General features: G+C 44.3%; 1 long non-coding RNA gene and 1 other non-coding gene across 2 annotated transcripts; one reads left to right on the top strand and one right to left on the bottom strand.

Moving 5' to 3' along the window:
* The first annotated feature begins 474 nt into the window (after positions 1 to 474).
* Positions 475 to 578, top strand: LOC119625413 (U6 spliceosomal RNA). Its single transcript, XR_005241621.1, has one exon. It is a non-coding gene; the product is annotated as a U6 spliceosomal RNA (small nuclear RNA).
* Positions 579 to 35,774: 35,196 nt separating this feature from the next.
* LOC103240899 (uncharacterized) lies at positions 35,775 to 60,819 on the bottom strand. The gene is made up of 3 exons (XR_500225.3): positions 60,618 to 60,819; positions 36,742 to 36,896; positions 35,775 to 36,342 (listed from the first exon to the last, which is right to left on the bottom strand). It is a non-coding gene; the product is annotated as an uncharacterized lncRNA (long non-coding RNA).
* Between the last annotated feature and the right edge of the window lie 11,270 nt (positions 60,820 to 72,089).

Raw genomic sequence — 72,089 nt, 5'->3', positions numbered from 1 at the left:
CATGAATATTTTGTCACATTGTCTCATAAAATATGTTTCATGTCTCTCTTTCTCTCTTTACATATATGTGTAGATACATGCATATGCATTTAATTATGTTAGGATTTCATCATTTGAGGGTAATTTACAAATATATTGACCCACCCCTAAATAACTTCCTCATATATCTCCCAATAAAAAAGTTGTTCTCTTATATAACTTAAGTAAAATAACTAAATTCAGGAAGTTGAATGTTGCTATAATACTATTATCTAATTTACAGACTAATTCAAATGTCACCAATTGCCCCAATACACTGGTAAACATATAATGCTTTAGGGGTATGTTGAGGTCCTGTCAACTGAGATGAAGAGACGTTAACTTGCTTTTGAAAATGAGTCTATATCATTAAAAATTTCTGAATTCCAAGTTCTATGGTGAGAAAGAGACTCAGTCAATAACAGTTAATTTAAGTATTCAAAAGCTACTGGCAGGATGACTTTGGCAACATTTAGACTAAAATTGAAATGATGCAGAGAAAATTAACATGGCCCCTGCACAAGGATGGCACAGAAATTCATGAATTGTTTAGATTTTTTTTTTCCTGAAAGGAAAAAAGCAATCTGGACTGAATTGAATTCCTCTAAAATTCAAGTATTGAAACTCCAACCCCCGATGTGACTATATTTCTTGATAGGGCCTGTAAACGGGTTGTTAGGTAAAATGCGGTCATGAGGTTGGAACCCTAATCCAGGAGGACTGTCGTTCTTAGAAGAAAAGGAAGAGATACCAGCGACACATTTGCATAGAGAAAAAGCCATGTGAGGACACAGCAAGAAGGCAGCCGTCTGCACCCTGAGAAGAGAACCTCGCGAGAAACGCTCCTGTTGGCACCTTAATCTTGGACTTCTGACCCGCAGAACTGTGCGAAAATCCATTTCTGTTGTTTAAGCTGCCAGCCTGTGGTATGTTGTTATGGCAGTCTTAGGCTGACACATTGGGTGAAAATAGAGGTAAAAGCAATAGACTCACCTTCTCAAGAGTTTCTTAAATCATATTTGATGGCTGAAGCAAACCTAACACCATATGATGCAGTGCTCAATGTAAAATACTTAGGAACATTTTATTTAAAAAGTAGAAAGTGTCAAGGGGCCTGAATGGAAAAACATTCAATACTTCGCTCAAAGTGGTACAATTTTTATATGAGAAGGCTATGATAAGTTACATCTATGCATATGTATATGTGTGTGTGCATATATATGTATGCACACAAGGACAATACAAGGTGATGTGATTTTTAAATACATGAACAAAGTAGAATGGAATTCTAGAAAATGCTGAACTAATCTACAGGAAGGCAAGGAAAAGGAAATGAGGAACAAAATAAGTAATACAGTGACAAACTTAAACCCTAAGTATCAATTCTAATCTAAATCCATCAATTCAATGACAGAGATCGGCAAAAATAGATAGAAATACACTACCCAACTACATGCCATCTACACATGTTGGTGGCTCACGCCTGTAATCCCAGCACTTTGGGAACCAAAGCAAGCAGATCACTTGAGGTCAGGAGTTCGAGACCAGCCTGGCCAACATGGTGAAACCCCATCTCTACCAAAAATACAAAAATTAGCCAGGCATGGGGGTATGCGCCTGTAGTCCCAGCTACTCGGGAGACTGAGGCACGAGAATCACACGAATCTGGGAGGCAGAGGTTGCAGTGAGCTGAGATCATGCCACTGCACTCCAGCCTGGGTGGCAGAGTGAGACTCTGTCTCAGAAAAAAAAAAAAAAAGAAAGAAAGAAAAAGAAAAAGAAAGAAATAACTGAAAGGAAAAATAGACGAACTTGTAATTATAATTGGAGACTTCATCACTTCTCTCTCAGCAACTGATAGAACTATTAAACAGAAAATTGGCAAGGATAAAGAACTGAACAATACCATCAGTCAGCATGATTTGTAGAGCATTCCACCCCAAGATAACAGAATACACATTGTTTTCAAACATCCATGAATGTTTACCAAGATAGACCATATCCTAGATGATTTTTAAAAATCAATAAGTTTGAAAGAATTGAAATTATACAAAGTATGTTTTCTGGTCATAAGAGAATCATACTAGAAATCAATACAGAAAGACAAAGGAAAATCTTTAAATATGTGAAAAGCAACCAACACACTCTTAAATAATTAAACATCAAAAAGTAAATCTCAGAAGAAATCTGAAAATATATTGAACTGAATGATAATGAAAACAAAATGTGTCAAAATTTGTGAGCTATAACACTTTAACACTGTGCTTCCTCTTTAACACTGCAGCTAAAGCAGTGTTAAGAGGAAAATTTATGACATATATATATAAATGTCATATATATAGTATATGTATATGAAAAGAGGAAAAGTCTGAAATCATTTCTCTAAGTTTCTACCTCACAAAACTAGAAAAAGAAGAGCAAACTAAACACAAAGCAAGCAGAAAGAAAGACATAATGAAGATAGACTAACTCAGTACAATTGAAAACAGGAAAGGAATAGAAAAAAATCAGTGAAACAAAAAGCAGTTCTTTAAAAAATATCTCTAAATATCTGTAAGTCTCTAGCAAGACTTACAAAAATAAACAAAAAAACATAAATCACCACAAAAAAATCACTAATAAAACAGGGAATATCAGTACAGATAAATCCTTCAATCGTTAAAATAATATTAAAGAATAACATTAACAAAAGATAGTTAGAACTTATAAATGAATTCAGTAAAGCTGCAGAATACAAAATCAACAAAAATCAATTGTGCTTCTACATGCAAAGAATGAACTCTCTGAAAACGAAATTAAGAAAGCAATTCCATTCACAACAGCAACAAAAAGAATAAAGTAGGAATACACTTAACCAAAGACATGAAAAACTTGACACTGAAAATTATAAAACAACGACAAAGAAAATTAAAGAAGATACAGATAAATGGAAAGACATCCTGTGTTCATGGATCGAAAACTGAAAAAAATTAATATTGTCAAAATGTTCATACTACCCAAAGAGATCTAAGAATCAATGCAATCCCTATTAAAACTCCAATGGCATTTTTTTTTATAGATATAGAAGAACAAACCTAAAATGTGTAAGGAACCACAAAAGACTCTAAGGAGGTAAATGTATCTTGAGCAAGTAAGATAAAGCTGGAGGCATTACACTACCTGACTTCAAAATATATAACACAGCTATAGTAATCAAAACAGCATGGCATTGACATAAAAACAGATACCTAGACCAGTGGAACAGAATAGAGAGCCCAGAAACAAATCTATGCATCTGTGGGTCAATTGATATTTAACAAGAGTGCCAAAAGCATACAATGGGGAAATAATAGTCTCTTCAATAAATACTGTTGGAAAAACTGGATACCCATATGCAGAAGAATGAAAATGGACTTTTTCTTATACCATATGCAAAAATCAACTCAAAATAGATTAAAGACTTAAACATAAGTCCTGAAACCATAAAACTACTAAAAGAAAACGTAAGGGAAAAGATTCTTGACATTGGTCTGAGCAATTGTTTTGTGGATATGACACTAAAAGCATAGGCAATAAAAGCAAAAATAAGCCAGTGGGATTGTGTAAAATGAAAAGCTTCTGCACAGCAAAGGAAACAATCCACAGAACAAAAAACAACCTACAGAGTGGGAGAAAATATTTGCAAACCATATATCTAATAAGGGATAATATTCAAAATATATAAGAAACTCAAACAACCCAATAGCAAATAAATGAACAAGCAAAACAAATAACCCAATTAAACAATGGGATAAGGCACTGAATAGATATTTCTCAAAAGGTGACATACAAATGACCAACAAGTATATGAAAGTGTGCTCAACATCACTAATTTTCAGGGAAATGCACATCAAAATCACAAAAAGATATCACCTTACACCTCACAAAAGATAATGTGTTGGTAAGGATGTGGAAAAAAGGGAACCATTATGCACAGTTTGTAATGTAAATTGGTATAGCCACTATGAAAAACAGTGTGAAGTTCCTTAAAAAATTATAAATAAGGCCAGGCGCGGTGGCTCAAATCTGTAATCCCAGCACTTTGGGAGGCCGAGATGGGAAGATCACCTGAGGTCAGGAGCTCGAGACCAGCCTGGCCAACATGGCGAAACCAAGTCTCTACTAAAAATACAAAAAAAAATTATCCCGGTATGGTGGTGGGCACCTGTAATCCCAGCTACTCAGGAGGCTGAGGCAGGAGAATCACTTGAACCCTGGAGGCTGAGGTTGCAGTGAGCTGAGATCGTGCCACTGCACTCCAGCCTGGGTGATTAGAGCGAAACTCCGTCTCAAAAATAAAAAATTATAAATAAGAACTAGCATATGATCCAGCAATTATATTACTAGGTATTTATCCAAAAGAAATGAAATCAGTGTCTCAAAGAGATATTGCACCCCCATGTTTATCACAGCATTATTCTCAATAGCCAAAATATGGAAAAAATCTTAAATCGTATCATTTGTCCACTGACAAATGAATACATAAAGAAAACATGGGTATATTAATATACAGTGGAATATTATTCAGCTTTAAAGAGGGAGGAAATCTTGCCATTTGTGACAACATGCATGAAACTGGAGGGCATTATGCTAAGTATAATAAGTCAGACACAGAAAAACAAATGCTGCATCATCTCACATGTGCAATCTGAAAAATTAGAACTCATGAAAGCACAGAATAAGATGGTGGTTGACAGGGGCTGGAGGGGAAGGCTGGGGAAATGTTGGTCAAAGGGTACAAAGGTTCAGTTATGCAGGATGAATACATTCTGAAGATCCAGTGTACAGGATGGTGACTACAGTTAACAATACTGTATTGTATACTTGAAATTTACTAAAAGAGTTGATCTTGGCCAGGTGCAGTGGCTCATGCCTATAATCCCAGTACTTTGGGAGGCTGAGGCAGGTGGATCACCTGAAGTCAGGAGTTCAAGACTAGCCTGGAAAACCGCCTGGAAAACCATCTCTACTAAAAATACAAAAAATTAGGTGGGTGTAGTGGCGGGTGCCTGTAATCCCAGCTGCTCAGGAGGCTGACGCAGGAGAATTGCTTGAACCCAGGAGGCGGAGGTTGCAGTGAGCTGAGATGGCACCATTGCACTCCAGCCTGGACAACAAGAGCAAAACTCTGTCTCAAAAAAAAAAAAAAAAAAAAAAAAAGAAAACAAAGAGTTGATCTTAAGTGTTCTCACCACATGCACTCACACACAAATCATAACTAAGGTGATGAATAAGTTAACTTAAATGTCATCATTTCACAATTATACATAAATCAAAACATGTTGTACACCTTAAAGATATACAACTTTTACTTGTCAAGTGTACCTCATAAAGCCAGAAAAAACAAAAATGATAGTAAGGGAATACTACAACTTTTAAATCATAAATTTGACAACTTAGAAGTAGAGGAGGAGGAGGAAGAGGAAGAAGAGGAAAGAAAGCCCATAGAGACTGGAAAGGAAAATATGACTGTTTCCACTATAGATGAAATGATTGTCTATATAGAAGAACTCAAGCAACCTACATAAAAACCTTTCAGAACTAATAAAAGAGCTCAGTAAGATTGCCAGACACAAGATCAACACATAAAAATATACTGCATTTCTATTCTAAAAATAAACAGGTAGAAATATAAACAAATCATTTACAATTGTTCTAAAGAAAATGAAACCTTATGTATAAATCTAGAAACACACATACAGATTCTGTATGCTGAAAATTACCAAATGCTGATAAAAGAAATCAAAGAAGGCCTAAATAGTTGGAAAGACTTAACTATATTCCTGGTTATAATAGTCAACTTATTAAAGATGTCAATTCTCCACACATTAATCCATATGTATGATGTGATCCATATCAAAATTCTAGTCAAATTTTTGTAAACATAGACAAAAATAGATGAAAAAATAATTCTGACAAAATACAAAACCCATTTTTGATCATTTAAAACACTCTCAGCAAACTACAAATAAAAGAGAACTCCCTCAACTTGATGAAGAACATCTACAAAAGAGCTACAGCTAATATCATACTTAATGGTGAGAAGCTAGATGCTTTCCCCCCAAAGGCAAGGAGATCCCCTCATACCACTCTTTGCCAGCATTGTAACAGAAATTCTAACTGATGCAACAAAGCAAGAAAAGGAAATAAAAGCTATACAGATAGGAAAAGAAGAGACAAAACTGTCTCTGTTCACAGACGATATGATTGTCTATGTGGAGAATCCCAAAGAACTGACAAAAATATCCTTGGAACTGCTATAAAAAGTGACTATATTAGAATTTCTGAATATAAGGTTAATATAGAAAAGTCAATTGCTTTTTTATGTACCAGCAATGAACAATTGAAGTTTGAAGTTAAAAATGTAATAATAATTAATTATAAGATGATGCCATTTACAGTAGCACCCACAAAAAAAGGAGGAGGAGTAAGAGGGGAAGTGGGAAGATAAACGGGAGGGGGAATAGGAGGAGAAAGACAGCAACAATTTAGAAATAAACCTTACAAAATATGTGCAAGATTTATATGAGGAAAACTACAAAGCTCTGATTAAACCAAAGAAGATTTGAATAAATGGAAAGATATTCCACATTCATTGATAGGAAGACTCAACATTGCAAAGATGTGATTTCTTCCCAAATATATCTACAGTCAATGTAATCCCAATCAAAGCCCCAGCAAGTTATTTTGTGAATATCAACACACTGAATCTAAAGTGTCTACAGAAAGGCAAAAGACCCAGAACAGCCAACACAAAGCTGAAGAACAAAAGTGAAAGAACCAACACCACCTGATATGAAGGTGTACAGTAGAGCTAGAATAATTAAGGTAATGTGGTATTTGTGAAGGAATAGACAAGTAGATCAATGGCACAGAATAATGAGCCCACAAATAGACCCACACAAAGCAGGCAACTGATCTCTGACGAAGGAGCGAAGACAATTCAATGAGAAAAGAGCAGATTTTTCAAAAAATGGTGCTAGAGCAACTGAATACCTGCTAAACACACACACACACACACACACACACACACAGAGTAATCTAGGCCTTACATCTTTTAAAAGAGTAACTGCAAATTGACTGTAGACCTCACTGTAAAATGCAAAATTATGAGACTTCTAGAATATAACAGCAGAAAACTCTAGGTGACCTTGGGTTTGGGTTTGGCAATGAATTGTTAGATACGACATCAAACACATGAAGCATGAGAGAAAAAAAAAATGTTAAGTTTGACTTCATTAAAATCAACCTTTTCTCTGAGAAAGACATTGTTAAGAGAATGAAGAGACAGGCCACAGATTGGGGGAAAGTCTTAGCAAAACACATATCTGATAAAAGAACATATATACAAAATATATAATCAACCTTAAAACTCAACAATAAGAAAACAAACAACCGCCTAAGAAATGGGCAAAGGATAGGAACAGACACTTCACCAAAGAAGGTATGTAGATGGTAAATAAGCATACAAAAAGATGTTCACCATAATATGTCACTAGAGAATTTCAAAGTAAATCAACAAGATGTCACTACACACCTATTGAAAGGCCAAAACAAAAATCAAAAACAAACCAAAAAAACCCTAAAAATACCAAATGCTGGTGAGGATGTGGAGCAATAGGAACTCTCATTCATTGATGATGGGAATGCAAAATGGTTCAGACACTTTGGAAGAGTTTACGGTTTCATATAAAGTTAAACATAGTATTACTATAAAATCCAGCAATTGCTCTTCTAGATATTTAGCCAAATGAGTTGAAAACTTATGCCCACAAAAAACCTGCATGCAAATGTTTGTAACAGCTTTCTTCATAATTACCAAAAACTGGAATAATGTCTTTCAAATGGTAAATGAATAAGCAAACTGTGGAACGTCCGTGCAATGGAATATTATGCAGCAGTAAAAGAAAGCAGGTATCAAGTCTCAGAAAGACATGGAGGAAACTGAAATGCATATTACTAAGTGAAGAAAGCCAGTCCAAAAAAGCCATGTACATACAGTATGACTGCAACTATATGACATTCTGGAAAAGGTAAAACTATGGTTGCCGGGGGCTTTATGGGGAGAGAGGAATTAATTGAGCACAGATAATTTTTAGGGGAGTGGAAACTGGATACCTTACATTATGTATTTTTAAAACCCACAGAATGTACAACACAGTGAACCCTAATGTAAACTATGGACTTGGACTTTAGTTAATAATAAAGTATCAAGGCCAGGTGTGGTGAGTCACACTTGGTATCCCAGCTTGTCACTAGGATTCACTTTTGAGAAGCTGAGGTGGGAGGATTATTTGAGGCCAGAAGTTCGAGGCTGCAGTAAGCTAAACTCACACCACTGCACTCCAGGCTGCACTCCAGCCTGGGCAACATAGTGAGACCCCATCTTTAAAAAGTAAATAAATAAATGAAAAGTGTGTAAAAATAAAGTGTGATCATTTTATCTTCACGTTGAAGGATCTGAATTACGTTTTTATTTTAAACTACCTGCAAGGTAGCAGTCCAGTAGTCATCTGTTATCATAGAAAAGGTCAGCATATTTGAAGCAGCTCTCATACTAGAGTGTGGAATTCATGTGTAATTTGAAATCTTCTGAGAAGTCTGTGTAGAGGTAACTGGTCACCTCCGTATGGTACAAGACTGTCACGGCCACAGTCCATTTTATGAAGCATGCCATTATGCCAGTGCTGCTATATTTAAAAGGACTTTTCTTTGTTCAATTACCCATATTAACTGCATTCTACAGCATTCATCCACTCCTCTGTTCAACTTATTTTGTCAAGTTTACCTTTGAAGGACGCAGTGCGTTAATGTCACATGTGATGTCGTGTCTAGAACCTCAGCCACCATCAGTTTTTCATTTTTGCCAAAGCCGTTGCTACATTAATGATTAATTTTTACTGATTTTCTTTAAATTGCTTTTAAAATAAAGAAGTTACTTACTTTTGAGAATATACCTTTATTCAATACACATGTGGGTGCTATTCAAAATACTTGAAAGCTGGCATTGCACAGGCACCTGAGTGCCCAGAAGCTGGCAGCCCTGGGGTGCAGGAGCCACCCTTCACAGGTGGGTTTGGAGTGGGTTGGGTGGTCGAGGTGGAAGAGGCTTTCTCAGAGCAGCAGCTGCTCACTGACCTACACAGAAGTCTGTTAAAGTGTTGACCACAGCCATAGTGGCACCCACACGTACAGACTAATGGTCACTCTTAGGTAAATACAAATTTCAATATTGAAACTGATTCTGGTGAATACACGAACCAAGACCTATTCGAATGTCTAAACTTTTTTTGTATTATAAAACAATATTCTCACATTGTAAATTTTATTGGAGTACTCATTTCTTCAAACCTTCAGCAAGGTTTCCTAATTGTCACCTAACAACGTACGCTTCAGGAATACATTTAAGCTTATTACTTTATTATTTTCTGCATATTAATGTGGTAGTTTTCATCTCAGCAGAAGGACAATGTTTTCCAAATGATATATGATTTTTAACCTTTCTCTATTAAGACAGAAACTTCACAAAAGAGGCCTCCAAATGATTCTTATTAAGTTTAGTAAATTTTTGTAAATTATCCAGTGCAGCAACACGTGATCTGAAATGTCACTGAAAAGTGTAGGCGTTAGTTTGAAAGTTTCCAATGCTTCATTTTTCTTTCGTTTTCTTTGTTATTTTTGTTTTAGATTCAGGGGGCCTGCGTGCAGGTTAGTTACAAGGGTATATTGTATGATGCTGAGGTTTGGGCGCCTGTTGATCCCATCACCCAGATAGGAAGGTGTTCAGCCCTTCTCCCTGTTGGGGACCCCAGTGTCTATTGGTCCCAGGCTCTTGCTTATAAGTAGGAGCTGAACACTGGGTACAGGGAGCATCACTGCTTCATTTGTGAATGCCTTCCCAGGTCACATATTCATTAGCTAGTTTCTCCAGGCTCTGGTGTACTTGGAAAGGTTTGTCCAATTTGGAGAGCGGGATGTAAATTCATTTTTGGAGTCAGCAATTTTGCCATTTCCTTTTTCCTCCTGGCTTAGCCTTGACTGGATGGGCATTTCAGGCCAGCTTTCCAAGACCTCATTTGGGGTCCCCCAGGATCTGCCTCTGCCATTTCGCCGAGGTCGCCTGCTATTTTTGCATCATGAGCAGCCCATGGGTAGACGTCATCTACAGTAAACTGCGGTTTGGCTCAGGAAGCTAAAGTGAGAGATGTGAGCACCCACTGCCCCACAAGTGCCCTCAGGGTACCCCCTTTACCGCGACTTGCCTATAAAGGCCTGGGCCTCAGACAGCCTTGAGAAGGCCCTGCCAACATGCACAGTGTCACAGCAGTGTGTGCTGCATGTCCGTTTTAAAAAATTACAAAATAAGCTTTTCTCATACTCTTAGTGAATATTCACGTTCGTAACTTATTTGGGATTATTTTTGTTAAAAAGAATCACCAAAGTTGTATAAGCTGCAGGCCCCACAGAGCCCAGCTTTGCCTGATGCATGGGACAGCGAGCTGCCGGGTTGGCCTGCATATGAAATATTAGTTAGGATTAACTTCTTTTTCATTCTTAGAAAACAAAATGAAGAGAAGTTTTCTCCCTCCCCATATGGGTGATTTTGTGCACCCTATCTTGGAAGACACTGATTTGAATTTCAGGATTTTATTGCCCTTGGTAGGGGAAGAAGTTCTATGTAAACCTCAATCACAACAGGCAGCCAGACCGCTCTGAACCCAGAAACGAGGTAGCTCCTGCAGCAATAAACACCTGCAGATGAGGTGCCATCAGACAGGTGTCTCGGTGGACCTGCTTGGTTTTTGTTTTGTTTTGTTTTGTTTGTTTTTTTGTTTGTTGTTTGAGACAGAGTCTCGCTCTGTCACCCAGGCTGGAGTGCAATGGCGCGATCCCGGCTCACTGCAACCTCCACCTCCCGGGCTCAAGCGATTCTCCTGCCTCAGTCTCCCCAGGAGCTGGGATTACAGGCACGTGCCACCACGCCCGGCTAATTTTTGTATTTTTAGTGGAGATGGGATTTCACCGTGTTAGCTAGGATGGTCTCAATCTCCTGACCCCGTGATCCACCTGCCTCGACCTCCCAAAGTGGGACCTGGCTGTTTTGAGGGGGATACGAAAGGAACACAGATGATCTGTCCTGTAGCAGTTTGCAGTTGGCTAGAAAGATCCCCAGGTCGAGGCACCAGGAGGCCTTCTGCAGCAAAAGCCAACTAGAGTGGCGTGGAGTAGAGAGGAAGGGCCTCTGGGGATTAAGGGAAGGCAGAACACGGTGGTAGACACTTTGGGTGGTCTTTGAAGAAATGTTTTGAATAGTTGAGGGGAAAAAAAAAAAAAAAGAAGGGATACACAATGGGGGAAGAAATCATGAAAGCCTAAATTACAAGTGCCCTGGTCCGAAGATGGGGAAGAGACCACCAACTGGAAAGGCTGAGCAGAGGGGGCGAAAGTGAATGTCCCATCCCAGGACTTGACCTTGCCCAACAGGAAACTGGGTGGCCTTTGAGTAGGTGTAGACTGTCAGGTAATGTTACAGGAAGATCCGTCTCCTAGTGGCGTGAAGGTGCTGTGGGGGAAAGGTGATGAGCTAGGAGTGATTCTAGTGACATCTACGAGGCGGATGGGCGTCAGGGTCAGGAAGACCAGAAAGAAGAAGCAAGATATGTCCCTACCCCCAACCCCAGCCAAGCCTCAAATGTATACAATCCGGCCTTTTTCAGAAAATGCTTGCAACGCCCTGGAGAATACCTGTACAAAGTCCCAGATCTGATAGTAACAGCTGATTCAAATTAACCAGTGAATCACTTAAACATTTTATTTCTTTAAAGCATGTTTTTCCTCCTAGTGGACACAGCTGACTTGGTGACCTAGTGCCTGGGCCCTTTCAAGTCAGTTTCCTTAATCAAACCAAACAGATAAGTGGGGAGGAGCGGAGGTGAAGAAAGCAGTCCCAGCCCAGGGCCTCCTGCTGTTCCAGCAGGGACACACCTCCCCACCCCCTACCCGCCCAGGGATCAAAGAGAGCCTGGCTCTCCTGCACGCTCTCCACAGGGGAGAAAAATGCCTAATGTAATTAAAAATACCCTGCAATTTGGTATGATCTGAAGTTGTGACATTTTGTTACCAAGGATTAAGGCTTATGGAGAGCAGTTGACTCACCACCAATTTAGAAGATCCTGAATGTTGAAACTTCTCTGTAGAGAACTCACTATCTGGTGTCTGCTGGAATATTTTCTCAGATCTACTCACTTCCGCATGCAGAAACCACTTTGAAGGTGAAAGACAAGGCATTTCCTTTCCACATGAAATGTCGTTGGCCCAACGCTGAAAAATTTCACTCAACAAACAGTGTGATCCCATTTGATCAATGAAAAGAATAGGAAAAAGGAAAGAAATATGGAAACATGCATATTGATGGCCAGTCTTATGTGTCAGGCTGTGTGTTAGATGCCTCGATCACATTTATTCATTCCATAAACTATTTCTTGAGCCTCGGCTCAGACTGTGCCAGCCACGGTGGACCCGTGGGGAGCACTACCGGGCAGGATTCCCACCTTGGCAGAGCCCACAATTCACCACCGGGGAGACAGATGTTGATCCAGTGACCACAGAAATACATCTGTAGCTACAACTGGGCAAGTGCTACAGGGGAAAGGGACTTACCTCATCCCTGAGAACCTGTAATATGAGGAGGATTCAACATTTACCAGGAGGTAGAAAATGCTTCTCCAGGAGTATAAGGCTTGAGTCAATCTCTGCAGGATGAGGAGGGGTTCGCTGAGTAGAAGACAGAGGAGGGAGTCTGGAAAGAGTCCAGGCAGGGAGGAGGTGCAGGGGGCTCTTTATGAGATGGGGCAGGGCCCGTGGGATAAGAGCTGGGACACGGCAGAGGCAGACCACACTGGGTAGACGGTGTCCGTCACACTCAGGGTTTTGGTTTTTATCTTAAGAGCACTCAGAAGCCACTAAATATCTTGAGAAGGACACTGACATGAGCATAGATGTGCTTTGAAATTATTACCCTAACAGATGTGAAAGACCTCTTCAAGGAGAACTACAAACCACTGCTCAACAAAATAAAAGAGGACACAAACAAATGGAAAAACATTCCATGCTCATGGATAGGAAGAATCAATATCGTGAAAATGGCCATACTGCCCAAGGTAATTTATAGATTCAATGCCATCCCCATCGAGCTACCAATGACTTTCTAGACAGAATTGGAAAAAACTACTTTAAAGTTCATATGGAACCAAAAAAGAGCCTGCATTGCCAAGACAATCCTAAGTCAAAAGAACAAAGCTGGAGGCATCACACTACCTGACTTCAAACTATACTACAAGGCTACAGTAACCAAAACAGCATGATACTGGTACCAAAACAGATATATAGACCAATGGAACAGAACAGAGCCCTTGGAAATAATACCATACATCTACAACCATCTGATCTTTGACAAACCTGACAAAAACAAGAAATGGGGAAAGGATTCCCTATTTAATTAATGGTGCTGGGGAAACTGGCTAGCCATATGTAGAAAGCTAAAGCTGGATCCCTTCCTTACACCTTATACAAAAATTAATTCAAGATGGATTAAATACTTAAATGTTAGACCTAAAACCATAAAAACCCTAGAAGAAAACTTAGGCAATACCATTCAGGACATAGGCACGGGCAAGGACTTCTTGACTAAAACACTAAAAGCAATGGCAACAAAAGCCAAAACTGACAAACGGGATCTAATTAAACTAAAGAGCTTCTGCACAGTAAAAGAAACTACCATCAGAGTGAACAGGCCACTTACAGAATGGGAGAAAATGTTTACAATCTACCCTCTGACAAAGGGCTAATATCCAGAATCTACAAAGAACTTAAACAAATTTACAAGAAAAAAAATCAAACAACCCCATCAAAAAGTGGGCGAAGGATATGAACAGACAATTCTCAAAAGAAGACATTTATGCAGCCAACAGACACATGAAAAAAACGTTCATCATCACTGGCCATCAGAGAAATGCAAATCAAAATCACAATCAGATACCATCTCACACCAGTTAGAATGGCAATCATTAAAAAGTCAGGAAACAACAGGTGCTGGAGAGGATGTGGAGAAATAGGAACACTTTTACACTGTTAGTAGGACGGTTAACTAGTCCAATCATTGTGGAAGACAGTGTGGCGATTCCTCACGGATCTAGAACTAGAAATACCATTTGACCCAGACATCCCATTACTGGGTATATGCCCAAAGGATTATAAATCATACTGCTATAAAGATACATGCACATGTATGCTTACTGCAGCACTATTCACAATAGCAAAGACTTGGAACCAACCCAAATGTCCATCAGTGCCAGACTGGATTAAGAAAATGTGACACATATACACCAAGGAATACTATGCAGCCATAAAAAAGGATGAGTTGATGTACTTTGTAGGGACATGGATGAAGCTGGAAACCATCATTCTGAGCAAACTATCACAAGGTCAGAAAACCAAATACTGCATGTTCTCACTTATAGGTGGGAATTGAACAATAAGAATACTTGGACACAGAAAGGGGAACATCACACACCGGGGCCTGTCATGGGATGGGGGGAGGTGGGAGGGATAGCATTAGGAGATATACCTAATGTAAATGACGAGCTAATGGGTGCAGCACACCAACATGGCACATGTATACATATGTAACAAACCTGCACATTGCACATGTACCCTAGAACTTAAAGTATAATAACAATGATTAAAAAAGAAATTATTACCCTAACAAAAAACTAATGTACAAAGACAAAGAGCAAAGGCAGTGAGGCCAGGAGAGGTCCACATGGTGAAGGATGAGGGCTGCCCCCCACCTAGTGAGGGTGGGGAGGGACAGATGCCCATGCACCCAAAGCTATTGCCTGTTGGGGAGATTAGCAGCAAGTGCGGGAGTGGATCAGGGAGTGAGGAGAGTATGAAGGAAGGGATCATTCCCAGGTGACGGCTTGCATGATTGTAGCACCATGTCTAATCCTCCCCAACCTGTCCTCTGAGCCTTGAGGAGCATGTGCTGAAACAGTAAGGGACACTATGCTCCCTGACCACCTCCCAGCTCCCGGGGGCTCCTCTCGCTCTGCAGGCTGTGTTTCTTACCTAAGACACACTGGCCCTCAGGACCCGCAGGGCTGCCCTTGAAATACACGGATGAGTGCCCAGGCAGGCTAAGCCGCAGGGCCTGTGCTTTGCATGTGACTCTGTGGCTCAGCATCCTCCAAACTGATACTCACTGGGGGGTGTCTGTGCTGATCCCAGCTAAAGCCCAGTATATTTATAATCGTAATTTCGGAATGTAATACAATGTTATAATCTGGTAAAATATGACTGTGGAAGGGAGTTATTTCTAAAAAAAAAAAACAAAAAAAATTCTGTTTTGGGAAAAAGTGATAAAGGTAAGTTACCTAACAGACCACCAACAAATTGAGTGGAGGTGAGAGAACTGAAAAAGCCTGAGAAGGACTCTCTGCTCAGCCCTGGTTGTGGGGGAGTGGAGGTAATCATGTCATAGAATCTACTGCAGACAGTCCCCTTGGGGTCTGCTCTTTCCCAGCTCCTCTGGATCGCACTCTACATTCCCAAGTCCATTTGGGTCTCGTTTTGTGCTTTCTGTTTGGTTCACATGATTCCCGTGGCAGTACCACAGTATCTGATAGGGCAAATCCATCCTGGTTGCTCTTCTAGATGTAGAATTCACATCTTAAATAGCACTCTTCGATTTGGGTTGATTAAGTAGAGGGAACCTATAGATACACGGTCCAAATTATGACAGGACAATTTATAGAGCGATCTGGCTTGGTTAGGAGGCAGTTAGTATTAGAAATATTGATTGATTCTGGAAGCCTTTCATGTAAACATGTTTAAAGCTAACTCTATGATCATGCATTCATCCAACAAGCTTTTCATGAAGGGCCAAGATTTTTCCATTGAGTTTGGGTCTGCTGATTAAAGTTTTGTGGGTTTTCTTACATCCTTAAAACCTTTAGAAGATACCCTACTTTTCAACTCGGCAGTTACAAGCGTATATTGGCAGGTATATCGGCAGTTCTAGTTCTAAATTTTCATCTCATTACGCTCTTACAGAATAATTTCCATAAGGTTTTACCTGGCACAAGAATCAGCATTCCACTGGGAGGCCATCTCTGCACCCCACCCCATCCTAGGATCCCCAGCACCCCTTGCATGGCTTTTCCTTATCTGGTGTTGTGTTCTGAGTTTGCTAGTCTCCTCCTCAGTCAGGCAGTAAGCACCTAGCCCACAGGCACGATGTTTTGTGCTATTCCCAGCCCATCATACAGTTGCTTTCAGATGGCCAGTGTTCATTACATGTTTAAGTAATGAATGGCCCTGCCATTCATAGCTCTTACTATGAATAACTATTGTGAGGAGTATCATAAGAATGACTTGGGACTAGAGTCCAGCAGCCTGGAGTTCCCTCCATGTTCTGCTTTACAGTCAGGAAGGATAATCCATGTTTTACCTGCTGGTGCCATCCAGTAGGAATTCCTGCAGTGATCCAGATTTTCTTTACCCACTCTCTCCAATGCAGTGGCCACTAGCTGCATGTGGCTACGGAGCACTTGAAATGTGGCTACTGCAACTGAGGAATTAAATTTAATTTTACCTAACTGTATTGAATTTAAACTTAAAGAGTCACGTGTGACTAGAGGCCACAGCCTTGGGCAGAAGGGATCTAGACTAATTGCCTTGTTTTCCAAGTGGAAAACTGGGTCCCAGGCAGTTAGATGATTGGTTTAGTTTTACAACTAAGTAGTCAGGGACCATCAAACACTCCAATAATGATATTATGAGGATCTGTGGGTTGGTTACTGGGGTTAATTTGTACCCTACAAGGAAAGATGCAAAGTATTTACACTTCTTTTAATACATTTGAAGAAAAAAATGAGACGATTATAAGATTCTTTCTAAACTTTATGCTAGCCTGGAAATGGCCTTTGAGAATGCTCTGAGTTCCCGTGTTAGAATTGGACATCAGAGATTTTAAATTTGATTCATATTGTCTATATTTCACTAAACAGAAAGTCAAGACCATTGTTAAAATAAGTTTGGAAATCACAAAGCTGTCCAATATGAGGACAGTGTAGTTTGTGCGAGTAGTTTGAAGGAAATCTTTCAAACTTTGATCATGTGCGTAGTTCAAACTGAAGACTCAAACCCCATAATCCAGCAAGATCTAGAGAATGAACGATATCAGATGCACACGCAATCCTCCAGGACATTGCATGCTAAACCACGTAAAAGTGGCAGAATAACTAAAAATCTTGGAGTCTTCTTTTAAACTAAAAGAGAAAAACCCTGAAAGCAAAGTGGAAAGAAAAAGCATTCATTGGAGATTGAAATTCGGATGTGAAATTGAGAGGAAAATGTTAACACCACAGTTTCCCTTCACGTCCTTATGATTTCTTTAAGAGAAAAGCAAGAAGGACAAATGCAGAGAAAATGTATGGAGAAGATGCAGGAAGGACGCACAGTGATGGCTTTGTACAGTTTCACCTTCAACTTGAATGGAGGGCACTCTGTGTATGTGTGTATTATTTACAGATACACATCTGTGTTGGCCTTAAGTGTAGCACCCTCAGTGAAAATAACTCATTTCTCATCACAAAGTTACACGGACACCAGGAAAGCCTTGGAGAGATGGTATTAAAATGCTGAGGACCCGGCAGACCTGAGTGTTCCGAGGAGGTGCGTCTTTCCTTGTAAAGTTGGCCCATGGCTGCTGTCAACATACCTGGGACACCAATTTAAAAAGGAAAAAGGAAGTGGTCAAAGTCATGCTTTTTGCAGACTTCAAAGGTGATCCCTCCCTCCCCCTCTTTACATTTTACTGTCTGGGAGCTGACGGGTCTGCAGCTGTTGGCAGAGGCTGTTCTGGGCGTCAAACCTGCCTCCTCACGGCCCATAAAACTGCAGCGGGAACCGGAGCAGGTGTGGGCGGGGCGGGCAGGACGCCCTTCAGGGTCTCTCTGACACCCCACGCTGTGTGGGTGGGGGGAGGGAGGCTTGTGGGGGCTTCCCTGTGGGGTCCTCCCTTTCCAGGGTGTTGGGGTAGTTGCCCACCCAGTTGCTGAGGGAGCTGAGGCCTCCTCAGCACAAGCCCACCAAGACTTGGACCCCCAAAGGAGGACCCCAGAGAAGCCAAATGAACTCAGACACTTGGTAATTCACATTTTTGGTGTTTTGTTGTTTGTTTTATAAGCCTGAAACAGCAGCAAGTACTAGAACAAAACACCTCTACAATCTACAAGTCTGGGTTCTTCTCCTCCTCAAATTGAGAGAAAGAAATACAAAATCAGACGTGTTTTCAAAGATGTCAGGTCTCAACTGGCATTTAATAGTAAGAATGCGATACATTTGCCCTTTTGCTTTTCTTCACGTGATAAAAGAAATCAATAGTTATAGAATGCCTATTAGTAGATTGTAATGAAAAGTTGCAAATCACAGCTCATTATGGCTTCTTGTTTTGTGCCAGTATTTTAGAAGGGAAAAAACAGAAAATCAATTTACTTAAAGCAATCTTAAAAAAAATTTTTTTTTAATTGCATTCATTGAGGAATACACACACTTCTTTAAAGAAATGGAAAAGCAAGCGGAAATGGCCTTTTTGCAAAAGCCAGAAAGAGGGAAGAAGGAAAGGACCATCAAGGTCTGGAGAGCAAGAGAATCAGGCCTGCAACATTTACGAAGCCCCACTGTGTGCCACGTAGTGGGTGCTTCACAGCATTGGGGCAGGAGGGGAGGTAGGAGTGAGAGCAGTGAAGGAAAAAAAACATGAAGGAAATATTAAAAGTCCTGTTTTGTTTTTTCCTTCAAGGGTATTACTTTATAATGGAGATGCCCAACAAATAAACACAAAATGGACTTAAATACATTTTAAAAATCTGCAGCCAATAACTTATATTATACCCTTCAATTATTTTCACTCTTTACTATTATGTGTGCATGATACATAATACTGCTTATCGAGGTCATGGTTTTGATCATTGTTTCTATTGGGTTCCATACTTTAAAATCTGTGGAAAACTGATGGGGTTGGGATTTAGTGACCCCTGAGAACACTTCTATTAAGATTGATAGAAAGAAAACACACACACACAACCCACCATCCAGAATTGAAGTAACCCTTTCAATACTGTAGAATTAGATGAAACTTTAAAATGTTATCATTTGGTAAACATTTTCTGAGAATCCACCATATGTCAGGCATTGGCTAGGATTGTGACGTATAAGGATGAAACATAAAATAGAATGTAGTTTAAACAGAAAGATGTACGGTTATAAAGAAGATGGCTTTGGTATTTCAGATTCCAAAAGACACATGACTTGTTTCAATTCATTTTCCTATAATTTAAGTCCAGAAAAGAGAATCACAAAGCTAGTATCCACGAAGTTTAGAGGATGACAGCTACATTCTAGTGGCCAAATCTGTGACTTTATATATTTTTTAAGTTGTTTAAAAGAAAAAAAGGAAGGAAAGAAGAGGAGCAACAACAGAGACCGAATGTGGCCTTCAAAGTCTACAACGATGGCTCTCTAGCCCTTTCCGGGAAATGTTTGCCTAGATTATGAGAACAACTAGAACAAAGCGACACTTCAGCACATTCTTCTCTTCTTGTTCTCCAAGTTTTCAGAGTGTCAGATATTTTGGGGTTCTCTATTTAATTTAAATTAATTTTAAGCTTATTTCAGAATTCCTGACTTAGTATTTATTATGGAGTGTATTTCTTAATGAAGAAATCAGTATATTACACATTTCAACAGTATTCAAACTCTATTGATTTCTGAAACCTCTCCGTGACCACATTCCAATGCTAACCTCTTCCTAGCCAAATATTTTTACATGGTTAAAATAACATATATTGGGTAATCCACGTTCTTAAGGATCATGGTTTCTAATTGCAGTCAAGTCAGTATGATTGCTTCAATTGGAGACAAGACTCGTTTTCTGGTGCAATTGAAGACAGAGCTGTAATCAGCAAAACTGTAATCCTAGCCCATAAAATTACGCCTGTGCACTCTAATAAAATATATGGTTAAGCAAAATTTCGTATTATGTCCATTTCTAGAAGGAATAAACAATGCAGCCACTTTGATGTCCACAGATCAATCTACGTACTCGTCTTTTGATCACTTATTTGGATACAGTAAACTACTCATATGTTGAAATTGGAATTTTCAGAATTTTTACTTCATACATCCTACATTACTTTTAAGCATATTTAGAATGAATGGAAATGTATATATCATGAGAAATTCAGGCAAAACAAATCAGCCTGGATTTATTTAATGCATACAAGAGAATCTAAAAAAAGAAAATCACACCAGAAAATTTATTTTGTATTTTCCTCATTTTATTGATTGATTATATGTTTGCTCAACGTAAACATAACAAAAACATGTTTTCTTGGAACTAAGAAAAATAAAAGTTTGATCCTTGATCTAAGTAGAGGATACAGTTAGTTCCTAAAACCAATGACTCCATTTGGCTTGTGCCCATTTGAGGTCATTAATGCCATTTGTACTACACAGGGCCGCAGCCTCATCTCCCAGCTGGCTGGATCCAACAGAGACAAGCAGGAGATGTATATTACAACTTACCTCCAGGAGCAGTAGGATCTGACTAAGTGCATTTTTCCAGCTACAATTAGGCAACGGCAGGTAAAACCCCCAACTCAAGTTACACAACAACAGTAACAACCCTTGTTGTTTCTAAATCTGCATAACTGCAGGCAATTTTGTCAGCTACAACTATACATTTCCCAAAGTATATGTCTTCCAATCCCTCGGCATAGAACTTAGTAAGACAAATCCCTATAGCCCAGTGGATTCTGCCCAGTTGCAAAGTTCCGGGGCAGACATGCTTCAAAATAGATATAGGTAATGGTTCACAGATTAGTGGAATATTTGAGGACAAAGGAGGTTTACAGGTTTCCTTCAGTGCTCCAAGCCATTTGGGAAAAAGAAATGTTGAGGTGCGTGAATGTAACTTTCCTTCATTAAAAATAAAAGGGCTTAAGTGAGAATGGTGCCTTCTACCTTGGCGGGCCAAGCAACTGACCTCCCTCTCGGCAAGGGCTTTCTGTCCGTGGAGCCTGGGCTGCGAGCCGCTCCAGGAAGAAGACGCTGAGATGCTGAAGCCCTGCGTAAGATCTGACTTGATGGCATCTCTCTGTGGCTCACCAACCAAGCTCTCATCCCTCTCCCATAGGAAAGAATAAAACTGCGCCGGGATCCAGGTGATGTGAAGCTATCTTTCAAATTATGAAACCCTCACAGAAAGTGGCTGTGTCATCTGAATACTGCGTTTATTCTGAAGAATAACAAAATTATAAGCAGAGGCACAGCGTCATGTTCTCTATTATTTCCACTCCTTTACTTCATATTCCTACCAGAAATTCCAAATTGAACATCACTATCATTTTTTAAATTGAAATAATTTGGAGATATAAGAAAGGAAGAGATCCTATGTAATGAGTGTTAAGTTTGTGAGAGGAGCTTCATGTAACTGTTTGTGTGTGTGTGTATGTGTGTATGTGCGTGTGTGTGACGGAGTCTCACTCTGTCGCCCAGACTGAAGTGCAGTGGCATGATCTCGGCTCACTGCAAGCTCTGCCTCCCGGGTTCACACCATTCTCCTGCCTCAGCCTCCCGAGTAGCTGGGACTACAGGCGCCCGCCACCACGGCTGGCTAATTTTTTTGTATTTTTAGTAGAGACGGGGTTTCACCATGTTAGCCAGGATGGTCTCGATCTCCTGACCTTGTGATCCACCTGCCTTGGCCTCCCAAAGTGCTGGGATTACAGGCGTGAGCTACCTCACCCGGCCCATGTAACTTAGTCTGATGAGCTGAACTCTTCAGTAACCCTGTGGGGCGGGAATTATTGCTCCCATTTTAAGGATGAGAAAACGGAAACGTGGAGAAATAGACTTCCCCGAGGTTTGCAACAAATAATCGAGAGAACCTGGATAAAAACTCACATCTGGCTGACTCAGAATCACTTGACAATATTGCATGCCACGGTTTAAATATTTTCCAATAAAGCTAAGACAGTTAAGTGCTTTGAGGCATAATTGTGAATATCCTATAAGCAGTAAATAAGCTTTAAAAAGCATTTATTTTCCTACTTCTCTATTCACAACTTGATTGAATCAATCAATATTTTGACCATTCACAATGGGGGAGAATGTGTCTGAGCAGTCACTAACCTCTCTGAGAAATACAGTAATACATCTGCAGTGCCCACAGAGAGGTCCCACAGTGTCATTAATAATAGTAACAGCTGGCCGGGCGCAGTGACTCAGACCTGTAATCCCAGCACTTTGGGAGACCAAGGCAGGCGATTATCTTTGAAAGTCACATGTTCTCACAAACACACCTGTAGATGGTGCTGTATTGAGCATTATCTTTAGGATGCAATGACCACAGTCAGAAAATGTGCCGTGTCTCCAGCACAGTAGGGTGACCCCATGCTCTTGCTTTGGGCACGAGCTCTGCTCAGAAAACGTGTCATGTGAACAGAAGCATCAGGCTGGGGTTGGGGAGGAGGTCGTCTCCCTCCTTGGAGCTGATCAGTGCATGTGTTGGAACCAGTGGTGAGGGTCCCAGTAACCCCCTTTCCACCCAGGTGATCACCGTGACGCGTCTCGGGAGTGGGATCCAGTCTGAAGAATCCTTGTCCCTGAGAAGTTTTAAATCTAAAAGCTGATGATCAGGGCTGACGATGAGGAGTGTGTGTGGGTAGAAAGAGGGAGGACACTGCTTAGGGAAAGCTGAACGAACGTAAAATAATGTGGATTGACAAGGTGAGAGGGGCCTTCACCGGGCCAACCATAAGAAGTACGGGTGCTTGGGGCAGAGGAGTCCCAGCTGCCAGGCTGAACCCAGGGGCGCATGCCTAGCTGCAGACGACCAGCCTGGGTGGCTGTGGAAGGAGATTGGTAAAGTCCACAGGGCCAGTTCTCATGTCCTGTTCAAAGACTCAGTTGTGTCTGAGAGAAATTCAGAGAAGAGCAAGGATCTCACCGCTGGATCCACCCGGGAGGGTGTGTGGAAGAGGTGGGGTCAGAGCCCGGCTGAAGGGGAGACCTGGGCAGGTAGCGATGGGAATGGGGACAGTAGAGGCAGAGACTGCGTGGGAAATGCAGGAACTCCTCAGGGTGGTCAGAGGAGCACCGCCCCCGCCCGCCCTCCACCCACCGCAGTGGAGCTGGGAGAGTTGTTCCATGGCCACAGGACAGAAGGTCTTGAATGCTACGTTTGACTATGTCCTTAAACAGCCTTAATTTATCTGATGCTTATGATTCTGAAGATGACAACAGGGTGAGGTCACCTTCGTCATTCAGAAACTGCATGTAATAAAATAAAATGAGAAGCATTGCCAAGGAAATTAAGATTTCTCAGGAAACTCCCTAATCTTTTCATTTCTTCGTCGAATGTTTCTTGAATGTCAGGACCTTGTCTAGACTGGGGATATATGGGTAGAAATAAACACTAAAGAAGATAAATAAATAAAATGTGAATTACATTAGATAGTGGTAAGTGCTAAGAAAGGAAAGTGAGGCAGCAGAAGGCACTGCAGGCTGGGGAGAGTGTGGAGGTGGCATGGAGGAGCTGCAGGTACCACGCAGGCTGAGCCTTTTCTGCAAAGAGCCCCAGGAATTGAGAGGTTAGCAGGGGGCATCTGGGGAAGGGGCTCCAGCTAAGGGGCGCAGGTGCAAAGGCCTCAGGCTGGAAGCACACCCAGGACTCCGAGGTGCGAGGGGGCTGCTGTGGCAGGGCAGAGAGAACAAGGAAAGACAGCTAAGGGGACGAGGCTGTGTGGCCTGGAAATGAGAAGCTGGGGTCCCCGCACGGAGACAGTTGCCAGGTCACCTGAGGAGGGGCGAACGCCGTGTTTCTAACTGCAGCTCGGCACCACTGTAGACTTACTTCTGCTTGTCTTACGCAATAAGGAAATCGGGTTCCTTCCTTGTCACAAAGGAACTTAACAAGTTTGTTTTTGGAAGTCACAGATGTGGCGAAACCCACTTGAGGCCCTCCATCCCTGGGGGAAGACTCCTGGAGGAAATGTGTGGGGGGGGATTCCACAGGGACAGTGAGACCCCGGGGTCCCCATCACTGACGGGAGCACATGAGGGGGTCCCCCCAAGCAGCCCAAGCCGGCCTAGGGTGGGGGAGTTTCTCCAAACACAGACCCTGAAACAATGAATTTTCTCAGGTACCAGCACCCAGGGCGGCCGGCCCTGAAAATGCTGGGTAGGGACCGGAGACATCCCTCAAGTTCCTACGCCTTGGCTGGGCCCTGATGAGGTGAAGGAGGAAAACAGAATTGGAGGCCACTTAACAGCACTTCTCTCAGCCAAGGGAGGCCCAACATGGTTCTGGTGGGCTCTCTGAGATTTGAGAGTTGGAGCTAAGAGCAGCGTGGCTTGGAGGAGATCACAAAAGGAGCCAGAAAACGTGGCCTCTGCTCTTGTCGTCATCAGAATCGCCAGGTCCTGGGGGTGTCCTTAAGTCCCCTAAAATCTGCATTTTGGCTCCTCAGGAGGCTGAGGCAGAAGAATCGCTTGAACCCGGGAGGCAGAGGTTGCAGTGAGCTGAGATGGTGCCACTGCACTCCAGCCTGGGCAACAGAGTGAGACTCTGTCTCCAAAAAAAAAAAAAAAAAAAAAAAAACCTGCATTTTGGCTTTTACCTAGAAAAGCCAAGTCTGGTTAACAGAAATGAAAATGTCTTAGGAATTGCCTAACCAACCGCAAGTGCATTTGGCAAAATGGAATCAACTGGAAACCCAAAGTGAAGTAACTCGAAGTATTTACAAGCCAAGGCAAATGTTCAAAGGGAAGCTCAGACACAAAGAACAGATGGCGGATGAGAAAGCCGGAGAAGAGTGCATTTTGCCAACACCCACAAAATGCAGATTTTGTAAGTGCCTTGAAGGCTGTTTATGGCCTGAGCACCCAGGAATCTACGCCCTTAAGCTCCAGGGACAGAAGAAACTTGCTTGAAGTATGGTCACTGCGTACTGGAAGGGGATGATGTTCCGTCGTCTCCCCAGGGAATCCTATTTTTCATGAAAACCTCACCTCTGTCTATCTTTTACACCAGTCAGACCCTTTCCACCTTTTTAAAATAGAATGAGAAAGAGAGGAAGCTATAAACAACTGATGATTCCCCTGCTGAAGAGGGCCGCCTCTCTCCTCTCTCTTCCCGGGAGTTTACCTAAACCGTCAGGGAGCTTGTGGCTACACAAATTTCTTTAAAGATCCAATTGTAGGAGCCGCAGACAGAGTGCTGCATTGTTTACCTTGCAGGACATCTTCACAGAAATAGTTCTAACCTTTCTCATACATTTAGTGAAGAGTGTTAGTACAGGTTGAAGGACGCCTACAGTGAAATGAAGGCAAATAGAAACAGAGAATTGCTGGTAGTCAACCAGAGAGGAAATAAACAGAGAGAACGTATTTTAATGGAAATGTTCTCATTAGCTCTTATTTCTGATCCCTTTAGATACTTTCTCATATTGGAATGTGTTGCTGAAAAACAGTGAAATCAAATGCCCATATGTTATCACATTTAAAAACTGAACTGCTGCTCCTTCTGAAATTCAAATCAAGTTTTCATACAATAGACGCTGAAAAATTACCAACATTTAGTCACTTGAGAAGCTGCCTTATCTGTTTCTCTCTCACAGAATCTCTTCAGGTGTCTGTTGTAAAAAACACGAAGGAGTGTTTTTTAATGGATGGATGGATGGATGGGAGGATGGGTGGATGGGTGATGTGTGAATAAGTTTAGAAGTAAGCACCTGGATTTTAGAGACACACACTCTCACATATAGAACAATATCCCCTCCTAATAGGAAAGACATCAATAATACACAAGTGGTTTCATCTTCATAGAGAAAAGACATTCCCATACACAAACTCAGTATCACAGAGGCTAATGTACGTGGTGTAAGTTAATTGTACACAAATGTACAATTAACGTCTTAGGAGAAGAAGCTATTTTTCACCACATTCAGTCCCAGTTGAATCATCGAGTTGATAAATACCCTTAGGAACTCAAAGCCACAGTGCAGAGTCTATGTCCCTGCCCCTGAGAGGTGGCTGCAAAGGTTCTTGTTTAAGGCGGACAGAAGATTGGTTCTGGACAGGACCCCTGCGCCTGTAAACAACAAGATCAAATGCTCCATTCTGAGGATAGACGAGCTTCCAGATCCTGGCTGGGATGCACCTCACTGCAATTCACAAACATAAAACACCTCTTATTTGGAGGTACTATTATGTATTTCGACATGTCTGGAATTAAAAATGTATTTTTACATATATATTTGGTAATTGATACAGCTTTTTGCCAATTGAATAAATACAGAATCTCAGCATATAACAAATGCCTACAAATAATAGATACCCAAAAGGTGCTGTTATTTTGTAGCAATTTTAGAGAAAAGTTATCTTAGGTTCTTGAAAATTTCCTTATACATGGATATTAGTGATTGACAATATTTGTAAAACAGCACTAAGTAAACAAAAACCATATTATTTATTGCTTCTAAATATCTAGGTATGCGTTTAGAACAGCTGGCTTGTCAAAATAGGAAGGGACAGGCTGTCAACAGATTAGAAACGTACTGGAAAAGTTGAACTAATATGTGCAATTTCAGTTTCATTCAAAACTAGGCAAAGTCAAATTAGTCTATATTTAATAGAACTGTAATTGTTTTGCCTTTTCATTTTTGAAGTTCAAAAGGTTCTGATTCCCAATAGATTAATAACATATTATTTCCATTTACATTTAAGGAAAATGAAGATTTCAGCATTAACTATCCACCAAAAACAAATGTGTGGTGTAACTGAGTTGAATGACCAAAACTTCACTGCTAAACTCTAAAGGCTTCAAAACTGTGAAAAATGAATAAAAATGAAAATTTTAAAGATGTGAAAAATAAAAAGAAGTGACGAATGGCCAGATAAAAGAATCTTCCAAAAGAATTCTCCTACCATTTCTTTTTATTTAGACTAAGTTTTATCGTATGCTGCTGCCAGTGTATATGAAACAATTACCCTTGTGAAATAGAAGTTCATGGAAATTCAGAGAGGTGGGTGTTAAGGACTGACCGAAAGAGAAGTTTGTGTGTTATGGCACATGTGTTACAGGGGGTAGCTTTTGTACAGGCTTCCAATTTAGCTCTCTTTCGAATATTCACTGGATCATAAGAAGTGGTTTGGGAAACCTTTCATTTTACTACAAAAAGGAACAGAATTTCTGGGGTCTCAAGGGATTTGTATTTGGAGATGTTCCAGTCAGCAGAGGGTCATGTTGAGCATTCTGCAGACAGAATTCTTTAAGGTCTGCAGCTGCCTGGGAAGCTTTTACTCGGTTGAACCCAGCCTCCAGCAGGAGCTGTTGAACCACTTTCTTTATAGCGGCGACACTGGAGGAAGTGGACACGGTGCACGCGAGGGCTGGGCCGATTCGTGGGTTGCCGGGCCGTGGGTCATAGGGGCCGGACAATGGAGAGCATTCTCACATTCCTACCACGGGCTGGACGTTTTGAAAGCAGGCAGAAATTCTTATTCCTGGCATCCTAGACCCGGTGTTACCATAGCTTTTTTTTTTCCTTCCATCCTTACTGAAAACATTCGTAGATATCCCTTCCATAGGAAAGCGGAAGGACTCCTCCCTCCAAATTAAGGACCTTGTTACTGAAGAAAGTCAGAGAGGGATGGGGAGGGACAGACAGATGGACGATCAGAGACAGGGAGAGATGGAGAAAGACAGAAGGAAAGGGAGAGAGATGCACAGACTGAAAGAGAGCGACAGAGTGGGGAGATGGAGAGAGGGAGAGAGAGAGAAAGAGAAGGAGAGGAAGGTGAAAGGCGAGGAGGGAGGGAGGGAAGCGGCCGGAGACCCTCTGAAGCCATCTTGACATAATCGAGCCCACCCAGCTCACAGCAAAGTGTACCCCATGATTGAGCCCTGGGAGAAAACACCCTCCCCTTGAGCCCCAGCCTCCCCTTCAATACACAGCGCTGCTGTCTGTGGCCACCAGGCTTCCGGGCCTGTTGTTACACAGCAGGAGACAGCTGAAGCCTGCAATTGCTCCAGCCCTTGTCCTAGGACAAGACTACTTGGTGTGCATTGGGGAGAAGGGGCGGCAGAGACAATGAATCCCACAAGAGGCGAGCCTGGCCTGGGCCTGGGTAGGCATAGATGTGGTGAAAAGTGGGAGGAGAGTGGGCGACAGGCGCAGGCAGGTATGGCAGTGTGGTTCGTGTCCATAAAGAAATGTGCAGAGCCAATCGATGGCTTTCCCTGGGTGTCTCTGCAAGGAGGGCCCACATGAGTTGCTGACAAATGGCCTGACAAAAAAAGACGAGCCAGGGACAAAGCCAGCCTTACAACTTGACGGCTCAACTTGACTTCCTCGACAAAAGCGGCACAGATGTGGCTCAGACCCGACTGTCAGCAGGTGCACGGCACTCAGAGTCAGCAGGAGACTTGTTCTCTTGGGAGCTGTGAGGTGTCACCTGAGAGCTCACAGGTAATTAGGAATTCCTTACGACCCCATGCACAGGGCCTGAGATCCTAGGGCAGGCAGGAAGGAGGTTCCCCATGGCAGAAAGGAAAGGCCATTCTTCTCGACGCTTCCAGAGTCATCCAGCAGTCTCTTGGAAATGAATGCTGGTCTCAGTTTCTTTTTACAAAACTGGCAGTGGGTTCAGTTTCTTCCTCCCATGCTCAAGAGACAAGTTCTATGGGCTGGCTCCTTCTGCCCACAGAGAAGCCTTAGCATGAGAAGGAAGGGGCCATTAGGTGGGTGTGTTAGGAACTTCAATCTGTGAACAGCTGCCAAATCCCAGACCCACTTCTGACTGTCCTGGGCTCTCCTACTGGGATGGCTCCTGCTCCTGCTCGGGCAGGTGGCCAGGTTTGCTCACGTCAGAGGGAGCTGTCAGAAGAGAGACTTTTCCCAGCAAGCCCCTGCTGCCCCCCTCCTCACATCTCTTGGTCAAACTCTGGGGCCCCAGAACCACAGTGCACACTTCCAGGGAACTCCAGCTCCCTCTCTGGGTGAGCATCGGTCATTCACCCCAAATCCTTCTTTCATTCAAGGAATCTTTATTGAGCGCCTCCTACGTGCCCAGCAATGCTCTGCTCACTTGATATCTGAAAAGAGTTTGTCTGTATGAAGAGTTGGAAAACTGCAGTCAAACCCTGGCTATCACATGAGCAAGTCTGTAAAATTATCCAGCATGCTGTGTTCATCCCAAAACCACCCTGAGAGGTCCCTGGGCCTCTCATAACCTCCCTTTTAAGACTCTTCTCTTCTATGATTTATAAAATGATTTTTAGCTGGGTGCTATGGCTTGTGCCTGTAATCCAAGCACTTTAGGAGGCTGAGGAGGGTGGATCACTTGAGGTCTGGAGTTCGAGACCAGCCTAGCTAACATGCTGAAACCCTGTCTCTACTAAAATTACAACAATTAGTTGGATGTGGTGGCGGGCACCTGTAATCCCAGCTACTCAGGAGGCTGAGGCAGGAGAATGGCTTGAGCCAAGAGGCAGAGGTTGCAGTGAGCCGAGACTGTGCCACTACACTCCAGCCTGGGCAACAGAGTGAGACTCTGTCTCAAAAAAAAGAAAAAAATTTTAAAGTACTTTATTTTCCTTTCCAATCCTTCTTCCTCCCCTCCTGCCCACCTTTCTCTTTCTCCTTTCCTCACTGTCCTTCGCTCTCCTGCAGCAGTGTTCATACCGCGCCTGTCCGGTGCCAATTCTCAAGCACACACTGCAAAGAGTAAGAAGATAGGTCTCAGCTGATTGGCAGTAGAGCACAACATCTGCAGAGAAGGCCAGAGAAGTCCTCCGCAAGGTGTCCAAGTGTCCTCCAAACATTAGCCACTGTTGTTACTAATAAAGGAATTTAAGACTGAAAAGACCTATGGAGGATTCAGGAACCCAGGGGCCTGTATTACATGGAAGAGCTGAGAGGGTGATTCACACACCCGTAAAGATGAGTCTCCTCCCTCATCCTCCCCACCCTGGGTCCATAAGAGATGCTCCTGAGCAGTTTCACCCCATAGCCCACAGGCTTAGATTTGGTGCTGAGGTAGCCAGGGTCAGCCCTAGTGCAGGTAGAGCAGCTTAATTTCAGATGAATTTTTCAGTGGCCATTGGTCACTAGGGGCCTGGACAGGTCAAATCATTTTCCACTGGTGAACAAGTATCTCAAAGCCAGCCCCTCCCCCCCACCCCGCAGCTGACTGGCAGGGGTGCTCTGCCGTCCACGGCATCGAGGACACGGCAAGGGGAGGGCAAACAGAGGGTCTAGGAGGGGCCACCCAGGCTGCTGTGCAACATGAAGAAGGATTGCTTTTAGAAACAAGCCCTCATGTGAATTATTTAAAGTCAGGCAGCCTACTATTAGCAGATCCAAAGGGGGAGCTCCTGGTGATTAATGAAATCCTGATATTTAACCTCCTGAGCTGGACTAGTGCCTGCAGGGCAATGGTGCTCAAACTTCAGGCGCATTGGAATAACCCTGAGGGCTTGTTAAAAAGCAGACTGCTGGGCCCTAGCCCCGGAGTTTCTGGTTCAGTAGGTCTGGGGTGGGCCTGGAAATGTGCACTTCTAGCAAGTTTCAGGGGCTTCTGCTGGTCCTGGATCAGTGTGTCACACAGGACCGATAGATTATTGTCCCTGATTATGGTGAATAATCTGGCCCAAAACACTTAAGAAACCTCAAATTTTCTCATACTAGCACATCTGTGAACACAATTATCCGTGTGTCATCTCTCTGTGTGTGAGGCCACATGCTCTCCACGAAGACAGGTGAGTGGAGACCAAGACACATAGGAGCTGCTATGACAGCAACTGTCCCCACCTCGCAGAAAGCGCAAAGCTCCACTTTACAGCAAAAATACCAGCAATCTCCTCTCAGACTTTCAGAGCAGTTCCCAAACAGGCAAGAGCAGGACCCTTCTGTCTCTGAAAGGCAGATCTACAGCTACACCTTATTTGGCTATACAGAAGTATCAATAAGATAATCATATAGAAGTATCAATAAGATAAGTATTTAGAGAACGATCAAAAGTGCCTTCCAATATAGTTCAACAAACAGCCCAAAGTTTGATTTTAAAGGAGGCATTTCCACAGTGGACAGGTGTTTGGTTTTTTTGTGCCCAACCACATCTCATGTTCTCCACTGGCAGTGCACCTGAAATGCATGAGTTTCTGGAAGGTGAAACGTGGCCACTCCAGTGGGACCCACGCTGCCCCGGCCAAGTTGCTCACAGTCCATGAAATGTGGCTTCCGCATCTCAAGGGCATTCTCTCCAGGAATGTTTGAAGTTCAAGTAATTCCGCAGATCCAAGGCTTATTGGTTAAATTTCATCCAGCACCTCACAACAGCGGCTGAAGTCCCATTAACTTCAATCGCATCAGTGACAGAAGCCACAGCCTTGGGCTGCTGCATGGTTTTAGACAGAAACCATGAAACTGCACTGGCAAAAAGTGTAAAACTACACGCACTGGGTCCGCAGATAGGTGCATGAACCTAAGAGGGGCTGGCCCTGTTCCGCTCTTACTTTCTATTTTTCTTTCATTTTCTCCACTGTCATTTCTCCAAAGCAGGACTGTCTACGCTTCATTGTCCTGCCTGTTGACAAATTGTTAAAGCAATTGCCTTACATTCATTTTAGATTTAATTTCCAGTAGCACTTTTCCTTTTCATGTTAAAGTCTTGCCTCATTTCAGTTTTATTTTTTTCTCACCTTTTTGTGAACAATCTCCTCCTTCGGTCAGCTCTGGACTAACAAGATTGGACCAAAGATCTGTTTGCTTGGTGCAGGAAAACCACCGACAGGAGCCCCCCGGCCTGCCCACATGAAAGCCCGGGGCTTCCTCACAGTTTGCTGTGAGCTGCACCAACTCTCCTGGAGTGTGAAACCAATTTCCAAATTCACCTGAGGTCCTTCTACAGAAAGGCTTTTGGTGAAAATATTTAGAATGTAGCAAAAAGCAATTATCAGAAGGGTCTTTCAGACTTGAAAGTCACTTTATCTTCATTATTATTAATAAGTATTGATACTGGAACGGGTGGGCTCAGTTACTGGTCACAAAGAAGGGCTTCTACGTGCCCCTGTGTGATTTTCTGTTCTTCCCTGTGTGGGTGGTACAGCGCATAGGCAGGTCTGAGCATTTTGGAGACAAGCTGGGTTTGGAGAGAGGGTCCACACGGCTAACTGGATTCTCCTGGGCCAGAGTGTTACTGAATAGTCCTGTTTCCATTTCATCTGTGAAATGAGTTTCCTAAAAAAATAGTAGGTATTTCACAGGCTTTGTGTGAGAATTGAGATAATCCATGAGCAATTCTTGAAACAACATGATAAATACTTAGTGTTATTATTTTAGTCATCTGCCCTTAGCCAGGCTCAGTGTGTCACACAGGACCTAGAGATTATCATCCTAGCGCCTTGTCCTAGCCCCTAGCTCATTGCTTTGACACGAGGTAAGAACTACTTTCGGCTGGGCGCGGTGGCTCAAGCCTGTAATCCCAGCACTTTGGGAGGCCAAGACGGGTGGATCACGAGGTCAGAAGATCGAGACCATCCTGGCTAACACGGTGAAACCCCGTATCTACTAAAAAAATACAAAAAACTAGCCGGGCGAGGTGGCGGCGCCTGTAGTCCCAGCTACTCGGGAGGCTGAGGCAGGAGAATGGCGTAAACCCGGGAGGCGGAGCTTGCAGTGAGCTGAGATCCAGCCACTGCACTCCAGCCTGGGAGACAGAGCGAGACTCAGTCTCAAAGAAACAAAAACAAAACAAAACAAAAAAAACACTACTTTCCTCCTTATTCCACTGTTTTATGTAGGACACTTTGTCTTTTTCGTTTATTCCCTAAAGGTTTTTTTCATAGCGCTAACTATTACAGATTGATCCCCGTAAAATAAGTCTTATTTAAATTTGGCTGTAGGCTTTTAAAATATAAAATCATGTGAACATCCCATAAAAACTATAACACTGAAAACTGTAGCATTACACATTAACAAGCACTTACACTCACATAGCGGCTTCTGGTTTAGGGACTCGGATAACATTCAAGTCGTCTTCTGAATAGGCGTTTTCTAGATAGTGTGCTTGTTTCTCACATCGTGTGGCTTTATTTTTCTAGCTGCTTTTTCTCTCTATTTAGATTATTACACATTTTGAATTGGAAGAGACATTATAGCCCACCTAGGTGAGCCTTCATCACAAGACCAAAATCATTTTGTGGGGGGAGAGGAGGGAGCCTCCCGTTTAGGATTACACACGTCCAAGCTACCAGGGCTCAGCCTGGACGCAGGATATACCTTGAGTTCTTTTTTAAAAAAAAATCTCCCGTGTGCTGGGCACGGTTGCTCACAACTGTAATCGCAGCACTTTGGGAAACCGGGGCAGGTGGATCACTTGAGGTCAGAAGTTCAAGACCAGCCTGGCCAACATGGTGAAACCTTGTCTCTACTAGAAATACAAAAATCAGCCAGGCATGGTGGCACACACCTGTAATCCCAACTATGAGGGAGGCTGAGGTGGGAGAATGCTGGAACCCAGAAGGGGCAGGTTGCAGTGAGCCAAGATTGTGCCACTGCACTCCAACCTGGGTGACAGAGTGAGATTCTGTCTCAAAAAAAGTTTAAAAAAAAAAAAATCCCTTATATCGAACTGAACTTTAACTTCTTTGTAAATTATTCCCATTGGCCTTATTTCTGGTTTCTGATGCTACCTAGAATAAATATGAAATCTATTTATTGGAATATTTATTGCCTTAGCTCAGGCTGCCGTAACACAATTTCACATGCTGGGTGCCTTAAACAACATAAATTTATTTTCTCACAACTCTGGAAGCTGGAAGTCCAAGATCAGGACACCAGCATGGTTGAGTTCCGGCAAGGGCCTCCTCCTGGCTGGCAGACAGCAGAGAACATCACTCCCCTGTAGGGCCTCCCTCATGATCTCACTGAACCTTGTCACTGCCCAAAGGTGACCTCCAAATACCACCACACTGAAGATTAGGGCTTTGACGCAGGAATTTGGGAGATGAGAAGGACACAGTGCAGTCCACAGCAGAATAGTCAATAAAACATGAAATAAGTATAAAATCCACATGCAAACCCTAGGTATTTCAGGCCACTTACACTTCCCCTTAGACCTTTCTTTCCAGGCTCAGATACACCTGCTTTAGTCTTTACTATGCGACAGCTTCTAGAGCTTTACCATCCAGCTGAGTTTTCTTTCTTAAAAAGGACTACATTTTTCATCCTTGTTTTGAAAGCTTCATGAAATCCCATAAGTTGTCCACCAAAATCTATCCCATTCTTGCTAGCACTAGATACTTATATAGCTATATACATACCTATGGACAAATAAACTGATTTCAGTTCTTTGAGTACAGAGGGGTAAACAAAAACACCACCAAAAATGCTTTAAAGTCTTTGCTTTTTACAGAGATAATAAAGATGTTGATTCCTTTCAAAAGCTTCGTATTTCTAACACGACTGGAGAAAACCACCTTTCCTAGCTTAATATGTAAGATTTATTTTGATTCAACAGTGTTAACTGGAACTTCTGCGTCTACAGTCACGACAGCATTTTGTCTTCTCTCTAGAGAATGCCACACGTTTGTAAATGAAACTTTCAGCCATGTTCAACCACCGGACGGACTGGCCCCCCAAATTCTGGCCGGTCTAGCAAATTGAGAATGACGTGCTCCCTCCACCCAAGTGTGGAGGCCCAGCCTCCGCAGCCCATTCCAGAGGGCAGAGCTGGTGAGATGCATCAAGGCTGCGGAGAGAGGCGAGAGCCTGCACAGCAATGGAAATAGTCTGCACCCTCCAAGCCGTGTTGGTTACTCAAGGTCCCAAACCAATTTTCTAGTGAAGAAGTTGTTCAGGGTACTATGCTCATTACCTGGGTGACAAAATAATCTGTACACCAAGCCCCCAAGACATGCAATTTACCCACGTAACAAACCTGCACATGTACTCCCTGAACCTAAAATAAAAGTTGGAAAGAAAAAAAAAAAGAAGTTCAGGACACAACACAGCAAACTGTTCAGAAAAAATATATAGGTGTGTGTGTGTGTGTGTGTGTATATATATATGGTTCTATCAAATATATGTGTGTGTGTGTGTGTGTGTGTGTATATATATATATATATTTTTTTTTTTTTTGAGACAGAGTCTCGCTCTGTCGCCCAGGCTGGAGTGCAGTGGTGCGATCTCGGCTCACTGCAACCTCCGCCTCCCGGGTTCACGCCATTCTCCTGCCTCAGCCTCCCCAGTAGCTGGGACTACAGGCATCTGCCACCACACCCGGCTCATTTTTTGTATTTTTTAAGTAAAGATCGGGTTTTACCGTGTTAGCCAGGATGGTCTGTATCTCCTGACCTCGTGATCTGCCCACCTCGGCCTCCTGAAGTGCTGGGATTACAGGTGTGAGCCACCACGCCTGGACCACATTCTCTTCTAAGGCAGGAATCATACCTGTCTTTTTGTACATCTTTAAAATGAAACTATGTGGATGATGCAAAATATAACTTTGCATGCAATTAGAATTTTTTTTTTTTAAGACGGAGTCTCGCTCTGTCGCCCAGGCTGGAGTGCAGTGGCGTGGTCTTGGCTCACTGCAAGCTCCGCCTCCCGGGTTCATGCCATTCTCCTGCCTCAGCCTCCTGAGTAGCTGGGACTACAGGCGCCTGCCACCACGTCCAGCTGACTTTTTGTATTTTTAGTAGAGACGGGGTTTCACCATGTTAGCCAGGATGGTCTCGATCTCCTGACCTCGTGATCCACCGGCCTCAGCCTCCCAAAGTGCTGGAATTACAGGCGTGAGCCACTGCGCCCGGCCGCAATTAGAATTTTTAAATGCTGGTTACACCAATCACTTTACTGAATGAATATTTTAATGCTAAATAATGAAAAAGATGGAAACATAGTAGATATACAAAAAATATTCCCTAAGAGAAATGAAAATATAATGTTAGATAACAAATTTGTCATCCATATGAGAGTCTCATCTGCTTTTCCTGGGGGAGCCCACTGTCCTTATCAGCGTGTACCACAGGCCTGGTTTCCCTTCTCCTAGGAGCAGCCAAAAGCCAGGGTCCAGGATTAGACATTGCAAAGAGATATTTGAGCATCATCAAGAAGGTCAGTTTGCTCATGTGGTAGTAGAACATTGCATTTGATATTATAAATTTTCATTAGCCTGTAAATAAAAAAGAATATAAATTCACAATTAGATATAATGCTTAATATTAAGGATAAAGCTTTAATATTTAAACAATACTTCATTTGGCATAAAACTAGAAATGTATAGTCCTTTCAACTATGCAAGATTTATTTTGATATTTCAATATTCAATAACATTTTTATATGCATATATGTAAAGATACATATATCTGGAAAACTTTTGAAATTTATCATCGTGTAAAAAATTTTATTGATATGTTATTCATTCTTAGAATTCTAGAGAAAATTAACTTTTTATGTTGATAAAGACATAAAGACACATTTTATATACAATTTAAATATTCCATAATTATAGTGAATAATATTTATAGACACCTATTTAGATCAAAGTCCAGTATTTTCTAGAAAATAGTACCATTGTCCTTTTGTGAATATTTATGGACAGGTTGCTCTCTCTCCATGCTAAGACTCCTTCCTAAGTCTAGTCCCATGACTATAGCAGACCTTTAATTGCCAAATGACCATTGAGATGTCCAGCTGCAATCACGACGCCTTCTTCACACAGGCCTTCTATAAAACACAAAACAATTCCTAATGGCTGAGAGCAATATGTTAAAGACAAATACACTTCTAAACTCACAACAGAATTTTCTTGTTTACCTTCACTGATACAGGATTTCAATAATGAGAAAAGTTTTGTGTTCGCTGCCTTCTGTTTCTAATTTAAAACCTTTGTTCCGAGGTCTCAGCTTTCTGTGTCCATTCAAGAAGGTTCACAGCCTGGGAGCGCTCAGGGATCTGAGTCCTGATCACACACATAAACAGGCAGCTTCCACTGGAAATGCATGAAGTCATTCTACTAACAATGTTTTTGGGGTTTTTTTTGTTTGCTTTTTGGTTTTTCTGAAACGGAGTCTCGCTCTTGTTGCCCAGGCTGGAGTGCAATGGCACAATCTCAGCTCACTGCAACCTCCGCCTCCCGGGTTCAAGCAATTCTCCTGCCTCAGCCTCCAAGTAACTGGGATTACAGGCACCCGCCACCACGCCCGGCTAATTTTTTGTATTTTTAGTAGAGACGAGGTTTCACCATGTTGGCCAGGCTGGTCTCAAACTCCTGACCTTAGGTGATCTACCCTTCTCGGCCTCCCAAAGTGCTGGGATTACAGGTTTGAGTCACCTCGCCCAGCCCCTACTAAAAATGCTTAAATATTTACATCTTCTCAGGAAGTTAGCAGTTCATGTCATAAGTTATTTAAGAAATTTGCAAGTTTGAACAAAATTTATTTAGGAATTTTATGACAGCAGCACTTTACCAATATGTGGAGTAGAATGAAAGATAATATGGCCTGGAAAGGCCAGAACTTAAGTAAGAGCAGTGAATCTTCGAGAAGAGAGCCCAGAATATTTGTTCAGGAAATTAACATGAACCCATAAAGAGTAAAGATTGTGCTACCTACAAGCACTCTGCCTCAGCATTTTGCAAAGAGAAAAAGGTGTGAAATCAGCTTTTTGTGTTCACCTCTGCACTGACATGGCTTAGCTTTGTGCCTGGCCAGAGTCAACATTTAATAAACATTTATACATGAATCTAAGATGATTTTATCATAGAATACTACAAACCTCAGAGAGGGGAGCATTTGTTTATCAAACTCCACAAAATTCCTATGTGAGTCACTTGAAATATCAATTTTTCTAAAACACCACAAGCCACTCAGTGAGACGACGATTCATTCATTCTATTAAATGGTGTTGGTCTGAGTTTCATTGACTGTCAAACTACAGGTATCTCATAGTTTAAAAATAATTTAACAATTTACTAATAATTTTAAAACTATGCTCCCCTAAAAGTAAATGATTGTGATGAGATGAAACCACTGTGTGAGTTTATCAGTTGTTACATGACTTCATAGAGTGAGTTTAACTTCCAAAATTCGTTGCAGCCTTACTTTAAAATCTCACGTTCTCAAATACTAGAAGACTTTTGGAGAATACTGGTTTTTCTTTTTTTGTTTTTGTTTTTGGTTTTTTTTTTTTTTAGCCATATATCATATGTATTTGTGCACAGTTCTTAGCAAAAGGTAAATATTCAACATTTATTGAAATGAATTTATTCACTTCGGTGAGAGAGACAGGCCGAGCTCGTAACTCGCTGAGGAAAAAAAAAAAAGTGTAGTTTTTTCTCACTCTGAACTGTAATTCTTAATGATTATAGTTATCACTGATTTGGGGACACTAAAGGAAAATATCTAACATAGAAGCACTATTTTTCAGTGCTTACTTTATTAAAAACCAGAATATTAAAAATCAACCCAGTTTTACAATCTTTATAAAAAAGCTGTTCTATAATCTTAACCCAAATGGAAGACAGATAATATCACTTCCCAGAACTAATTGCTAAACAGTTAAAACATTTATAAAAACCCACAATAAAAAAAAATGAGAAATAAACAGACTTCTAAATTTTGTATTTTGGAGCTTTTCTTTGATTTCTGTTCCACAAGCTTCCTTTTGAAACAGCTTCCATAAATCTTCATAGTCACTCATATTTTTCAAGATTCCACATTTGGTCAATTCATTTTGCAACCCTATACTCTTATTTTCAAAGAGCACGAGTGTGTGTGTGTGTGTGTGTGTGTGTGAGATTTAAAATTTAAAATCTTCTCTCAAACCATCGGAGTGTAACAGCTGGGTAACTTGCAGCTAGCCAGTCAGGAAACGGTTATTTTCAACAGTAATTGACACCAAAAAAGTAACACCACATCTTTGAAAATCTCTAAGGGTTCATATATATTTTAAAAAATAAAGGGAACAATTAAGTCAGACAGACTGGTTTTCTTCTTTTTAAGCTAAGTAGTCATACCTGGGAGTTAATATAAGGGGAATTCTTGGTGGGAGGGAGGATGATAGAAGAGAGAAGGGGGGCTTTGCAGAGGGGGAAGAAAAGGTTTGAGGACATTGAGAGGAAGTAGATAAACATACCTTTCCCTGAAAATTCAATTTCTAATTTTACCTTCCTTTGGCATGGAGACTCTAGAACATTCTTACACTATATGAACCAATTGTCATATGGGAATATGCTGCTTATGATAATAAATCATGTATTTGCCAGTTTCGTGGAAAAGAGACATGAACGCTTTTCAATATAATTTCATCTCCTAGGCAATGGAGCGCACGTGACTGACAAGGCTACCTGACAGCTGAAGCACTTCCTCAGAACAGTGAGCCCAGAGGCGCTCTCTCATTTACCCGAGGGTTTATGAGGTGAGGGTCACACTCTCCATTTTCCTTTGGGGAAGAATAGAATCAGGGACGCACAGGATTCTATAAAGACTGAGGGACATTTTGGGATGATGAAAATGTAACGTCATCAGCAGAAATCAGACTTTTTTTCAGTCTAATTTCTACAGCAGGTCCTCATCGCTGTGACCCAGGGAGGCGGCGCCTCCGAGGTGGGTCCGTGCCGCCTCCCTCTGCAGGAAGAGCCTTCAGCACCCTAGGGCCGTTCTCAGGGCTCTTCCCAAAGCAAAATGAAATGAAACGGAGGTTTTCCTGAGCTTCAGCGTCAATCCTGCAGCGGGCTCGGGGGCACGGTGTTGAGTGGTAGAATTTACCAAGTCCTGAGAGGCTGAGGGGGCAGGTATTGCTCCCGCCGCCCCTTGGGCAAGGGGCCTCCCGGAGCAAAGGCTGGGGGACCCGGGCTCCCAGTTCTGGAGTCGTCCTGACGGCAGTGTGACCCCTAGACCACAGGGACGGCAACAGTGACTATCCGGGGGTGTCTGGGCCACGGCCGCCTGTTCCACCAGGGGGACGCAAGTGCAGCGAACGGGCTGGGGACTCCGCACGGGGAAGCTCTGCCAGACCCGGAACGGCCTAACAGCAAGGAGAGAGAGCCGGTCGCCGTGGCTCAGGCCTGGAACCCCAACGCTTTGGGAGGCCGAGGCGGGGGAGTCGCTTGAGGCCAGGAGTTCGAGACCAGCCTGAGCAACACGGTGAAACCCAGTCTCTACAAAAAACAACAACAACAAAAATTTTTTTAAATTAGGCTGGCGCAGTGGCTCACATCTGTAGTCCCAGCTACTGGGGAGGCTGAAGCAGGAGGATCGCTTGAGCTCGGAAGGTCGAGGCTGCAGTGAGCTAGGATTGCGCCACTGCGCTCCAGCCCCTGGCGACAGAGTGAGAACCTGTCTCGAAAAAAAAAAAAAAGAAGAAGAAGAGGAATGAAAAAGAAAACCAGAGCGAGAAAGAGGCCAGCCCACGCTCAGAAGCTGGGTGGAAAACAAAGCCGCCAGAAAATGACAAGTAAACACGCAGCCGCGGGAAGCCACTGGGCGGAGCGGGCGCTAATGAGCGCGCAGCGGGGCTGCCACGCCCGCGCGGACACCGAGCAGCCGCGCCTTCCCCTGCGCCCGGCTGTATCTCCAGGAGCTCGGCGGCCGCCGCCCCGGGGAGAAAGCTCCGGTGAGGGGAGCAGACGCTGGGAACCGTGGTCTCGCCCTCTGCTCTCTCCCGGCTGGGGACGGGGGTAGCTCCCAGGCAAACGCCCTCCGGGGTCTCCACCCGGGGGGCCCACCTGCCTCGTGACGGCTGAGATGTGCGCGTCCCACCCACTTTCCAAGGCGCCTTTGAAGTCGTTTCTCATTAAAAAAAACAACCCTTTTGAATAACCAAATGTTCCTTTGGTGCCCTCCAATTTTATTTTATTGTAATCTATTGAGTTGTATTTATTTTTCTGAATCCGCTTCCTACGAAAGCGCCCCCTCCCATTTTAAACCGTTTCTCTGGAAGCAGCAGGGGTTTTTCTGGAAGCAGCAGTGGTTTGTCCAGCAAGGATTAACTCCTTGCCTTTTCGCGTCTAAACTTCTGAAGACACCTGACAGCTCGTTTTAATTCCGCAAACGACAGTTCTTTCTGCGGGGTGTGGATTTGGACTCCCACGGCCGCCTCCTGGGGCAAGTGCGTCCCCCTGGGCGCCCACGCGGCCCCGCGCGCTCCAGGCAGCGACGCCACCCAGCCAGCCCCGCCTACCCAGAGAGGCCCAGTCCTGTCCGGGTCCCCAGGGCCTCGGGAACCCTACAAACTCCTTCCTCCCGGGGTTTCCCAGCAGACCACACACAGACATGCGCTCCGGAACTTAGGGAACCATGTAAAGGAACTTCCAACAGGACTGTGCCTTTTATGCGTGTTTATCTTAAACATTTTAGGAAACAAGTGGCAAAGTGCTTTAAAAGTAAAACTTAGAACGTCTACACTAGCTGATGGTGCAAACGAGTATTTGCTAAGCATTACCCGAGACCTGAGAACTGTTTCTTTATGATTTACTTATAAGTGATAAGTTCACTTTGTAGAAAGAGAATATATTTAATCATAAATATATCATCATAGGTACAAGGATAAAATTCAAGAAGAGAAGACTACAGATCACTTTAACGCTAAAGGGAATTGTAGTGAAGCATGGATGTTTTCCCATTAAGGTGACTGTCTTCTTTGGTGTGTGTGTGTGTGTGTGTGTGTGTGTGTGTGTTTGGCTTTTTGTGCCTTTATGTTTCTATCAGTTTGTCTTTCCCAGTGAAAATTAATTCAAATATGTCTTCACTGGTATATTTCAAGTGTCGTGCGCTGAACATTGAGTCAGAATAACTTGATTAAGGTTCAATGATGAAACCACTCTGTCTCACTGATTTTAATTAAACTGGAATCTGAAAAACACATGCATTCAATATAGTGGCCATTATTCTTAGTTCTAAACAAACATTTTTGATTTTAAGCCAATGTTTTTAGTTCTAAACCAACATGTTGAAACCCTGGGAGGTTTCTGCATTTTCCGGAGTAAGAACTGCTTGCATTGACTTGCCAGAATGTGCAGCACCAGACCCTCAACCTTAAAGGAAGTTCTGTTCTTCTCCACATCTCTCTTCTCCCCAGGACCCATGACTTTACACTTGAATATTTCTACAGGGCTCACAGTTCACTGAGAGGTAAGTCAAAGTCAAGAACCACTGGAAGACAATGAAAATTTCATTCTTGTGAGCAATTTTAACTCTTAACTGTTACAAATGATAGTATCTGCATACAAGATCTTCTGTATACCAGAATCAGTGTTCATATTTTGACTCTTTCTTTCATATCAATATACTTCCCATATGAACTCAAAAAGAAATCTATAAATATAAAATTATTTCAGAGATATTTCTTAGACTCTGACAAATTATCCAAAAGTTGAAAAAAGTTAAAAAGATAGATGGCAATTCTTGTTGATGTCAGATAGAGGCATTGTTTAGCAGGCACCTGTGGATTTTCTATATAGGTGAATATATTTGGTAGGACTCATCGCTTACTGTTGATTAAAGATTAAAGACTTATGGGAAGTTACATGTCGAATATTAATCCATTAGAGATGCAGATTTCTGTCCATGAGAAAAGATAACCCTAAAGGTTATGGCTTATCGTCTTGTAGGACACTAACTTGTTTTGTATCTATGAACAAATTCATTTCAGTGTTTCTCTGACCATCCACTGTGTAAACGTTCATACCTCCCAACTCTTATTTGAACCAGTCTTCACATCTAACTTATCCCCTTATTAACTTATTAAAGTTGAACTTAACTTACTAAAGTTTTAACTTATTTAATTGAATTTAACTTATTAAAGTTGAATTTAACTTTAATAAGTTGAATTAATGCAATTGCTCAGTAAACATTAATTGAAGCTCATTCTTATCTAGTATAAACATAGAATGCAAGGTTCTTTGTGACACAAAGATTTATAGAAACAATAAGAAATAATGTAGCTGGCTGGCTTATACCTGTAATCCCAACACTTTGGGAGGCCCAGGCGGGAGGATCACTTGAGCCTAGGAGTTCCAGATCAGCCTTGGCAACATTGTGACACTCAATCCTACAAGAAAAAGTTTTTTTAATTTAAAAAATTATTCAGATGTGGTGGCATGTGCCTGTGGTCCCAGAGGGGGAAGATCTTTTGAGCCCAGGAGGTGGAGGCTGTGTGAGCTATGATTGTGCCACTGAACTCTCACCTGAGCAACAGAGTGAGACCCTGTCTCAGAAAAAAAAAAAAAAAAAGAAAGGAAGGGAGAGAAGCAAACAACTAGCAATATAAAAGTGATTTGTTTTGTATTTGTATGATATTTAACTAATAAACTCTAAAATATTAGCTGAAAGAACAAAAGAAAATGCTTGCCTTTATATTATCTCATGTGTTCAACATAATTATGATAATTTAAAAAGATGTAAAGACCTTCATTTTAAAAATGTGTTGCTGAAAGTAAATAAATGAATAAAACTGAGGGGAAATAATCTTTCCCTCTAAAGCTTAAAAACTTAGTAAATAAATAGCATAATGTATGGAAAGGGCGTAGGCTTTGGGTGAATCTAATTTGGTCTCAAATCAAGTTCTATCCTTTGGGCAAGTTACTTATACTCTCCAAGCCCCAGTTGTTTCAACTGTAGATTAGACTTGGTAATAACACCTTCCTCCCAGGATTGCTCAGAGGATAAGGTAGAGTCTGCAAAGTGCCTAGAGCTGTCTGGCAAACAGTAAAAAATGAAAGCATAATAAATAATACTTTTGCATTCCACAAATTTTTCTTATTTTTTTAATTAAAATGATTTTTTTATAGATAGAGTCTCTCTCTGTCATCCAGGCTAGAGTGGAGTGTCACAATCAGAGCTCACTGCAGCCATGAACCCCTGGGCTCCTAGGCTCCTGGGCTCCTGGACTTAAACTGTCCTCCCACCTCAGCCTCCTGAGTAGCTGGAACTACAATCGTGAGCCTTTATGTTAAGTTTCATCTACTAAATTGTAACAACTAAAACTTGAGGACTAAAATATATGGAAAAATTACTACTACAGGAAAAATTGTTTTAAAACCTATCATTTATCTCTTTATTAGTGAACTGGGCTATAAATGTTCTAAAGATATGCTCAGGCTGGGTGTGGTGGCTCACACTTGTAATCCTAACAGTTTGGGAGGCCAACACAGGGGGATCACTTGAGCCCCAAAATTTGAGACCAGCCTGGGCAACATAGCAAGACACTATCTCTACAACAACAAAGATAGTGATATGGTTAGGCTTTGTGTCCCCACCCAAATCTCTTCTTAAATTATAATCCCCGTAATCCTCACGTATCAAGGGAGAGATGAGGTGGAGGTAACTGAATCATGGGGAGAGTTTCCTGCATGCTGTTCTCGTGATAGTGAGTGAGTTCTCACGAGACCTGATGGTTTTATAAGGGGCTCTTCCCCCTTTGCTGGGTACCTCTCCTTCCTGCCACCTTGTGAATAAGGTGCCTTGCTTCCCCTTCCACCATGATTGTAAGTTTCCTGAGGCCTCGCCAGCTATGCTGTACTGTGAGTCAATTAAACCCCTTTCCTTTCTAAATTATTCAGTCTCGGGCAGTTCCTTATAGCAGTATGGAAATGGACTAATACAGATATGCTCAAATGAATAAAAATAATTATGCAAACCAACCATTGTGTGGCCACTAAAATCTTTACTTAATTGGCATCACACTCTTTACTTCTTTTAAAGGAATAAATTGCATGCATTAGTTATCTATTGCTGTGTAGAAATTGCCCCCACTGCAGCAATGTAACACAACACACACCTATTATATCAAGGAATCCGTGAGTCAGGAGTCCGGCGTTGGACTTGCCAGCTCTCCTGCTGGGGTCTCACAAGGCTGCCGCCAGGTTGTGGCCAGGACAGGTTCTCATGTGGAGTCTGATTGGGGGAGCGTGCATGCCCCTGCTGGCATGTGGTTGGTAACACTCAGCTCCTTTCAGTTGTAGGATCTGTGGTAGCTGCTGGCTTCTTCAGAGCCAGTGAGGGAGACAACAAATCTCCCCGCAAGACAGTCCTATGTGATGTGAGTCATCCCCAGAGTGACTTCCCATCACCTTTGCTGTAGCCACTGGTTAGAAGTCAGTCACCAGTCCTTCTCTGTGACTCAGGGGAGGTGACTACACAAAAGGCAATTAAACCTGGAGGCACCTGGGAGTCTGCCACACGCCCCCCTGCCTCCCTCCCGTGTGCAAAAGTCATTCACCTGCTCCAGGCACCTAAAATTTTCAGAGCTTCATGACATCAGCTCAAAGCCTGAAATGTCATCATCTAAATCAGGTGAAAGGTCAGCAGAGAGTCGTGGTGCAATCATTGGGTTCAGGTTCTGGGAAACAATTCCTCTCCATGGATGGACCCAGGAAACTAAAGAGATTAGTGACCTGCCCTGTGGGGAGCAGGCACCAGATGCAGCTATAGACATTTCAGTTTTCAAGGGGAGGAAATGGCAGATAAAAGTCATCTTGACTTCATAGCAATTCCAAATCCAGAAAAGTAAAGGTTGGGGATTCTCAGTCAGGTTTCCAGGGCTGGGGAGAATTCTCCTGGCTTCTGGATTCCCCGTCTGGGCTCTTGGTTCCCGCATCTGCACTGCACTTGTTTGGAAGGAAAGGTTGCCCATGTTTGTAGTTGAGAAGCTTTGTAGCCTACTACCAGCCAGCAAAATCCGGGGAGTCCGGCAGCCTGCTTTCATCCTGTGCCCTCTCTGTTCCTTCCCACCCAGGCCGGCAGTGTTTCTGTGAAAGTCATTTCCTCAAAATCTTTGTCTCTCGTGGATTTCACCCGGGTCCACTCCATGAGCCCAAGGCCGCACCTACCAATGTTTTTGAGGCAAGCCCTTTTCTATCTTTGGGTCCTGCTGAGGTGACCCAGAGTCAACACCCTTCGGGTCCTCAGGGGCTCCCTGGTTGGATCCATGAGGCTCAGCCCTGACCTCTCTAAGGCACGCTTGGTGGGGCAGAACACTGAGGTTATGATCCTTCTGAGGCCTTATCCAAAGGCTGTGCAGACACAGCCCAGCCACCTGGGCTCCTGGGCTTACACTGGCTTGACCACACCATCTCTTGCTATCTGCAGAGGCTGACACCTTGATTCTGGACATCTGGACCCAAATTGTAAAACATAAACTTCTGTGGTTGTCCTCCGCCCAGTTTGTGGTCACATGTCGCGGCAGCCCGAGGCGACTAAGATAGGAAACTAAAGTGGATGTTTCTTCCTCCAAGCTTTTGAAACTTTTAAACTTGTTTTTAAAATTGAGACAGAGTCTCGCTCTGTCGCCCAGGTTGGAATCTAGTGGTGTGATCTCGGCTCACTGCAACCTCTGCCTCCCAGGTTCAAGTGATTCTCCTGCCTCAGCCTCCCTAGTAACTAAGACTACAGGCACCCGCCACCACGCTCAGCTAATTTTTACATTTTTAGTAGAGACAGGATTGCTCCATGTTGGCCAGGCTGGTCTCGAACTCCTGACCTCAGGTGATCCACCTGCCTCGGCCTCCCAAAGTGCTGGGATTACAAGCATGGGCCACCGCACCTGACCTGAATCTTTGTTCTTTATCAACTTAAGAGTCCCAGAGAGCAAAGCACCTGCCTCCCATCAGCCCAGTGTCTTTGCAGCAGCATCTTCATTTCCACCAAAAGGTTACTGATAGATTTCCACTTTAGCACCTAGCTCGTTTTAGATAATATGCTTGCTCATGTGTCTCTGTCCCTAACTCGGCTGAACTTTCTGAGACAGCCGCCACAGCATTTTAGAACTTGTGATGTTTCGGAACTTGGCCTCTAACCAGACCGTAGGGCTCAGCTCGCCACCCTGCTGCCTCCCAGCTGGTTGTCTGCAGAGGTCACACGAGCTTCTTGTGCTTCCTTTTTCTCACCTGTACACTGGAAATGACAACAGTAGAACCCATCCCACAGTGGGGTGCGGGCCAGTTGAACTGATCCCTGCAAAGTGCTTCCAACAGTGCCTGCCCCACAGCAAGTACTGAATGCACTCTGGCTATTGTGACGTTTGTGTCCTAATATAAATGAAGATTGTTCACGCTAAGGATGCAAACATTTGCTGAATGAGCTATGATTTGATATTCTGTCCTAAACATTCAATTATATTTGCTTTTCTTAGAAAAAAAAAAAAAAAAAGCTGCGATTGTATGTGTGTGTGTGTTTAGTATAAGCCACATCAAATTTCTTCAAGCAATAGGTATACATGAAATAAGCAGCAATTTATAAGATTCCTTTCTACTCTAGAAATCTAAAAGTAAAACTTCAGCAATCCTTAAGTTTAGGGCAGTGAGACAGGCTGGATGATCGGGTTGCCTGGCACTAAGGTCTAAATGTGCCCCTCAGAATTCATGAATTAGAAACTTAGTCCCTGGTGCGACAGTGCTGGGAGGTGGGGCCTCGTGGGAGGTGTTTAGGTTATGTGAGCTCTGCCCTTATATAGTGATGGTTCAATGCCACTATATAAAGGGCCAGTGGGAGTGGGTGTTCTCTCTTGCTATCTGTCTCTCTTCGGCTCTTCTGCCATGCGAGGACACAGCGTTCCTCTTCTCTGGAGGATGCGGCATCTAAGGTGTCATCTTGGAAGCAGTGAGGCTAGGCCTGAGCTGCCAGGGCCTTGATCAGGCCCCGGAACTGTGGGAAATAAATACCCGGCCTTTGTAAGTTACTCAGTCTCAGGCATTCTAGTATAGCAGCACACACTGGACTAAGCCATGTGGGTAGTGCGATTTAAAAATAAATTTTAGGGCCGGGCGCGGTGGCTCAAGCCTGTAATCCCAGCACTTTGGGAGGTCCAGACGGGCAGATCACGAGGTCAGGAGATTGAGACCATCCTGGCTAACACGGTGAAACCCCGTCTCTACTAAAAATACAAAAAACTAGCCGGGCAAGGTGGCGGGCGCCTGTAGTCCCAGCTACTCGGGAGGCTGGGGCAGGAGAATGGTGTGAACCCAGGAGGCGGAGCTTGCAGTGAGCTGAAATCCAGCCACTGCACCCCAGCCTGGGCAACAGAGCGAGACTCCATCTCAATAAATAAATAAATAAATAAATAAATAAATAATAAATAAATTTTAAAACATTGTTTTCATTTGATGGTTCCAAAAGTGTATCCTATTTTCCTGCTTCTCTGACTTGTTTGTTTTTACCATCTATTATTATTGTCGATTTTACACAAATGCACTTTTAGACTAACTCCTTAACTCTGAACATCACTACATCCCCCTCTATTTCTAAAAATAACAAAAGTGATTTCTATTTCTTGAGCACCTACCAAGTGCCAGGCTCCGTGCTGGGTTCTATTTTCTTTAGAACATCTATTTCATTATTACTTAACTCAACAATTATCTACTTTACACATTATAAGCCAAACTCTTTTCTATACTCTATGTGGGTTTAATTCAACATATAGTCACCACAACCTCGGAAAGTAGATATTTAATTACACAGGTGAACAAACTGAGATTTGTTAAGAAACTAGAACAAGGTCTCACTGTGATTCCAACCAGACTTGTCTTATCGTTATTACAAATGATACTTTCTCTCATGATAGACATCTATATAGTTTACCTAGCTGGAATTGCTGCACACATTTTGTTTGGTGTTTTGATTTTTTAATTATATTGTGTATATATTTCCATATAACACATAATAATTTACGTAATTATGGTAACATTGTTACACCCAATTATCTACTTCAATTCAGCTAATTTCCTCTTGGTAAACATTGATTGAGTGTTTATGTGCCAGATTCTGTCAAAGGCCAAGGACATAAAAATAATTGAGATAAGGTTCCTACCCCCAAACTTTCATCTAGCCAGGAGACATACAATATGTGAAAAGATAAGCATAATGCAACGTGATACATGCATTTCTCAATGGTTGCATATTTGAGTTATTGCTAACTTGGCTGTTACCAATAACGTTAGTACTGCCAGACGCGGTGGCTCAGGCCTGTAATCCCAGCACTTTGGGAGGCCGAGGCGGGCGGATCACGACGTCAGAAGATCGAGACCATCCTGGCTAACACGGTGCAACCCCATCTCTACTAAAAATACAAAAAAATAATTAGCCAGGCCCGGTGGTGGGCGCCTGTAGTCCCAGCTATTCCGGAGGCTGAGGCAGGAGAATGGCGTGAACCCGGGGGGCAGAGCTTGCAGTGAGCCAAGGTTGCGCCACCACACTCCAGCCTGGGCGACAGAGTGAGACTCCGTCTCAAAAAAAAAAAAAGAATAGTGTTAGTACAAATATTTTCACCATGCCGCTGGATTATAGTTTCCAAAGCGCACTAAGAAGCCAAAGTATGGGGACAATTGCCCTGCTTCCATTATGACAGTCAGGCTGCATTCCAGGGTGCCTGCACCAAGCTTGTTTCTCAGTATCCAGTGCCTGGAAAGAGGATGGTCACATGCCCTTTACCTCACAAAGAAGTTATGAAGCTTCACATAATCTGTAAATAAACGTGGTTACTGCTGATGTGTAAAGCGTTACTATCCTTTGAGTACTTGTTTAGCAAAGTGTGGGTTATATGTTCATGCCTATATACATTTGTATCAATCCCTATGCATTTTGGGTGTAAACCCGTATCATCACTTTACATTTATTATTTTCAGATTTCATTGTCTCTTATAAAACAAAGTTCCTTTTCATTGTGTATAAACGTTTTTAATAATGTTATTTTGTTAAGCTTAACTATGATGTCTCTGATTATATTATCTCCAACAAGCAAAAATGAACATCTCCACTGTTGAGATGAACGAATTTTTTCATTAAAAAACCCCTGCTATTCGCGATTGGCCTTGCTCGTGATTAGAGCGTAGGGTGTGCAGAGTGTAAACGTGAGAGCAGGCCCTGATTCTTCAGCACTTCCTCTCCCACGTTGCACTATTCCAGGCTTATGATATCTTACATTTTTGGAACTTTGGATTTCTTTCTGTACTTGATTCCCATGCTCTGAGTGTAACATTTCCATATAGATAATTATTGTTGTATAATACATTTTTTTTTTTTTTGAGATGGAGTCTCACTCTGTCACCCAGGCTGGAGCACAGTGGCATGATCTCAGTTCACTGCAACCTCTGCCTCCTGGGTTCAAGTGATTCTTCTGCCTCAGCCTCCTGAATAGCTGGGATTACAGGTGTGCACCACCACACCCAGCTAATTTTTATATTTTTACTAGAGATGGGGTTTCACCATATTGGCCAGGCTGATCTCGAACTCCTGACCTCGTGATCCGCTTGCCTCGGCCTCCCAAAGTGCTGGGATTACAGGCATGAGCCACCACGCTGGGCCTATGGTGCAATACATTCTAAACCTGTCGCCAATGCCCCTTCATTACCTCATTTGACAGAGTAAGTGGTCAACCCTCTGAGGAGAGCATCGAGGACCTGGGAGAGCTTCGGGTCTGCAGAACCAATTCAGGAACTGCCGGGCTGCTCCAGGGACCCACTTCTACTGCACAAGCATCCTATATTCTCTTCCTGACAGCCCCTGATGCCTGCCCGCCTGCTTGTGCGTGTTGCTGCCACCTCTGCATTTCTCCAGCCCTCTGTCTGTCTGGTGGCCTGTTCTAGTGGCCCCAGCTGTCCAGGTCCCCACTGCTGTGGCCATGATCCTGCTTTGCACAGGAGATGCAGCTGTCATCCCTGCAGCCACAGCAAGCCTGCCCACTCAGGCTCAGGCAGAAGGGGAGCAGCGCCCCCATTCTTCCTGCCGGATCACACCCCAGCTCTTCTCTCTTCCTGGGATGGAGGTGGGAGGGCTTGGCGAAGATTCCTCCACGATAGGGCCCCATGTCCAAACTAAGGGGCAGCTCTTTCAGTTACCGTCCTCTAAAAGAATTTGCTTTAAGCTCCAAGAAGCAAAGGTGGAATGTATTTTCATACCATCAGACATCAAAAGTGCTCTTTCCCACTGCTGATGGCTCCGTTCTTCAAGTCAAGGGCACATCTTTAGGGTGTTCCTGGGAGTATCAGAGTCCTGCTACCAGAGTCCTCTTCACAGGTGTTCTCAGAGTCCTGAGTTCCCTCAGGCCTCCTTATCTCAGAGGCCTCTGTGGGAATGCAGAGGAGGCCCCTGGCAAGCTTGCCCAGGGCCTTGCTAGATTTCCACCCCAGGGAAACCTGCTCTCGAAGACTCTGCAACATCCCAGTGACCACCGGCAACCCATCTCTGTTTGATAGTGGTGACTATCTCATGATAGACATCAGGGTTGGAAGAAATGATTTCTAAAGTCTGTTTAATAAAATTGGTCAAATTTTGCAATTTCCACATCTTTGGTCATGAGAAAAATGAAGTCACTAAGTAAATGATAGCCTTTAAGATGTTCAATGAATCCATCTCAGAGATAGAAAAGCTTTGTCAAAAAACCATAAAAACAATTTTGGTGCCCTGGAGGCATCAAAAATTAGGTACCACCAATATTTGCTGGACATCATTAAACACTTCAAATTTTTTCATTAGAAGTTGATGTTTTTCTCTTAGTAGGTACTAGTTAAAATTCTACTTTTATGACGAAATGCTATTTGGAGTAGAACATGTATTCTTTAATGCCTTTAAGTATCTTATTAGAGATCGTTTTATAATTTCCTCATAGGAACATGATTCAAAGTCTACTGCATTTAAATAATTATTTACCCTACACACACAACGAAAGCATTAGTTGGGCATTAGTATAAATTCCATACAAAATGTCACTTCTTTGAAGCCATCTGAATCTCCCTGAGACTATTTCCTAAAAGCCTCACCTATGGCTTTAAAACGGAGGACGGGAAAAATGCCAGTTGCAACCTCGCTGGCTCTCATTAAGGGGTCACTGTCAGAAATTGGTTGAGGAGAAGGAGAAGGAGGGGTAATTTCCCTTTAAAATGGAGAGGAGCTTCTTTTCGAAAGGAAATTCGCTGAGGAAGTTGTTTTAAAACAAATAAATGTTCAGGATGAAGCCAGCAAAAGGTGTGAAGGGGCCCGCTTTGATTTTCCAATTTGTGTATTTGGGCTCAGACAAGGACAACATTTTATGCACATATTAATCGAATGCAAATACGCCTCCCGTGAGGACAGAGGTATTTGACACTAAGTATTGTCAACAGAAAGGTTTTTGGTGTATTTTTTAATCCCATCAAGGTACCTATGGAGGGGGCAGTACCGGGGGAGGTGGGACGTCCCTGTGCCTGGGAATGGAGTCCGGGCTGGACTTCCAGATGGGTCCAGAGCGAGTCATTTACAGAATTATCTCCACATCAATGAGTTGTCGGAAAGGTGTAAACATCTCCTTCCAAGTCTTCAGGTGACTGTGTTTATTTAGCTCCCTCCTCCTCTCCCCCAGGAGCTCTGGTTCTTCAACTCGAGTGGGCATCCATCACCTGGGGGGCTTGTGACAACAGTTTTTGAGGCCCCCCCCCCAACCTGAGGCCACAGCTCTGTGGGGCCAAGGATGTGCATTTCTCACAAGTCTCCGGGTGACACTGGTCCAAGACCACACCTTGAGACCCGCTGCTGTGGGTCACTTTTGATCCTCAGATGCTCCAAAACTTTGCTTGTTCCTAAAAAGGGGGACAGCAAACTGAAGCTTTTACTTCATATTAGATAAAGAAGTTGTGCTCACTGGACACCAACAGGAAGCTTGTTTCCAAAGGCTTATTAAGCTGTGCAGGGCGAAACCTGTCATGAGGTGGGCGAAGTCTTGGAGGTGAAGGAAATCTATCTTTTCAAACCCAAGTGCTGGTTTATTGTCTTTTTTGTACAGAAAGGTATTCAAACACAGATTATACCATGCAGTTACCTGTGGACACACCTAGAGAAACCCAAGTTGCTTTTCATTTATTCATCCATCGTTCAGTCACTCAAAAACATGTATTAAATGCCTCCTGTGTGCAGGTGCTGTTCTAGGCTCTTAGGAAACGTGGGTGAACAGTGGACTCCTTGGCCCTGGAGCTTAGGTGGGAGAAACAGTGAAGAGGCCTAAGATTTAGGTGCCAGGGTCTGGAAGGAGGTGACCTGTGCGATGACAAAGCCAGGAAGGTGGGAGAAGGGTCCAGGAGTGGGCAGCGTGGGGCAGCTGAGAAGGGGATGGGGGCTGGTGGCAGGTGAGCCAAGGTGAGGTGGTGGGGAGGGAGGAGGCTCTTACCAGAAAGCGGTCCCAATCCAGACCCCAAGAGAGGGATCTTGGATCTCACGCAAGAAAAAATCCAGGGCGAGCTCAGACAGTACAGTGAAAGCAAGTTTATTAAAAAGGAAAGAATAAAAAAAATGGCTACTCCATAGGCAGAGCAACCCCGAGGGCTGCTTGTTGCTCGTTTTTATGGTTATTTCTTGATGATATGCTAAACAAGGAGTGGATTATTCATCCTTCCCCTTTTTAGACCATAAACTGTCATGGCGCTGGTGGGAGTGTAGCGCCGAGTACGATCAGAGGTCACTGTTAGCGCCATCTTGGTTTGGGTGGGATTTGACTGCTCCTCTACTGCAAACAGTTTTATCGGCAAGGTCTTTATGACCTGTGTCTTGTGCTGACCTCTTATCTCATCCCGTGACTTAGAATGTCTAACTTACTGGGAATGCAGCAGGTCTCAGCCTTATTGTACCAAGCCCCTACTCAAGATGCAGTCTCTCTGGTTCAAATGCCTCTGACAGAGCCTCTGACGGAAGAATGCTCCCCACAAAGGGGCCCTCGAGGGCAGAGGCCCTGCCCTGGACCCTGACTCCATCCTCAGAAAGCAGTAGGGAGGTCGGAGGGGTGAGCAGGGAGGACAGGAGGATGAAGGAGGGACCGCCCAGACTGAGCCTGATACGGTGCTGAGAGGAGACAGGTGTGCACAGGTGGGTGGGGAGCAGTGACGGGAGGATAGAGGAGGGACTGCCCAGACTGAGCCCGATGCTGTGCTGAGAGGAGACAGGTGTGCACAGGTGGGCACAGAGTGGTGATGGGGACCCGGACTTGTCCAGGTGGGAGGAGCTGTGGCCTGGACCAGGGTCTTCGGGGACAGGGATGAGAAGCAGGAGGATTCTGGATATAGTTCTGAGGAAGAACTGTATTGCTCTTACTGGGATTCCATGGCCTTGGCCTTCATCCTTGTCTAGAGGGGTTGGTGCCCACTGTACCTCTGCAGGAGGGGTGTGGGCTGAACCCAAGGCTCCCTAGTGAAGCATTGTCCTGGCCTGAGCTTCTGCCACCGTCTGACTGGAACAGCACTAGGCCATTTATCTGTTTTCATGGTAGGTGTCCCTGACGCTACCAGGTCACGCTATGTTTGTCAGTGGGTCGCCTGCACGGGTTCCTCGGCCATCTCCTTCCCTTCAGGTCACTTGTCTTTTGTGCACAGCCTGCACCCCTCACCCACACAGTTTCTCCATTTCTCCTAAATCAGTGGCCACTTGGATTCCCCCCCACACGAGACGCTGGGTCAGGCTAGTGCTCAGGACAGATGCCAGCGCACCATCCACTGGTTAAGTACACACTTTAGGATGGTGTCTTTCATGCAGGCAGTGAGAAGCTCGTCACTGGGACCTCCGCAAGGTTCAGCACAGATAGGTGGCTCCGTCCCTAATTCCCAGGGACTCTCCTGAAATTCTCCATAGTCTGCCATCGAAAAGGAGACATGGGATGTCCCCCTTACGTGGCCAGGCTGCCTTGCAGCCCCCAATCACCCAGCTGAGTCAGGGGGTGGCCCGCTCCTCATTACTGGTGCCACAGAGGTGCTGCCTCAGGGCAAAGTGGCCTGTGATAGATGCCATTTCACTCATCTCAACCCAGTGGAGGACAATGCCTTCCATCTGTGTCCCATACACAGAGAAGTCACTCCATGACCGACTCTCTCCCCTTCTGTCTGAACCCATTTCTCAGCTCCTTCCATTCTACAGCACTGTTGAGCCAAGCTGCCATCTTGCAGGCAGGGCAAATCTTGGGGGCTGCTCCCTGCAGGTGCAGTTGGTCTGCCTTTAGGTGCCTACTGGTGGTACAGAGAGGCCAGGAACACCTGTGGGCCCATCCCAGTCTTCACTCTCCTTCATGCTAGAGCCCTCCATGGAATCCCAGAGCTTAGGGTCTCAGGACGGTTTAGTCATAACAGCCCTGACCAGTTGATATGGTGGCCAGTGACTATTCCAATGGGCAGGCAACAAGCCAGGGTCTCTGTTTTGTCATCCTGTGCCGGCGGGCAGAGCAGTAAGGTCTCTGGGGTCTCAGCCCCAGCAAATCTCACCTGTCTTTCTAGTCACAGTAGCCCTATAGCTGAGGAACCCGCCTGCGCTGCGCTGACCTCGGTGGCCGCTGACCTCAGGGGCCATGGCTGGGGGGCCTGACTTTCACTTAGTCGGATCCACACCCTGCAGCCACTCTTCCAGACCCTCTGGCATTTTAGGGGCATCTCCCTACTCAGATGGGGGCCCCATCCATTAAGGATAGCAGCTACCGGCCCCACATTGGTGTGGAGGGCCCACCTGGGTTTCCCCCACAGATCTCCACCCCACTTCCGTGCATCCCATGGGCTCAGCAGGCACGGGGCTTCCTCCCACCTCCTGCTTAGCCCCCCCAACATTGTGCTGAGCTCCTGTGGACCCTAACAGGGATAGCACCGTGTCCAAGAGGCCCAGAGGAGACCTGGGGCCAGCATGGGAGACACATGCAGAGGCGGCCGCTGGACCCACTACTGTTTGTAAAGAGATGCTGTTTACACAGCATTTTCCCTTCGCACCCTCCAGCTAGCAGCCTCCACCTAACCCAAAACAAAGGGCTTGGATCCCCTATACAGCCTGCGCTCCAAGGGCTGGGCCAGGGGTTCAGATTCTTTCATGGATGAAGAATGGATCTCCAGGTTGGCCACTCCTGGATTCCTTAGCTGGGGACTCTGAACACACACTCTTTTTAGACCACAGGGCAGGTCTCAGGGCACACTTTCATTACAGCTGTCAGGTGCATCTGCCACACGCAAGGATGCCCAGTGCGTCTGCCAAGACTCCACAGAGCCAAATACTGAGAAAGCCACGTCACCTTCAGTGAAAGGGTCTGCACAGAAGATGGCAAGGGGGATGGGTGCAGGGAAGGGGAAAGAACTTTGGCCAAAATGCAATCTGGGCCAGGCACGGTGGCTCTCGCCTGTAATCGCAGCACTTTGGGAGGCCGAGGTGGACGGACCACCTCAGGTCAGGAGTTCAAGACCAGCCTGGCCAACATGGTGAAAATCCTGTCTCTACTAAAAATACAAAAAATATAGCCAGGTGTGGTGGCGGGCACCTGTAATCCCAGCTACTTGGGAGGCTGAGGCAAGAGAATCGCGTGGACCTGGGAGGCAGAGGTTACAGTGAACTGAGATCGCGCCATTGCACTCCAACCTGGGGGACAGAGCAAGACTCCATTTCAAAAAAAAAAAAAACAAAAGAAAACAACAACAACAACAAAAACTCAATCTGCTGTAGGGTTCTTGTTCCTTTTAGTGAGAATAACATTAGTGATCAAATCTGAGTGTGAGAATGGGTGCTCAGTGCTACTGGATGTCAGAGCTTCTAGGCTCTTTCAGTGGATGTATTTCAAGTTAGAAAACATATCTTACAAATAAAGCATGAGTTCATATTAATATTTTCAGTGCAAAACTAACATTGTAAAATTTTGCATGGACTTTTATTTTGTACTTCTTTTTCTCACACTAAAAACCTTGGTTTATAAGAGCATTCAAAATTACTTATTTTATCTTATACATAAAATAATTTCAAAATAATAATTCTAATATTATTACTGACAACAAATTGCTAAATTCAGTTTTAATATTTTTAAATTTCTTTTATACTTACACTATATTTCACTAAGCATGTAAATAAAGTAAATAAAAATACTGTATTTTAAAGACCAAGAAACAGTTGTTTTCTGTATGTGGTTATGTTACCAATTGGATATACAATTAGGTTCACGCATTACAGTTTTCAATTGTTTAAACTGCTTTTTTTTCTGTATGATTTAATTGAATGGCACAAAAATCAAAGAGGATTAGAGGGTTAATTATTGAACTGTCACTTTCATGCCATCCTTTCCCCCCCTAGGGTTCCCTGTATGTAACCATCTTTGTTAGTTTCTGGTTTATCTTTAAAAAATAAAAATAAAAATTATATATATATGTGTGTGTGTGTGTGTATATATATATATATATATATATATATAGAGAGAGAGAGAGAGAGAGAGAGAGAGAGAGACAGAGAGAGGCAGGGTCTTGCTTTGTGGCCCAGGCTGGAGTGCAGTGGTACAATTATGGCTCACTGCAGCCTCAACTTCCCAGACACAAGGGATCCTCCCATTTTGGCCTTCCAAAGTGCTGAGAATACAGGTGTGAGCCCCTGCGCCTGGCCTCGGGTTTATCCTTCTTTTTGCTAATATATACACACATATTCTTATTTCCCCACATATATGACGCAAGATGCAGCAATCTATTTCTTCCGTTCTGCCCCTTGATTTTTCCCTCCCAGATATGATATCCTGCAGATCTTGACGCATCAGTCCACAGAGATCTTCCTCTTCTTGTGACTTCATAGTCCTGCCCACTACTAGTGGACATTTAGGTGGTTTCGATCTTGTGTTATCAGAAATAATGCTGTAATTAACAATACTGTGCCCAGGTCACTCTGTGCTTAAGCCGGTATGCATTGTAGATAGATTTCTAGCAGATACGGTTGCTAGACTGAAGGGTAAATGTAGCTGTCATTTTATTTCTATTGCTTTTAAAAATGAAATCGCATTTTTAATCCAAAGTCAATCTTCACCCATGTCAGCATGCTCTCCTGTGTTAGATGAAGTAATCTCTCACACCTGTTTGAGACTGTGGATTAGGTCTTCTTTTTTCTGCTGTCCTAAAAAGTAAATTTGTTGTATATGGTATATTCATTCTGAAATTTCAGATGGATTCCCCTATTCTATACTACTGAATCTTTTCTCATGTCTGGTCATGTTTTTGCTGTCTTCTTATTCACGTGTGTGTGTCTGTATGTGCACTCATGTGCTTGTGTCTTTGCACATGCTCCTGTGTGTGTGTGCACATGTGTGTAATGTGTGTCTGTGTGTGATCATGTGTGCGTGTGATTTTGTATATGCTCATGTGTGTCTGTGTACATGTGTGTATCTGTGTGTCTTTGTGCATGCTCCCAAATGTCTGTGTGTACTTATGTGTCCGCTTGTGTGTGTGTACCTGTTTGTATGTTTGGGGGGGGCAGAGGAACAAGTGTGTGGTGTTGAGCTGTGTCAGGGGCCAACATGGTTTACAATATTGACATATTGGTTTTTTATCTTTCTTAGAGATTTGTGGGTCTCCCATTAGCCTCTTTTAATCTGTGAGCACAATTAAGGGGAAATGGTTTACCTGCGTTGTATATTTGGGGCTTCAGGTGGCAGTGAGGCATGGAAAATAAGGGAAGCGTGAACAGCACTGCCCAGGGTCTCAGAGGTTCAGCTGCTTCAGGTGAGGACCAGGCCATGTCATCACCAGCTCCCCCTGGGTGTGCCATGTACTCACCTGCAAGGGCGGCTGACGGGTCCAACATCACGGTCATGGTCTCTGTCACCTGTTGAGTGTGCTGAGGGCATGCCCAGCCCTGAGTGTTTCACACAAACAGACCCCCTTAACCTCAAGGCCACCCCAAGGCATGGGTACCGAAGCCTGACTCACAGAGGAGCAAACCTCAGCCCCAAGAAGGGAAGCCCCTGACCCAGGACCCGCACCCAGGCCCTGGCCCTCTACGTGCGGTCACAGCCCTTGGCCCCACCAGGCCCTTCACTGGTGATGCCCACGCTTCCCTGGCCAGGCTGCTGCCACTTGCTCAGCAGGGGTTGCTCATGTCTTCAGTGTTCTCACAGAACTGGCTGGTTCTGACCCCACAAACAGAAAAAGCTTTGGGGTGACCCCAAACTCCCTCCACCGAACCCGTGAGCCTGCCTGCACCTCGTCTGCCCTGCTGGCTGGGGCTGGGGAGTGGGGGGCGCTCGTGAGGGGGTGGGGGAAGAGGGTCTTCCTTCCCCAGAGGGGTTGGGGGGTCTGGGGGGAGGTATGAGGGGTGGGAGAGAGGGTTTTCCTCCCCAAGGGTCCTGCTGGCTGGGGAGGGTGGGTATTAAGGGTTTGGGGAGAGGGTCTTCTTCCCATGGAATCCTTGCCTCAAAAGGGTCTTTCTTCTCTGGATATCAAGTTTCTCGGTTTTAAAACTCAAGGGATGAATCTAGGGGATCCCCAAGGATTGACACAGCCTGGGGTGTCTCTGTTCATTCGTGCTGGTTACCCAGGACAGGCATCTGGGGACCAGCATATGTTTTGGGGGTAAGCGTTTTTTGGGTGCAGAGGCCCCGCCCGCCGCCTGCGCCGCTTCCTCTCTCCGGCTCTAGAGGGCGCCCTGGCACAAGGAGCCGCCTCGCCTGGGCTGCCGGTGCAGGTTTCAAGGCTCATGCTCTATCCCTGGCACCTTGGACGACCAAAAGCTGAGTGAATTTTTCACATGCATTCATGTGAAAGAAAACTAACTTCTAAAAAGCATTATTAGAATTTGCAACTTTATGTTCACAAAGTTGCCAGTTCTCAAAATTTTGCCAGAACTACAGACTTTCGGTATAAATGTATAGTGATATTTCCTGCCACTAATAATGGCTCTGTTGTCAGACGAACCGAGGACATCAAATACAGAAACACTAAAGACTCCACAAATTCAACTTGTTAGCAGTAACACGAATAGTTGCCACCTGTTCCAGCAGGATCTGCTGCAGTGCCTTTCCTGTGTTCATCAGCAGGAAAACTCTTCTCGCTGGGCTTCTTTCCATATGCCTTTTTGTATGACCTTTCAAGATTTGTGACAGGCTAAGACACACACACACACGTGTATCATATTTTCAATCAGGGTATTTTTACAGATAAATATTTTTCCCCCCCGAGACAGTCTCTCTCTGTTGCCCAGGCTGGAGTGCAGTAGTGTGATCTCGGCTCACTGCAGCCTCCACCTTCCAGGTTCAAGCGATTCTCCTGCCTCAGCCTCCCAAGTAGCTGGACTACAGGTGTGCACCACTGCGCCCTAATTTTTGTATTTTTAGTAGACACGGGGTTTCACCATGTTGGCCAGGCTGGTCTCGAACTCCTGACCTCAGGTGATCCACCCTCCTCAGCCTCCCAAAGTGCTGGGATTACAGGCGTGAGCCACCGTGCCCAGCTGGAAAGATTTTTTAAATACTGTGTTTTCCCACGCATTTAATAAATTGTGGTTCCCTATGACAATGGCTAGGGGTGAGGTCATGGCGCTCCGTGTGTCTGTGTGCCCATACCCACTCCTAGACAAGAGCACGGACGAGCCGATTATAAGAACACACCTTTCCCAAAGCGCAGTGCTATAGACATCAAGGCCTCTGGGCTGCATCACAGAAAAAACGTGCCACAAACTGGCCACTCTTTCCCATGCTCACTAAGGACACAGAATAGGAACAATTACTTACCGAGAAGAGAAGGGCTTTCATGAGAAAGAGAGAAATGAAGAACCAGGAGAGATCATCCAAAGCCCACACCAATGCTGCTGCAAAGGAAATTGTCTTTCCAAGTACAGCGACACCGCGAAACTCAACCAAGTGACGGGCTCAACACAGCGGCAGCCTCTGCCAGGGCTCTGGGTGACAGAAATTCCCTGCCTCCTTCAGCTTGGCCACCATGAGCTCCTCCCCAGGGCTCTGTTCTGTCCTTGGCTTTCCCTTCTCAAGCAGTGCTCTGGATTTCCGTAGCCTGGCAACGAGGTTAGGGGGTGGTGGTTGGGGAAAAGAACTCTGAGCTGGTGGCTTGTCAAAGGCACTTGGAAACCCAGCCAAAGGAGTCCTGGCTGGGAGTTATGGGAAGTACAGAGACATCACAGGAAACACATTTTCTGCATGATTTTGTCTTTATTTTGCCTTGTCTTTCTCCCACTGGCACCTATATTAATCTCTTCTTGAGGTTAGCAAATACTCTTATTTTTAAATTGAGATACATAATTCGTATACCATAAAAATCTCTCTTTATACAATTCAGTGGTTTTTAGTATTTTTCCAAGGTTACGCAGCTGTCTTCGCAATCAATTTTAGAACATTTTCACTGCCCCTGTACACAACCCAGTACCCATTAGCAGTCACTCTCCATTTCCCTGTTCTTGGCCTGTGACAACCACTAATCTCCTTTCTGGCTCCATAGATGTTACGGGCTGAAACTGTGTCCCCCAAAATTCATATGTTGAAGCCCCAGCTCCCCATACCTCAGAATGTGACTGTAGTTGGAGACGGGGACTTCAAAGAAGTGATTAAGTTAAAATAAGGTTGTATGGGTGGGCCCTGATCCAAACTAACTGGTGTCTTTATAAGAAGAGGGCACTAGAACACCGAGAGACCCGGGCACATAGGGTCGACTATGTGAGGACACAGTGAGAAGGCGGCCATGTGCAAGCCAAAGAGGGAGGCCTCACCAGGTGTCAACTCTGCCAACACCTTGATCTCAGACTTCCAACCTTCAGAACTGGGAGATGATAAATTTGTTACTTAACCTACTGTCTGTGGCACTTGGTTATGGCAGCTCTGGTAGATGAATGCGATAGATTTTCCGCTTCCAGATGCTTCACATAAATAGTCATACAATGTGTGGTCTTCTGCATCCGGTGTCTTTCACTCAGAATAACATTTTCAAATTTCATCATGTTGTGCACGTATGTATGTATTTCATTCCTTTTTATGGCTGAATAATGTTCCATTGTGTGGACAGACCACATTTTGATTATCCACTCATCAATTGGCAGACATTTGGACTGTTTTCACTCTTTGACTATTATGAATAATGCTGCTATGAAAATCATATATAAAGTTTTTTGTGAACATATATTTTCAGTTATCTTGGGTAACTGATTCCACATAGAAGGGGAATTTCTGGGTCATGTGATAACTCTATGTTTAACTTCTTAGGGAACTACCAAATTGTTTCCCAAAGCACCTGCAGTACTTCACGTTCCCACCAGCAACATATAAGGGCTCCAATTTATCCACATCGTAGCCAACACTTGTAATTGACCATCTTTTTTATTATAGGCTTTCTCGTGAGTGTGAAGTGGTATCTTGTTGTGGTCAAGGTATTCTTTGATATCAACAATGGTTAATATAACAGCTTCTTTTTCTGCCTCATCTTCCAATACTTGTGTTTTCCACAAACATCAGGAACATAATCACTAGTCATGTGGCCCATTACTGAATATGACATAATGATTTTATACTTCAGCCATATTTGCATCATTGAACCTGTGTAACTGTGCATGTGTGTTTTTGTGTATGTTTGGTGTACATGCAGATGCACATGGTCAGGCATCCGCATGTATGTTTGTGCATGTCTGTGCATGCATGCACTCGTGTATGTGAGCACGCTTGTGTGTATGTGTGCTTTGTGCATTTGTGCATGTGCACATTTGTGCATGTATGTGCATTTTATGTGTGCGTGTGTGTTTGTACATGTTTTTGTGTGTGTGCGCATTTGTGCATGTGAGTGTGTATACATTTTGTGTGTGCAGATGTGTTTGTACTTTTGTGTGTGTGCACATTTGTGCATGTGTGAATGTGTGTGGGTTTTGTGTGTACATGTGTGTTTGTACTTTTTTGTGTTCACATTTGTGCATGTGTGAGCGTGTGTGCATTTTGTGTGTACGTGTGTGTTTGTACTTTTTGTGTGTGCACATTTGTGCATGTGTGAGTGTGTGTGCATATGTGCATGTGTGTTTGTGCATTTTTTGCGTGTTCACATTTGTACATGTGTGAATCTGCATTTTGTGTGTACAGGTGTGTACATTTTTGTGTGTGCACATTTGTGTATGTGTGTATATGTTTGTATGTGCATGCATGTGTGCACAGGCTTACGTGTGTTTGTGCAGGCATGTGTTTGTGCATGTGCGTGTGTGCACCTGTGCCTGTGTACTCTCCTCCCATATAACTAGATCTCCTGGTCACGAGTAATTGTTCCTTTGACCATCCTCTTCCATTACCAAGCTGCCAAATCACGGGTGCCTAACTGGCGTCAGGTGCTTCTGAGACAGTGCTCTTCCAGAAGAGCCTAGAAAGCTCACTCTGACCACGGCCCCCAAGCTGCTCCCCGTAACGACTTCCAGAACTCTGGGGTGAAGATAAAATGAATTCATATTCTGTCTGAACCCCCAGTCCTCAACACAGCTCTCGTACTCCCTTTCTTTCTGAGTTGGAATCTCACTCTGTCATCCTGGAGTGCAATGACTCCATTTTTTTTTTTTTTTTTTTTGAGATGGAATCTCGTTCTGTCACCCAGGCTGGAGTGCAGTGGTGCGATCTCAGCTCACAGCAACCTCTGCCTCCCAGGTTCAAGCAATTCTCCTGCCTCAGACTCCGGAGTAGCTGGGGTTACAGGTGCGTGCTGTCATGCTCAGATAATTTTTCTTTTTGTATTTTTAGTAGAGATGAGGGTTCACCCATTGGCCAGGCTGGTCTCAAACTTCTGACCTCAAGTGATATGCCCACCTGGGCCTCCCAAAGTACTGGGATTACAGGTGTGACCCACTGCACCCGGCCAGCTCTTTTACTTCCTATTCAGCCTCCTGAGACATAGTTCCATAAGAAATTCCCTCACATCTTCCCAAGGCCACCAGCCCTCTATGATCTGCTGCCACAAAACTCCACTCTCTCTAGCCTTGTCTCCCATTCCCTGAAGCTCAATTTCATGCCCAGAAGGCCCGGCTCATGGTCTGTAAAGTTCTTTCACAGCTCCCTTCAGGGTCAGCACCTTCATACCTTCTGGCTGTGCTCAGACAGCCCCTCTCGGTGAGAGCTTTGCTGTGCACCTTATTAAAATTGCAGCCTTCACCCCACCCCCGTCCTCCTCTCCCTTCACTGCTTTATTCTTCTCCATACTACTGATTACATTCTAACAAACTGTTTATATACATGATTTACTTCTATACAATTCCAAATATAGCTTTAGAAATAACTAACTTATCCAGCTGGCTTCCTGGCTGTCTCCCTCCACCGGACCCAAGTTCCGCTGGCCAGGGCTGCTTCACCTTCATGTTCTCTGCTTGCATCCCTGCTGCCCGGACCGCTGCCTGGCACACCGGAGGCACTCAATCGGTGTTTGTTGAATTGAACGTGTGTAACACTGGTCAGAGGAGGAAGGAGTAACAGATAAGCTGATAAAAACCATGGTCACTCTAATGATCATTTTAACCCCAATAAGGGTGAAAAATGAGAGGCAATAGCTTCAAGTTCAAGGCATCTTCAAGAAATGCACTTTGAACATCTTAAATAAAATCGTGTTAAACGGATAAAACAATATATAGTTGAAATATTTTTACGTCAACTTGTCTCTATGCTCTTGAAGCAATTATTCCGAGTATCTGAGTTCTCAATGAACATCTTTCTAACCAGCCTTGGACTTTTCCACAGTAACCAAAATGGAAGAGCTTCAGAGCACCAGGGCAGGGGCAGGGGAGCACTACCTGTCTGAGCTTCCGTGTCTTTGCGGGAACGTGGGGAAAACCATGTCTCACAAGGCTGTGCTGAGGATCAAATGTAATCATGTAAAAAGGAGCTGTGAAATGTACAATGCTAAGCAAACCTTGTAATTCTCACTACGACTACTTCCAGCCTCATCTCCACACTACTAGGGGTGAGAAGGGATTTTGTGTAAGGACCGGGCACCTAGCCAGCAGAGAAGTTATTTCCAGAGATGGTGTCCTCTGAGACTGCAGGTCTTTGCAGGATAACAACGGCTGTCTTCCTGAGCTGTACTGCAAAGGTGATGTCCATGGGGCCCAAGAGCTCAAAGTCCCACCAACCCCCTGAGGCCCCAGCCTTTCTGGAGAGCTCTGCTATTTGCTGCTCCAATCCAGAATTCCTAGCTCCTGAATTATTTTGTTTGGACCATCTCCTTGGGCGCATTTGCCCAGCTGTGCTGAATGGTATTGGGGGGTCTACAGGAGAGCAAGCGTGAAGACCAGCTGCAGCGGCAGCCCGAGGTTGGGGCTGGGGTGGATGGTGAAGGGTGAGGATGGAGCTGACAACCCCAAGGAACATGGAGCTGAAGGGCCTCTGCACACTGGAACACCTGTTCTCAGTCTTTGTCCACTCAGCCAGGTGGTGCTAGGTCCCTCCTGCCTCTGCACCTGGGGGATCAGAGAGAAACGGCATTGAGCCTGGGAGCCCAACTGGGAGGCCAATGGGGGAATGCAGACCATGGAAACACCGCAGCACCCTGGAGGAAGCTACACCCTAGAATGGGGCTGACGAAGAGGGAACTGAGGAGTCCACCAGAACCATGAGCTGTCAGCCCACAGCTGACAAAAAGACAGCACTGTCTACCGGCAACCTTCAGCATGCTAAGGCAAGGAAGAGACGCTTGAAAAGTCACATCTGCCGAAAACCCAAGGATCCATGGAGCTGAAGAAAGAGGAGGGTCCAAGTGGGGCCAGAAATAAAGAGACCTGCGCTCAATCATCCCTCAAAGGGAGTTCACCCATTTCTTAGAAAGAAGGGCCCTTATGTTACGTTCATTCTTTCAAACCTATTTCCTGAGAGCCTCTGTATTTCTTCATGAAACAAGCTTAAAGAGAAGTTCCCCCAATGCACACCAATACATTAGTATATTGTTATATCTTTGAATATTTAGATTCACATTAACTGAGAAGTAAAACTACTCATAGGTCGCAGGCCACAATGTGGGTTTCATCACTTCCAGGCTTTGTATTGTCACGTTAGCGTCCTGAGTTGAGGCAAAACTGAATCCTTTGATGCTATGAGACCATAACAGGCAACTGCATAGAGACCCTGGTGCCCAGAGAATGAGCAGAGCCCTGAGCAGCCCCCCTCCAGAGCTCTATCTTCACAGGCCTCGCTCCAGTCTGTGCACTGTACCTGTGCCTGACTCACAGGTTCCTGATGGCCAAGATGTGTTGCAGGAAAACTGTGCACACAGGCATCTTATCGCCTCGTTTAAAAAGTATGTTTCTCCTTTTCTCTGGACCGATCCTAAATCAGATGGATTCATTAGTATCTTGGTTGTAGTCTTGTGTCACACAAAATGTTTATTTCCCCCGTGGAATGTAAAATACCCAGAGAGCATTCCTCTCTGGCTCGTACCCATACTGGTCATTCCATCTGCTATGATCTGAATGTGTGTCCCAAAGTTCACATGCTGGACGCTTCATCCGCAGTGCAACAGTGTGGGGACTGTGGTCTTTAAGAGGTGACTGGGTCATGAGGGCTCTGCTCAGTGAATGGATGAAGGCTGTTATCACAGGAGGGGTTCTCTGGGGATTGGGCTGGGCTCTCCCTCTTCTTCTCTCTCTCTCTCTTCCATGCTCTCTTGCCCTTCTGCTTTCCACCATGGGATGACGCAACACAAAGGTCCTTGCCAGATGCTGGCACCTGAATATTGGACCTCCTAGTCTTCAGAGCTGTGAGAAATAAATTTATTTTATTTATAAATTACCCAGCCTGTGGTATTTATTCTATAATAGCAGCACAAAGAGTTGAAGACACCACTCAAGGGGAGTTAGTTGTATTTTACTTAAAGCCTAAGTCTTTAGGAACAAGGTTACTCAGGAAGAGATAATGCATTGAGCAGTGGTGCATTCAGGGAATAAGCTCCCAAAGCACCTGTCAGGAGAAAAATCACACCTTGGACAAGCAACACCTGATGGTATTTTATGGGCAGTCCAGCATGAGATAACTGCGGAGGCTCTAATCTAAACATGTGCTGCATCTTAGCTGTGGTCTCTGGGCTGAGTGAGGCTGGTGGTCAATATCTTGAGGGGTGCTTTTATGGCATTAGTGGGATCTCATGAAGATGCCGATTCCCTGACTGCTTCACCCTTCTGCTGCCGTAGGACCAGTCCCAGGGGATGACAGGGCCCCTTTTGCAGACTTCTTCACATGAGGCTGCCCACAGCAGTTGCCAGCACTGTCCTGTGGGAGGGTGGCGGCTCACTTACAGTGTTTGTCAATTTCTGTGGGGATTTGAAGCTTCCATGTGAATCAACTGGCTCAGGAAATTTCCAAAAAGCTCACACACAGTTCTGCCCCAGTAGGATGAGCAGCTCCCACACAGGCGGCACCACCAGGGCACAAGCTGTGCTCCTTACCCGGCGCAATGTCTCTGTGAACCTGGACATGATACAGCTTCGTGCTGGGGGAGACGTCTCTGGAGAGGTCAGTCTGCACCGCACAGCCTCAGGTAAGCTCCTTGAGCCTCACCTCTCTGAGGATGTGTGAGGCGGGCCTGTGCCCTGACCATTCCCTAAATGGCGACCAAGAGCAGCGTGGGCATAGGCAGGACTTCCAGCAGGGCACTTGCTGATACAAAGGGAGGCAGGAGCACGTTCAGCAGCCTGGTCCGCAGGGGTGGTCTGGCCATTGCTGTCTCACATCCTGTGAGGGCAGGGTCTGCTCTTTGCAGAACCCCAGAGAAAAAGAAAACCATTCCCTCTCACTTCATGGCTTGCATCCCTATCCCCCCATCTTCAATCCACGCCCCAACCCCACCACCACCCATCTCCAGCCCATCTCTGCCCTGCCAAGTTCAGACTCAGCGAGAGCTCGTGGTCCCTCCTGTTTGTGGTCTTGGTTTTCTTCCCAGGGGTCCATGGTCCCTTCTCTCTGGATGAGGCTCACTCTGTGCTCCCAGAACTGTCTGCCCCCCAGGACTGTGTCTGCCCCTTGGCCCCCAGCGCATCAGTAGCTGACTGTGGCATGGGAAGCATCCAGGTACCAGGAGCTACACACAGCTGGGTAGGAGGGGTGCTGCCCCCGGCACTCGGCAAACCCCTCAGAGACAAGGCTACTTGGATTATAGCAATTTTATGTAACTGCTGAGGAAGCTGAGACAATGACTTTTCAACTTTTCAGTACTTCTGTTTTGTGCCCTGTTAACTAATACTCAATTTTTAATAGCAGTTGTATTTGCTGGAAGAAAACAATATTAGTAAAGAGACAGCTATTAGGAACATTATGAGTATTATGCTATTTTCCTGTGATTGAATACTAAATATTCTCTGGCTTCTGTAGCTAACTTTTCTGAAGGAAACGTATGTATCCACGTGAATGTGTATTTGTACATTTTAGGCTTAGGAACTGAGTTTCTGACATCATATGGTTATCTTTTCAATTGCTGGAGACTCTTAGAAGTTGCGCCCTGAGAGGACTTCAGCCTTCACATCACATCATGACTTTCTCTCCTCTTTAGCACTGGCTACGGGTTCTGAGTTAATGGAATGCCACCGTCTTTAAATTCCCTGGAGGTTTCCATGGCAGTGCAAGACCAGAGCTCCAAGACCCAGTTGTACGCCTGGTGAGAGTGTGCCTGAGAAACCACTACGGCTTTGAAAGGGATTTCTCTGAAACGATGAAAGTCAATCTCCCACTTTTGGAAACATTTGCAAAACGAATTTCTTGCTCCACCCACTGCACGTGGGACACATTGTCTCACCAGGAGGAACCGAGCAGCTGAGGGCCCTTTGTCCTACCCAGGGCTGCATGACAACCCGTAGACCCTCCTGGCTTGGGCTCGGTACAAGCTACGCTAGAAATGTAGGGAGGAAACTGGCAGCTGTCTGTGGCAAGGAGAAGGCGGGGTGGGAGGGAAGGAAAGAAAGAATGAGGACCAGAGGAATATGAGGGACAAGTGTGGGCTGCGTCATTTGTTCCTAAGCAATTCGCTCTTCCGAGGCCCTAATCTTTTCCTAGAGGATTAGCATAAGCTGGCTTTCGAGGCAGCTCTTCGTGTTCTAAAATAAAAGCTGATGACTTGTTACTGGAATTTCTTCCTAGCTCCATTTTAGGGAGGTGCTGTTTTAATTTCCTGGTGGTGGGGTGGATGGCAAGGAACTCAGCACTGGTGGACGGACTTAGCAGTCACCTGTATCTCCTCCACTTCTGCAATGTACGTAAGGACAACCACAGCCGCCCCCTCACACGCGAAAGAAAGCTGCGTGTTCCCAAAGGAAGATGGTGTTATTATCAATTTTGTTTGTCACTTCCAAATTCAACATTTTCTTGCTAATCTTTCAAGCCTTTTATGGTTTTGTTTTAGAGGTAAGCTTTGTAAATAGTGCTGTCTGTTTATCTGTATTTGCAGTCCAATCCTTGAGCCGCCAAGGCACCCCTCCCTGGCTAGCAGGCTCATTCTTGCATCGTAACTCCTACCTCTGTGGCTCAGTCCATGCTCCTGGGGCCAGGGGAGGCCACGCCAGCTCAGACCTCACCTCCCCAGAGTTACTTTATTTCTAGATATGGGTAGCCTTTGCAAAATGTTCACCTTTTGCTCCTTGATGAAACAATCCAAAATGTCAGTAGATTACAAAAGGAAGCCATAGCACCATTGAAATACCTTCTGCATATTCTAAATAGGAAACAGAAATCGTGCCTCTCGTCATATCTGGGCTTATCCTCTGAGAGTGTATGTAACTGGAGAGGTGCAGATTTGGAACTTACGTGTTTAGGAAATGATGAGGCTGTGCTCCTTCTTTGGTAAAGCCAACTCTCCTTCCTGCTTAAGCCCTGAACCTGGGGAGGGATAAAGGTGAACATGGTGGGAATCTGAACTCCCACCTCCACTCCGGGCACATTCATCAGAGCAGTGTTTTCCAAAGCTCAAGTCTGAAACCATTAGTGGTTCATGTCATCAATTTAGTGAGTATGGCTGGCAATTTTTTAAAGGAATAGAAGAGATAATAATGTAATAGATTCTATACAATATGGACTAGAATAGAAGAAATTGAATTGCACATAGAGTGAGTAGAGTTTCCTTAAATTTTTTGTTTCAGATGCACTCACATACATACACACTTGATCACAACTACGTGTATTTCTTACTGGAGGTCAGGCAACCAAAGTCTGGAAGCCGCTGTATTTTAGGAAGGAAAAGGAAAAGCAAACCTTCATCCCAGGGAAGCAGATGAGGATAGAGGAAGCAGCAGTCAGGCCCTGGGGGGCTCAGGAAGTGCTGGGGTTGCCTCCACAGTTGGTGTGGTCTGAGCACCCACCTTTGGAAATACAGTGAGGAGGAAGGGAGGAGACTAGGAGGGAGATTTCGATCTGCACGTGCCAGGTGGGGGCTTGGAGACCATGCCACCTTAGGCCAAGGGGCAGAGGTCACAGCCCACGCCTTCTCCCGGAGTGGGATGAGGTGGTCCTGATCATCACTACTCAGAAGAGCTCTTGCTGCGCCCACACAGGAAAGGCCAGTGCAGAATGTGGGTCGGGGCTGCCTGCCCTGAGACCAGAGCCCCAGGAGCAGGGCCTGCCCACTGTGTTGCCATGGCAGCCTGAGGTGCTTGGCCATCTCCACACGATAGGATCCTATTCTTCCTCCCTCCATGATGGAACTCACCTGCTCTGCAGGGGCCTGGGTCATGCTCCAAGCCCAGAATTTCACCCCACGGGGAGGGTGGGAGCAGAATGGAAGCCCCCTGCCCAGGGCAGACACTGGCGGACCCACCTGGCTTACCGACCTGTGCTCATCAGCAGGAAAGCTCAGCACTGCCTCTTTTCCTGTGACACGAGGGTTTTGTTTCGAGGACCAGGAGGGGAAGGACAGTCATGTTCCCTCTGAGACAGCCTGTACCTTGCAGAATGGGCCGCAGATTCGGGACCGGGCCTCCCACACCTCAATGATGATGGAAGGAGATAAAATAAAATAAAATAAGCACACTGCTCACCCCAAGGGCACATCTGCGGTTCCTCCTACTGCAGGAGGACAAAAAAGCCACAAAAGCCAGCCTGCCAGCAGCCCTGGAGACACGGGCATTGCGGGGCCCAGCTCCTGATGAAGACTCCGTCTCTCCACTCAGAGCCTGCTTCATCTTTTTTTTTTTTTTTTTTGAGACAGAGTCTTGCTCTGTCACCCATGCTAGAGTGCTGTGGTGCAATCTCAGCTCACTGCAACCTCCACCGCCTGATTTCAAGCAATTCTCCTGCCTCAGCCTTCTGAGTAGCTGGGATTACAGGTGTGTGCCACCACACCCGGCTAATTTTTTTTTTTTTTTTTTTTTTTTGTATTTTTAGTAGAGATGGGGTTTCACCATGTTGGTCAGGCTAGTCTCAAACTCCTGACCTCATGATCCACCCGCCTTGGCCTCCCAGAGTGCTGGGATTACAGGCCTGAGCCACCACACCCAGCCACCTGCTTCATCTTTGCACCAAGGATTTGCGTTTTGATCTTTCAGTCATCAAAGAAAGGAAACTGAGATTCTTAAAATACCAACAGGAAAGGAAATTGTTTAAGAAAACCACATCCCGAGGCCACGTCTGGAGAGTCCTGTGTTTTCTAAATCCACCATATGTTCTTTTTATCAAAAATCGAATCCATTTTCAGTGAGTTCATGGTACCCTTAAAACCTAGAATGCAGATAGCAATCAGAAAACAACCAACGTTGTAAAATGGGCAAAAGATGAGAAGAGGCACTTTACCAAAGATCTGAGGAAAGCAAGTAAAGACAGCACTCAGCAGTGTCAGTCATCAGGAAAGTGAAAATCAAAAGCACAGCAAGATGCGACCGCAGCCCTGCGGAAACTGCTCAGACCCAAACAGGCCCCACCAAGGGTGGCCAGGCCACTGCTCACCATGGGGTATCCCTCTTTCTTGAGACGGAGTCTCGCTTTGTCGTCCAGGTTGGAGGGCAGTGGGTCGATCTCGGCTCACTGCAACCTCTGCCTCCTGGATTCAAGTGATTCTCCTGCCTCAGCCTCCAAAGTAGCTGGGATTACAGGCACGCACCACCACGCCCAGCTAATTTTTGTATTTCTAGTAGAGACAGGGTTTCACCATGTTGGCCAGGCTGGTCTCGAACTCACGACCTCAGGTGATCCACCCTCCTCGGCCTCCCAAAGTGCTGGGATTTCAGGCGTGAGTCACTGCACCTGGCTGCCTCCTTCTTAAAAGTTGACTTTTCA

Source organism: Chlorocebus sabaeus, chromosome 13, assembly GCF_047675955.1.
Source record: "Chlorocebus sabaeus isolate Y175 chromosome 13, mChlSab1.0.hap1, whole genome shotgun sequence".
NCBI lineage: Eukaryota > Metazoa > Chordata > Mammalia > Primates > Cercopithecidae > Chlorocebus > Chlorocebus sabaeus.
The sequence above is the reverse complement of the archived record's forward strand: the minus strand, read 5'-3'. Positions and strand labels throughout refer to the sequence as shown.